The sequence below is a fragment of the Salvelinus alpinus genome, chromosome 17 (genome assembly GCF_045679555.1).
Source record: "Salvelinus alpinus chromosome 17, SLU_Salpinus.1, whole genome shotgun sequence".
NCBI classification, from domain to species: Eukaryota; Metazoa; Chordata; class Actinopteri; order Salmoniformes; family Salmonidae; genus Salvelinus; species Salvelinus alpinus.
Window position 1 is genome coordinate 31,571,329 of NC_092102.1, and position 72,089 is coordinate 31,643,417.

The 72,089-nt window shown below is 42.7% G+C and overlaps 2 protein-coding genes across 2 annotated transcripts in view; one reads left to right on the forward strand and one right to left on the reverse strand.

The window, feature by feature from the left end:
• Positions 1 to 24,017: 24,017 nt before the first annotated feature.
• LOC139542763 (rho-related GTP-binding protein Rho6-like) lies at positions 24,018 to 33,357 on the reverse strand. Its single transcript, XM_071348573.1, has 5 exons — positions 33,085 to 33,357; positions 32,414 to 32,501; positions 26,402 to 26,511; positions 26,113 to 26,247; positions 24,018 to 25,908 (listed from the first exon to the last, which is right to left on the reverse strand). The coding sequence occupies exons 1-5, from the start codon at positions 33,202 to 33,204 to the stop codon at positions 25,663 to 25,665; spliced, it is 699 nt and encodes a 232-aa protein (XP_071204674.1). The 5' UTR covers positions 33,205 to 33,357; the 3' UTR covers positions 24,018 to 25,662.
• Positions 33,358 to 61,613: 28,256 nt separating this feature from the next.
• prim1 (DNA primase subunit 1) overlaps positions 61,614 to 72,089 on the forward strand; it is an 18,349-nt gene continuing 7,873 nt past the window's right edge. The window contains exon 1 of the mRNA XM_071348590.1: positions 61,614 to 61,846. Coding sequence (XP_071204691.1) covers positions 61,738 to 61,846 — 109 coding nt within the window. The 5' untranslated portion in view covers positions 61,614 to 61,737. The remainder of the gene's footprint in view (positions 61,847 to 72,089) is intronic.

Here is a 72,089-nt window from a genome sequence, read left to right on the forward strand (position 1 = left end):
TATCCCTTCCATAGGAACATTTTAGAGTGTCTCTGTTTTGTAAATGAGTGCTTCCTCAAATTGTCCCACATACAGGTTCGCATAGTTGGGTGCAAATGGGGAGCCCATGGCTACTCCCAGATTTTGAAGGAAAAAGTCTGACTCAAAGATTAAGTAGTTATTGACAGAGGGAGGCCTACTGGATATTCTATTTAAAAATATTGACCCCTAGTGGTCTGAATATTGACTTTAATCTCAGGCCCTTCTTATGACCAATTATATTTTCTCTGAAGAGGTCTTGTAAATTAATGTATTCTTTCTACAGCTATCAGCATAAACACAATATGTTCCCCCTGTTCATGCTTATTATGCATTATGGTTGAACCAAAAGATGACATGTAAAAAAAGGTTTTTAATGAAATTGGAAATATTTAAATACATAGGTGAAATTAAATGAAACAATAATGTATGTTGATGCTAATGTTATCCTAATGCAAATGCTAACAATGGCATAATATATAAAATATGCTATGGGCTATTGTCTTTTAACTGTTTCTCTCAATTCGTTCTGATCAACCTGGCAATTATGACACACCCCTCACTATTGTCATTGGTTGCACTAATTGCACTGTTCAAATCAAATCAAGTTTATTTTATATAGCCCTTCGTACATCAGCTAATATCTCGAAGTGCTGTACAGAAACCCAGCCTAAAACCCCAAACAGCAAGCAATGCAGGTGTAGAAGCACGGTGGCTAGGAAAAACTCCCTAGAAAGGCCAAAACCTAGGAAGAAACCTAGAGAGGAACCAGGCTATGAGGGGTGGCCAGTCCTCTTCTGGCTGTGTGGAGATTATAACAGAACTATGCCAAGATGTTCAAAATGTTCATAAGTGACAAGCATGGTCAAATAATAATCATGAATAATTTTCAGTTGGCTTTCCATAGCCGATCATTAAGAGTTGAAAATAGCAGATCTGGGACAGGTGGCGGTTCCATAACCGCAGGCAGAACAGTTGAAACTGGAATAGCAGCAAGGCCAGGTGGACTGGGGACAGCAAGGAGTCATCATGCCCGGTAGTCCTGACGTATGGTCCTAGGGCTCAGGTCCTCCGAGAAAGAGAAAGAAAGAGAGAAGGAGAGAATTAGAGAGAGCATACTTAAATTCACACAGGACACTGGATAAGATAGGAGAAGTACTCCAGGTATAACCAACTGACCCTAGCCCCCCGACACATAAACTACTGCAGCATAAATACTGGAGGCTGAGACAGGAGGGGTCAGGAGACACTGCGGCCCCATCAGAAGAAACCCCCGGACAGGGCCAAACAGGAAGGATATAACCCCACCCACTTTGCCGAAGCACAGCCCCCACACCACTAGAGGGATATCTTCAACCACCAACTTACAATCCTGAGACAAGGCCGAGTATAGCCCACAAAGATCTCCACCACAGCACAAACCAAGGGGGGATCCAACCCAGACAGGAAGATCACGTCAGTAACTCAACCCACTCAAGTGACGCACCCCTCCCAGGGACGGCATGAAAGAGCACCAGTAAGCCAGTGACTCAGCCCCTGTAATAGGGTTAGAGGCAGAGAATCCCAGTGGAGAGAGGGGAACCGGCCAGGCAGAGACAGCAAGGGCGGTTCGTTGCTCCAGAGCCTTTCCGTTCACCTTCACACTCCTGGGCCAGACTACACTCAATCATATGACCTACTGAAGAGATAAGTCTTCAGTAAAGACTTAAAGGTTGAGACCGAGTCTGCGTCTCTCACATGGGTAGGCAGACCGTTCCATAAAAATGGAGATCTATAGGAGAAAGCCCTGCCTCCCGCTGTTTGCTTAGAAATTCTAGGGACAATTAGGAGGCCTGCGTCTTGTGACCGTGGCGTACGTATAGGTATGTACGGCAGGACCAACTCGGAAAGATAGGTAGGAGCAAGCCCATGTAACGCTTTATAGGTTAACAGTAAAACCTTGAAATCAGCCCTTGCCTTAACAGGAAGCCAGTGTAGGGAAGCTAGCACTGGAGTAATATGATCAAATTTCTTGGTTCTAGTCAGGATTCTAGCAGCCGTATTTAGCACTAACTGAAGTTTATTTAGTGCTTTATCCGGGTAGCCGGAAAGTAGAGCATTGCAGTAGTCTAACCTAGAAGTAACAAATGCATGGATTAATTTTTCTGCATCATTTTTGGACAGAAAATTTCTGATTTTTGCAATGTTACGTAGATGGAAAAAAGCTGTCCTTGAAACAGTCTTGATATGTTCGTCAAAAGAGAGATCAGGGTCAAGAGTAACGCCGAGGTCCTTCACAGTTTTATTTGAGACGACTTTACAACCATCAAGATTAATTGTCAGATTTAACAGAAGATCTCTTTGTTTCTTGGGACCTAGAACAAGCATCTCTGTTTTGTCCGAGTTTAAAAGTAGAAAGTTTGCAGCCATCCACTTCCTTATGTCTGAAACACAGGCTTCTAGCGAGGGCAATTTTGGGGCTTCACCATGTTTCATTGAAATGTACAGCTGTGTGTCATCCGCATAGCAGTGAAAGTTAACATTATGTTTTCGAATAACATCCCCAAGAGGTAAAATATATAGTGAAAACAATAGTGGTCCTAAAACGGAACCTTGTGGAACACCGAAATGTACAGTTGATTTGTCAGAGGACAAACCATTCACAGAGACAAACTGATATCTTTCCGACAGGTAAGATCTAAACCAGGCCAGAACTTGTCCGTGTAGACCAATTTGGGTTTCCAGTCTCTCCAAAAGAATGTGGTGATCGATGGTGTCAAAGGCAGCACTAAGGTCTAGTAGCACGAGGACAGATGCAGAGCCTCGGTCTGACGCCATTAAAAGGTCATTTACCACCTTCACAAGTGCAGTCTCAGTGCTATGATGGGGTCTAAAACCAGACTGAAGCATTTCGTATACATTGTTTGTCTTCAGGAAGGCAGTGAGTTGCTGCGCGACAGCTTTTTCTAAAATTCGATATAGGCCGATAGTTTTTTATATTTTCCAGGTCAAGGTTTGGCTTTTTCAAGAGAGGCTTTATTACTGCCACTTTTAGTGAGTTTGGTACACATCCGGTGGATAGAGAGGAAGGAAACTGCTCAGGGATTTCACCATGAGACCAATGGTGATTTTAAAACAGTTACAATTTAATGGTGGTGATATGAAAAAATGAGGAGGGATCAACATCATTGTAGTTACTCCACAATACTAACCTAAATGACATAGTGAAAATAAGGAAGTCTGTACAGAATACAAATATTCCAAAACATGCATCCTGTTTGCAACAAGGTAAGTACTATTGCAAAAAATGTGGCAAAGAAATAAATGTTTTGTTCTGAATGCAAAGTGTTATGTTTGGGGCAAATCCAACACAACACCATTTGTAAGCATGGTGGTAGCTACATCATGCTATGGGTATGCTTGAGTTTTTTTGGATAAAAATAAATGGAATACAGCTTAGCACAGGCAAAATCCTAGAGGAAAACCTGTTTCAGTATTCTTTCCAACAGACACTGGGAGACGAATTCACCTTTCAGCAGGACAATAGCCTAAAACTCAAGGCCAAATCTACACTGGAGTTGCTTACCAAATACAACATTGAATGTTCTTGAGTGGCCTAGTTACAGTTTTGACTTAAATATAATTGAAAATATATGACGAGATTTGAAAATAGCTTTCTAGCAATAATCAACAACCAACTTTACAGAGCTTGGAGAATTTTTAAAAGAATAATGGGCAAATATTTTACAATCCAGGCGTACAAAACTCTTAGAGACTTACCCAAAAAGACTCACAGCTGTAATCGCTGCCAAATATGTTTCTAACATGTATTGCCTCAGGGGAGTGAATTCTTATCTAATTAAGATATATTAGTGTTTTATTTTCATTTTTTTTTTTTATAAATGTTAGTATTTTTCTTCCACTTTGACATTACAGAGTATTTTGTGTAGATTGTTGACTAAAAATGACAGTTAAATCAATTTTAATCCCACTTTGTAACACAACAAATTGTGGAAAAAGTCAAGGGGTGTGAATACTTTCTGAAGGCACTGTATCATCCAGTAGGCTACTAGACACTTATTATTAGCCAGATAGTAATTACATATATCCAGCCAGAACAACACCATTCAATATAGTATGATTTGAGAAATGTAGCTATTTGAAGATTTGAGGATGCACTAGGTGTCACGCCCTGACCTTAGATATCTCTGTTTTTCTATATATTTTGGTTACTACTGGTTGCTAGTTTTGTATGTCTAGGATTTTTGAGACAGCTGTTTATCGTTGTCTCTGATTGGGGATCATATTTAGGTAGCCATTTTCCTCGTTTGTGTTGTGGGATCTTGTCTACATTGAGTTGCCTGAGTGCACACATGTAGCGTCACGTTTTGTTTGTTGTTTTGTTAGGTGAGTTTCAGTCTATTAAAATTATGTGGAACTCTACTCACGCTGCGCCTTGGTCTCCTCTTTACGACGATCGTGACACCAGGCTTGTTCTAGTCTCTATCTTTAGAAATGCATGAATTAACATGTACTGTACATGATAAAACATATTAATATATACTGAAGCCACTAATATATTAATTTAATGAAGCTATTCATTTCAAGAAAGCATAATAGTCTAGGTGAAACCTATCAATCTATAGCTCTGCACTGCAGCCATAACACTGGTGAATGTGCCTAAAGAGAAAGTGGTTACAATAGTTCACTCAGGCTGTTTATCTTTGAATTTTTTTTAAATTTCCTGTCTACTTCAGGGTGTGTGTCTCCCATAGACACCAATGCGATAGCAGCTGGGTCTGGTCTACTTAGTTCATTAACTTCCATTGAAACATAAAAAATGAAGGAGTGGGATGTCTCGCTTCCTCTTCCGTCACTGACGTGCCTGCTGCAGGGTGAAGAGACACCCATGTTTGTAATAATGCTGTCAAAGCCGGATATCTTGTACCATCGACTATCCCCTCTTCCCCTTCCACTCGCTTCTCTTCTTCTCCAGTGGTGAGAAAAGTAACCAATTTTCATACTTGAGTAAAAGTAAAGATACTCAGTAAAATACTACTTGAGTAAAAGTCTAAAAGTATTTTTTGGTTTTAAATAAACTTAAGTATCAAAAGTAAATGTCATTGCAAAAATATACTCAAGTATCAAAAGTAAAAGTAAAAGTATAAATAATTTAAAATGGATCATATTAAGCAAACCAGATGGCACAATTTTCATGGTTTTTTAAATGTATAGATAGCCAGGGGCACGCTCCTGTGGCAACAATTTTGGACCCCCGTGTGGCCCCCCTAAATGTGAGGTATGAAATAATTTTTGCTATCGTTCTTTTTTTACATCCGTTATTAGACCGTGGCAATGATGATTATGAACATGGTCTTTTACCTGCTAATGCCTGCAATGCAGTGAAGAAAACGATATGACAACAATAACGTCTAATGTAACTGGCCCCTCTAACAGTACAACTGGCCCCAGCTTGGCCCCCCCCAGTTGAAATGGTCTAGAACCGCCACTGTCCAACACTTAGACATACTTTACAAACGAAGCATGTGTGTTTAGTGAGTCCGCCAGATCAAAGGCAGGAGGGATGACCAGGGATGTTCTCTTGATAAATGTGGGAATTGGACAATTTTCCAGTCCTGCTAAGCACTCAAAATATAACTAGTACTTTTGGGTGTCCGGGAAAATGTATGGTGTAAAAAGTACATTATTTTCTTTAGGAATATAGTGAAGTAAAAGTAAAAGTTGTCAAAAATATAAATAGTAAAGTACAGATACCCCCAAAAAACTACTTAAGTAGTACATTCAAGTATTTTTACTTAAGTTCTTTACACCACTGTTCTTTTCTCACTTCTCTTTCATCCTTTACTTTACTACTCTCTTTCTCCTCCTCCTTCCCTTTGTTATTATTGTCCCTCTCTCTTGCTTCATAACTTTGTTCTCATCTTTTGTTGTACCCTTTATTTCCCCCTGTATTTTTATATGATTTCTGTCTGATTCCTGTCTCATCTCTCTTTGCCACAATCTCTTTCTTTCCTTTCTCATCCCTCTCTCCTATGCCAAAGCTGCCCAGGAAGTTGCCTAAGAGGAAAAGTCGGTTCAAACGTTCGGATGGCAGCACGTCCTCAGACACCACCTCCAGTTTCATCAAAAGACAGGTAACTTTATAGTTCTTCACTAGCTCCTGTTACCATGTGAATGGCATAACCAAGGATCTTGTATCAATTTAGTACTCTCATACCACAAAAGGTTTTTGGGATGCCTCTAGATTTAAAAGTGGCCGTTTCCTTTGTCTTCTTCCCAGTCTTATGGGAACCAATCTCTGTGATGTCTTTATTATGAGGCTTTTAATTTGGTTTCATTGGCTTTTACTAGTAAAAGTTTTTTTTCTCTCACTATTGTAATTCTCAACATGTCCAATAGAGTGCAGTATTGGTTTTGTGTGTTTGATGAAAATCCCAACCCAGTACTGCTTTTAAATTAATGTTTTCAGGTCAAGCAAGCATGAGTGGCAGGGGTGGAGATTTGCTGTTATTTAATAGCATCTCAAGAACTGGTGAGAAAAAGGAGAGAGAAATAAGGTTAAGATAACACTGCCACAGAATTTTAATTTGTCACCACGCCTAAACAGCACCCTTTTGGGTCTCTTTTACCTTAATCACTTCATGCAGTGAATTCAATATGGTGAGTGTGGGTGTTTTGTTTTTCATTCTGTATGTTTGATGTATGTTTGATTGCCTGCTTCTGCATGCTCTGTGTCTGGTGATGAATCTGTCTCGGTAAGTGTGTCAGTGCAGCAAACAGCCAGGTAGCTGCAGTGTAGTGCCTGGCCCAGTAGTGCCTGGGGCGGCAGGGTAACCTAGTGGTTAGAGCGTTGGACTAGTATCCGCAAGGTTGCAAGTTCAAATACCTGAGCTGACAAGGTACAAATCTGTTGTTCTACCCCTGAACAGGCAGTTAACCCACTGTTCCTAGGCTGTCATTGAAAATAAGAATTTGTTCTTAACTGACTTGCCAAGTTAAATAAAGGTAAAGATAGATTAAAAAAGAGAGGACCCCTCTGTAGAAGCTCTATATGGAGAAGAGTTAAGAGCTGTGATCAGGTTGCTGTGCTTGAGTCCAAAACTGACAACAACACTGTGGTTCAGAGGCCTCTTCTTCTCCATGATTATGGGAGCAGAGGGGGTGTGTGTATGCGTGCCAGAAACCAGTTAGCAGGGAAAAGCTAGTCTTTTATTATGCCTAAGTAGCTAGATGTTCCTACAGGTTTATAGGCCAAAGAATATGCAGATTAGGAGCAGCGTGTGTGTCCTGAACTCCTGAACTCAAAACTTGCAGCTGGCAGGCAAGTTTGCTGTCACTCAGTCAGAATGCTCATCAGCGTTTCTTCATCTTTCCATACGCTTGCTTCCTTTGTTAGCTATTATGCACGTTGATAGCTTGCTAGCAAACGTCTTCACCCATTGATTTATCATAATCAGTAATGATGAGCCTCCCAGGTGAACGTTGGGAGACGGCTCGCATATCAGAATAAAAATATATACAAATTAAGATATTAATAATCAAAAGATTTAAATGAATAGAGTTAGCTAATTCAAAGAACGAAAAAATAAATAAAATAATATAGGCCTAAATGCTCAAGCGCACACACATTCGTTCTGACTGTCTGCTCAGACTAACAGCCTCACCTGTTGTTCCTGACAATCAGACACGCATTGTCAACCAATGAACCAAAGATGCGTGAGGGAGGGCCGAGCCAACTCACTCACAGTCACACACTGAGCAGCCGAGAACAGAGAGGAAGGACAGCTGTGAAAACAACAGCTGGAAAATGAGTCAGAAGCACGGAGGCATTTGGATACATTTTAATAATGTAGACAATGTTAGAGCACAGTGTAGAATTTGCCAAAACAAAATCTCATATAAAGCCGGTTCTACGCACAACTTACACCGGCATATGTGAACTGTGCACCCAACTGTGAAGCTAGCTGTAGCGGAGCTTTGAGAAACTAGCGGGCCTGCTAGTGATAGTGGTGGAGCCAGCACCTCCACACGTGAAGATGTATCCACTCAGTCAAGTAGGCCTACTCCACGACCCACAGCAACGCAGTCTTCTATGGACCAGTTTATGCCAAAGTCTATGTCTGTAGCAAAACAAGGCCAAATTGATATTGCATTGGCTAAAATGATTACCACCGATTTCCAGCCATTTTCGATCGTGGAGGACAGAGGTTTTAGAAATTATAGCAATAGTCTAAATCCAATGTACACAATTACAAGCAGGAAAACCCCTTCAAAATCACTTATTCCACAACTGTACGAGAGCACACTGGCTTCATTGCGGGAAAGAGTCCAAAAAGCTACTGCAGTTTGCCTTACCACTGACTGCTGGACGTCAAGGGTAACCACTTCTTACATGTCGGTTACATGTCACAGATTTTTCGATGTCTAGCTGTCTTCTGGACTGCTTTGAGGTCAGCGACAGACACACCTCAGAGAACATGGCAGAGGAACTGTTGAGAGTGGCCAGAGAATGGCAAGTAGATGGAAAAGTGTTCTGTTGTGTTAGCAACAATGCAGCTAACGTAACCATTTTTAAATGGACCCATCATCCATGTCTTTCCCACACAATCAACCTGATTGTAAGAGATGCTCTGAAGGTGATGAAGCCCACTGTGGACAAAGTGAAAGCAACTGTGGAATACTTCCACAGGAGCACAGTAAGTGCTGGAAAACTAAAGTCTACATAACGCCAGATGGGAATGCCTGAGCTGAGGCCTAAACAAGACTGCACTACAAGGTGGAATTCAACATTGTATATGTTGAAGCGGTTTCTTGAGTCAAAGGATACCATAATCTCTACCCTGGCCATTGTCAATGCCCCTGTTGAAGCTCTGACCCAAGAGGAATGGGAGGTGGTGGAGGAGGTGTGCAGAGTCCTGGAACCCTTTGAGCAGGTCACTGTGGAGATTAGTGGAGAGCGGTACAGTAAGCAGTTATTACTAAATCATTATTTAATCCAGTATTATATGAGCAGTAGATGAGAATGTAATATCAGTAGACAAAACATGAACCTGAACTAATAAGTTACTGTTCTCTTTTTTCAGCTATGTGACAGCCTCAAAAATGATACTCCTGTGTAAGGGTCTGCAGCGAATCACAGCCAGACGCCAGAGAGAAGCAAATGTAACCACAGGACATGTGACAGAGTTGATGGACACCCTATGTTCATCAATGGACAGAAAGTTCCACAGACTGGAATATAATCACGTGTTATCAGAAACCGCTGCACTTTACCCCAAGTTTAAGAAGTTAGCCTTCAGTGATGCCAGAGCGATTGATGAGGCTCTTCAAAGATTAACCTCAGCAGCAGGGAGGGACAGCCCCAGCAGTCAGCTGGCTCAGGCACCAGGAAGAAGAGGGATCAGATAGAGCAGAAGCACCTGCAGTAGTCCCACAAACATCTGCTGATTGGATGCTGTTTGACGAGAGAGCAACTGGGGATGCAGCACGAAGGAATCCCTCAGCAGATGCCATAATGGAGGTCCGATCCTATTTGGAGGAGCTCCTCCTCCAAAGATCTGCAGATCCTCTGAGCTGGTGGAAGAACAAGGCCTCTGTCTACCCACAGCTTACTAAAGTTATGACAGGGAGACTCTGCATAGTGGCCACATCCGTTCCCTCTGAGAGGCTCTTCTCGAAAACGGGACAAATAATTACTGAGAGAAGAAACCGCATCAGCCCCTCGAAAGTGAGGCAGCTTGCATTTCTGAATGCAAATCTGAATGCAAAATATGGTCAGCATGGCTGTGTGCTACTGGTTATAACATGGCAATAAAGAAGAGAGAGAAAAGAGGGACCAGTTTAATGCTTTAAGTGGGATGCTGCAGTTTTGCACATTGTTACATTTATATGCACTTTGTTTATATACATTAAAAAAGGTATACTTTAAATGCACATGTGTAATAGCATCCTTCTTTTTTTACATTTATTTCAATTTGTGGGATGCTGCAGTTTTGCAAATTGTTATTTATTTTTCTTTGATATGGTCCAATATTTTATTATGCTGTTCAGATTGTATTTGTTTTGAATGGTTAGATTTATATGCACTTTAATATACATTAAAGTTATACTTTAAATGCAAATGTTTAATAGCATTCTTTTTCATAACAAACCAGTGCATTTTTAAATACATTGTGGTTAATGTAGAGTGTGATTTCATTTAATAATTTAATTAGAATTTTTTTAACACCAATCATAGTCAAACTATCGCAAACTGTTTGACTTGAAAAAATACAAAACAGCTTTTTTTAAAGAGCCGTTTGGGAGCCAAAAGAGTCGGCTCGTCTTGGTGAGCTGATCCAAACGAGCCAGCTCACTGAAAAGAGCCGGAATGCCCATCACAAAAACAGGAGGCAGCAGCAATCTAAATGATCAGACTGAAACATAAGATGAGAAGCGATAGGTGAAGTATGAAGCCAGTCAATGGAGGCAACTTTGCTCCATCCAATCATAGCAGCTGGATCAACACACATCCCGCCCTTTACTGACAGGCAAACTATCCAGTTAAGTTATTTAGAGCACGTGCACAATGCTGAGAAGGAAGACGATGTGCTTTTGCCTTGACTGCCTCCTTGTAGCTGCTATTTTGATGTTCACAATTCTTCATCGTCATTACACTATTGTTCTAGAATAGAAAACTATTGTTCTAGAATATAATAGGTAGAATAGGTAAAACCGAATAGGTAAAATAGAATAGGTATAATAGAATAGAATAGGTAAAACAGAATAGGTAAAATAGAATAGGTAGAATAGAATAGGTAAAACAGAATAGGTAGAATGGAATAGGTAAAACAGAATAGGTAGAATAGAATAGATAGAATAGGTAGAATAGAATAGAATAGGTAGAATAGAATAAAGTAGGTAGAATATAATAGGTAGAATATAATAGGTAGAATATAATAGGTAAAATAGGTAGAATAGAATAGGTAAAACAGAATAGGTCAAATAGAATAGGTAGAATAGAATAGATAGAATAGAATATGTGGAATAGAATTGGTAGAATAGAATTGATAGAATAGGTCAAATAGAATAGAATAGGTAGAATATAATAGAGTAGGTACAATAGAAAAGGTACAATAGAATAGAATAGAATATATATAATATGCAGAATAGAATAGGTAGAATGGAATAGGTAAAACATAATAGGTAAAATAGAATAGGTAGAATAGAATAGGTAGAATAGAATAAAGTAGGTAGAATATAATAGGTAGAATAGAATAGGTAAAACAGAATAGGTCAAATAGAATAGGTCAAATATAATAGGTAGAATAGAATAGGTAGAATAGAATTGGTAGAATAGAATAGGTAAAATAGAATAGATAGAATAGGTAGAATATAATAGAGTAGGTAGAATAGAATAGGTACAATAGAATATATAGAATTTAATATAATATGCAGAATTGAATAGGTAGAATGGAATAGAATAGGTACAATAGAATATAATTAATTTGCCTCATCCATCAGAACAAGAACAGAACAGCACAAACTGGCTCTAACCCAGAATAGAAAGAGGAGTGGAAGGCCCGGTGCACAACTGAGCAAGAGGACAAGTACATTAGTGTCTAGTTTGAGAAACAGATGCCTCACAAGTCCTCAACTGGCAGCTTCATTAAATAGTACCCACAAAATACCAGTCTCAAGTCTCAACGTCAACCTCAACGAGACAACTTCGGGATGCTGACCTTTGAGGCATCTGGACAGAGTTCCTCTGTCCAGTGTCTGTGTTCTTTTGCCCATCTTAATATTTTATTTTTATTGGCCAGTCTGAGATATGGCTTTTTCTTTGCAACTCTGCCTAGAAGGCCAGAGTCGCCTCTTCGCTGTTGACGTTGAGAATGATGTTTTGCAGGTACTATTTAATGAAGCTGCATGAAGTTGAGGAGGCATCTGTTTCTCAAACTAGATACTCTAATGTACTTGTCCTCTGGCTCAGTTGTGCACCGGAGCCTCCCACTCCTCTTTCTCTTCTGGTTAGAGCCAGTTTGCGCTGTTCTGTAAAGGGAGTAGTACACAGCGTTGTACGAGATCTTCAGTTTCTTGGCAATTTCTCGCGTGGAATAGCCTTCATTTCTCAGAACAAGAATAGACTGACGAGTTTCAGAAGAAAGTTATTTGTTTCTGGCCATTTTGAGCCTGTAATCGAACCCACGAATGCTGATGCTGCAGATACTCAACTAGTCTAAAGAAGGACAGTTTTATTGCTTCCTAAATCAGAACAACAGTTTTCAGCTGTGCTAACATAATTGCAAAAGGGTTTTCTAATGATCAATTAGCCTTTTAAAATGTTTAACTTGGATTAGCTAACACAACGGCCATTGGAACACAGGTGTGATTGTTACTGAAAATGGGGCTCTATACGTCTGTGTAGATATTCCATTAAAAATCAGCTGTTTCCAGCTACAATAGTAATTTACAACATTAACAATGTCCACACTGTATTTCTGATCAATTTTATGTTATTTTAATGGACAAAAATATAGTGCAAATATTTAAAGAAAAGGTCAATAAATATACAAGGTCAACTCTGTCCGTGTAGCTATTTTGTTAGATATTTTTCAGTCACTTGGGAATAAAAGCTGCTCAAAAGCCTGTTGGTGTCATACTTGATGCACTGGTACCTCTTGCCATGTGGCAACAGAGAAAATAGTCTTTGGCTTGGGTGGTTTAGGTCTTTGACGTTTTCCGGGTCTTTCTTCCACACCGCCTGAATATAGAGGTCCTGGATGGCAGGGAGCTCTGCCCCAGGTATGTATTGGGCTGTCTGCACAACCCTCTGTAGCGCCATGCGATCAAAGGTGGCGCTATTGCCATACCAAGCAGTGATGCAGTCAGTAAATATGCTCTCAATGGTACAGCTGTATAACCTTTTCATGATTTGAGGGCCCATGCCAAACTGTTTCAACCTCCTGAGAGGAAAGAGGTACTGTCGCGCCTTCTTCACGACTGCGTTGTGTGTTTGGACCATTTTAAGTCTTTAGTGATTTGTACACCAAGGAACTTGAAGCTGTCTACACCACCCCGTTTCCTGTAGTCCATGATCAGCTCCTTGGTCTTGCTAACGTTGAGGGAGAGGTTTTTCCTCCGGCACTACACTGCCAGGTCAGTGGTTTCAGCATTGTGTTAAAACCATTTTCATTACATCTCCCCAGAAACACTGGTACAAGATAAGTAAGAATTTCACTGTAAGGTCTACACCTGTTGTATTTGGCGCACGTGACAAATAAACTTGATTTGATTTGACCATGGGCTGCGTGGTAATTCATTGAGCTGTTATGCACTTTTGAAACACAAGGTGGCAAACTTGCTTAAATGTGTTTTCAACCAGATATCAGATAGCAGAAACTGCTCTAGTCTGTTGCTCTCTGATATATACAGTCAAGTAAATGATGTAGTGGCGCATGTAAACAACCTCATATAGCCTATGGATACAGTAGGCCAGAAATAAAGAGTTTTACACATGTATTAATTGAAGATCCCCAAGAGAATAATCCTTATATTATGAGATGCAGCCTGTTTGGCCCCTAGTTTGCTTTGTTAATCCCTGGTCCGCCATCTAAATGGAACAAGCAGTACATGGAGTCTGAGTCTTGAGCAATTTTCAGCAAATTGGTATGTAAACACAGCCCCTCACTCAGACAGCTAACTGGAAGATTGCATTCTTTTTAGGTAATGGATAGCCGGTAAACGACTACCGCCCCGTAGCACTCACTTCCGTCATCATGAAGTGCTTTGAGAGACTAGTCAAGGACCATATCACCTCCACCCTACCGGACACCCTAGACCCACTCCAATTTGCTTACCGACCCAATAGGTCCACAGACGACGCAATCGCAACCACACTGCACACTGCCCTAACCCATCTGGACAAGAGGAATACCCATGTGAGAATGCTGTTCATCGATTACAGCTCAGCATTTAACACCATAGTACCCTCCAAACTCGTCATCAAGCTCGAGACCCTGGGTCTCGACCCCGCCCTGTGCAACTGGGTCCTGGACTTCCTGACGGGCCGCCCCCAGGTGGTGAGGGTAGGTAACAACATCTCCACCCCGCTGATCCTCAACACTGGGGCCCCACAAGGGTGCGTTCTGAGCCCTCTCCTGTACTCCCTGTTCACCCACGACTGCGTGGCCATGCACGCCTCCAACTCAATCATCAAGTTTGCGGATGACACTACAGTGGTAGGCTTGATTACCAACAACGACGAGACGGCCTACAGGGAGGAGGTGAGGGCCCTCGGAGTGTGGTGTCAGGAAAATAACCTCACACTCAACGTCAACAAAACAAAGGAGATGATTGTGGACTTCAGGAAACAGCAGAGGGAGCACCCCCCTATCCACATCGACGGGTCAGTAGTGGAGAAGGTGGAAAGTTTTAAGTTCCTCGGTGTACACATCACGGACAAACTGAATTGGTCCACCCACACAGACAGCGTCGTGAAGAAGGCGCAGCAGCGCCTCTTCAACCTCAGGAGGCTGAAGAAATTCGGCTTGTCACCAAAAGCACTCACAAACTTCTACAGATGCACAATCGAGAGCATCCTGTCGGGCTGTATCACCGCCTGGTACGGCAACTGCTCCGCCCACAACCGTAAGGCTCTCCAGAGGGTAGTGAGGTCTGCAGAACGCATCACCGGGGGCAAACTACCTGCCCTCCAGGACACCTACACCACCCGATGTCACAGGAAGGCCATAAAGATCATCAAGGACAACAACCACCCAAGCCACTGCCTGTTCACCCCGCTATCATCCAGAAGGCGAGGTCAGTACAGGTGCATCAAAGCAGGGACCGAGAGACTGAAAAACAGCTTCTATCTCAAGGCCATCAGACTGTTAAACAGCCACCACTAACATTTAGCGGCCGCTGCCAACATACTGACTCAACTCCAGCCACTTTAAAAATGGGAATTGATGGAAATTATGTAAAAATGTACCACTAGCCACTTTAAACAATGCCACTTAATATAATGTTTACATACCCTACATTACCCATCTCATATGTATATACTGTACTCTATATCATCTACTGCATCTTGCCATCTTTATGTAATACATGTACCACTAGCCACTTTAAACTATGCCACTTTATGTTTACATACCCTACAGTACTCATCTCATATGTATATACCGTACTCTATACCATCTACTGCATCTTGCCTATGCCGTTCTGTACCACCACTCATTCATATATCTTTATGTACATATTCTTTATCCCTTTACACTTGTGTGTGTATAAGGTAGTAGTTGTGGAATTGTTAGGTTAGATTACTTGTTGGTTATTACTGCATTGTCGGAACTAGAAGCACAAGCATTTCGCTACACTCGCATTAACATCTGCTAACCATGTGTATGTGACTAATAAAATTTGATTTGATTTTGATATGTGTTCAATGGTTTGATAATCTGTGTTTCCCTTCCTTTGAGAGAGGAACACTCCCTTTGAGTAATCTTATTACAATGCTTCGGAGAACAGAACGGAAACATTCTGTCAATAGAATATCAATTAATTAGGTTTACGTTGGTTGGAATTAATTTGTGGCATTCCCCTTCTATATTTCTCTTTGCCTTTGGTAACAATGAAAGAAAAGGAAATCTCCACCTAACTGTGTATCGCCTAATATTGAAAGGGCTTCTAGCTCCCCATTCATGTGCAATATCAGGAAACAGGTAGGTGGTAGAGACAGATGGAGGGTGAGGGAAATAGAGACAGCCCAGCTCTATTTCGCCAAGTGAGATTTAATCAGCCCTCTGTTAGTGTAGAGCCTGTAGATCTGGTTCCAGTCAGTGAATGGCAGGGGTTTCTCTCAGAACCAATTCATGCTTGGCTGCCCCTCACCTCTCCCCCATTTGTCCTTAGAGTTATTGTTCGCCCCTTTACCCTCACTGTACAGTCCCTTGCAGCCGCCACTAGAATCATGGGCCTGCCTCTCCCTATCTCACTAAAAGCCACATGCCCCATTCCCCCCACCCTCTGCCTACCGTCTCTGCACTGTAGTCAGCAGATTTTAAAAAGAGAATGGCTCTCTCTGTGATTGAGTGTCATTTTATCTGGATGAATTGATTGAAGGATGATTTGTTGTATCTGCCATTTGGAGCCTCAATCCCACAGCCACTCCCACATAGGACACACACACAAGCAGACAGGAACAGCAAGGCATAGTACAGAATGCTAGTATAGGTGACAGGAAATTGATGGCTTTTGCAGGGTATGTCATTGTATCAATGTCACTGTACTGTAACACTCTTCATATCAGGCCTCTCAAAATGTACTATAGTCTGTGCAAGGGTAAACACAGAGTTTGGAGACAGCCTCGCCAGGTACTGAGATGAGAGAGGAGCTGATTCTTATTCTGGGCCTGTCTTTGGCTCCAGGGGAGGTTGAGAGAGAGGTGTGGAGCAGCTATGGTGGGGAAACTATATCAGCATGGAGGCAGATCAAAGTTGATGCTAACCAGGGGTGAAACTGACAAATACAAAGGGTGAATTATACAATGGTTGTTCACTAGGTTGCATAGTAACGGTGGATCCTGTTATGAATATGGGGTAAGGCGGTTAATGAGAATCTTTCTCTCTGAATTTTGTTTAGTCTTTTCTCATCTGTGGACAAAAGAGGAGAAGTAATAAAAGGTGAAAATGAGGCACAAGTGTAGATGGGGTTATTAATACTGTATCTCCATATTCATACACAGCTTCAGTGTCACTGTTGTAAAACAAAGCTATGTACATCTACCAAACGCTATGTATCGACATTTTAAGTGTAATGGAATATAGGCTCTGTAGGTAGTGACAAAAGGTGAAGGTGAAGGATTTCAATGTGAAGGATTTCCTCACAAAAGAATGTATGGACACATCAAGGTCAACGACATGATTGTGCATTTTTTGGTGTATGAAAAATCTCAGCAGACACACACACATTCCTACAATCCTACTGTTGCTATGACAACCTAGTTCTTGCCACAAAATACATTCTCTGACAAAGAGAGATTTGAGAGAAAATGTAATGTTCTTTGCTTGCTCCTGACTAAATCATAATAAGTACGGAGTGAAAATTAAATAAAGTCTCCCACAAGCTATATCATCAACCTGATACCGTGTGTTCTTACTGGATGGATGTTCCTTCCTGCTTCTCCTGTGTGAGGAAGGAATGCCTCATTCCCAGAGAAATGTCCAGAGTTCATACATCTTGGCAGAGGGCTCAGTCTTTTTCAAGGGCATATAATCATCAAACAGCAGAGTGGACAATTTGTTGTGCAGTGTACACTGTTGGCATCCTGCAGCTACAGGGTAGCTGCAGTTGTCTGTTCTACAGTATGTATTGTATGCTACAGTGAGAGTAGTGAGTAGCCAACACAAGAACTGGCATGAACTGGATAGCACACAGGTGACTCTCCATGAATATTCGAATGCGATTGGGAATTCTAACTGACCTAATTAGCTTCTGTTTATCCAGAAAGCTTAATTCACCTCTGTTATGGTACATGGTCTGCCTTGTGGAATCATTGGTCATTTTGCAGGATCGTTCGGTGCATTAGTTCGGTGCACGTCAATACTATAGGCTTTTGAACCAGAGGACATCAATGATTGGTTGTATAGGGCGATGTAGTGTTGCTTAGTGTTAAACCTCTTAAGAATCCGACACTTTTTTTCAATTTTCGCCTAAAATGACATACCCAAATCTAACTGCCTGTAGCTCAGGACCTGAAGCAAGGATATGCATATTCTTGATACCATTTGAAAGGAAACACTTTGAAGTTTGTGGAAATGTGAAATGAATGTAGGAAAATATAACACATCAGATCTGGTCAAAAATAATACACCTTTTAAATGCAAGACAAAGGCCATAATGTATTATTCCAGCCTAGGTGCAATTTAGATTTTGGCCACTAGATGGCATCAGTGTATGTGCAAAGTTTTTGACTGATCCAATGAACCATTGCATATCTGTTCAAAATGTTGTATCAAGACTGCCCAAATGAGCCTAATTGGTTTATTAATACATTTTCAAGTTCATAATTGTGCACTCTCCTTAAACAGTAGCATGGTATTATTTCACTGTAATAGCTACTGTAAATTGGACAGTGCAGTTAGATTAAAAGAATTTAAGCTTTCTGCCTATATCAGATATGTATATGTCCTGGGGAAATTCTTGGTTACTTACAACCTCATGCTAATCACATTAGCCTACGTTAGCTTAACCGTCCCGTGGGGGGGACACCGATTCCGTAGAGGTTAATTTTGGTTGCAAAATCATCCAATAGTTTAATATTTTTTTTGTACTTTGAAACGCACACAAATGGTGGATTACTGATCAATTCATTTGAACCTACCTTTGTCTTGAGTCAAGGGAATGCAGGAAAGATAAGCCATGCTATTGTTTAAGGGAAAATGAGGACTATGATGCAAACTAGACAAAACAAAACCTGCAATCAGAAGATGAGCCACAGTTACTTGACCTGACCTCCATATATCTATACACCTAAAACCTCCAACATCAACCTCCTGCCCTCATTCCCTTCCCACATACAAAACCCCCCACCCCCAACACGCCCAGTGCTCCAACCCCCACCCCTTATACCCCGATGCTAAGCTCGGTTGTCTAATTAAACGGCTAAATAAGTGCATTCACTGTGAACATGCCTGCGGGGCATGCCAAACTGGGGGAGGGGGAGGATGGCAAGGTGATGGGGGGGCAGGATGGGTAAACTTATGGGGTCTCTGTAGTAGGGCAGAGAGAGAGGATTTGCCTGGGGGTCACATAGGGGGACATCAATCCAGCAGGCGTGAACAGAGTGCAGGCATGTGTGAGCCAACAGGGCCACTGGTGCTCACCTCTGTCGGCTACACATGGGAATGGGAGATATGCGGAGTACACAACATAAACTGCTTAGTGGTATACACAGGACAGAGATGCACACACACATGCAAACAGATAAAAGGAACCCCGTAGGACTGAACGTACAAACACATGGGTACGAGACGATGATGCAGGGTTCAGGCCATAGCACACATTCTAATAACCACTATTGCTAACTCTCATCCCACTGCTCCAATTACTATCACCATAATATAGCTAACGATGAGCAATACAAGATAAACCAGACAGAGAAGAATGATTGAATAATAAGAGCATGGTAATAATAGAAGTGATGTACTGTCAGTGGATGACATTTTACCATAAATGCTGTTCAAAGTTGGTTTGATTGTGATAGTATGAAGTATGCTAATATCGTTGAATATAGTTCATATTTATATGGCTCTGTCCTGCGGGTGCGGGGCCTACAGAAAAGCCTTGGTGTATGCTATCTGGGGAAGTCTATGTGCTTCATTGGACAGCCCAGAGCACACAGCCATGCACAGACTGATGCTACAGGGCTGCCTGATCTCATTACATCAAAATAGCTCTGGATAGAGAAATCAAACCGATATCTATGGGATGTCATGACAGAGGTTCACTTAGATGAAGTCCTATGTGACCCTAGAAGGTGAGTGCGCCTCTTTATTTCTTGTGTGTCGCTCCATCTTACTAGCTGGGGATATTAAATTGGTGTAGACAAGCAGACCTGCACACACGCAAACATGTAGATACAAATCAACAGACATACAGATGTAGAAATAAACAAACAGACAAACACACACACACACACACACACACACACACACACACACACACACACACACACACACACACACACACACACACACACACACACACACACACACACACACACACACACACACACACACACACACACACACACACACACACACACACACACATCGATGAAGCAGGGAGAAATAGGCAAACACCCAATGACACATACACAAACATACTATGTGCATGCACGCAGGCACATACACATTCACACGCCTACACTAGGATGGAAACATGGTGAGACAGATGCTCAGAGGGTACAGACACAAACGTCAGTTCCCCCTCCTCGCTCTACTGAGCCTGTGTCATAGAGACCCATTTAGGAGACAGGAGTTATGGCATTGTCACAGCGGCCGCAGTAGCGCTCGCTCAGGGGGAGGCTTTGTGTGTGTGTGTGTGTGTGTGTGTGTGTGTGTGTGTGTGTGTGTGTGTGTGTGTGTGTGTGTGCGTGCGTGCGTGCGTGCGTGCGTGCGTGCGTGCGTGCGTGCGTGCGTGCGTGGGTGCGTGCGTGCGTGCGTGCGTGCGTGCGTGCGTGGGTGCGTGCGTGGGTGGGTGGGTGGGTGGGTGGGTGGGTGGGTTGGTGGCTGGGTGCGTGCGTGCGTGTGTGTGTGTGTGTCACTGGGTGCAGACAGCTCATCAGTCATCAGGCAGCATAGCTCTGACTCCCCTTCCTTGCCTCCTTTCTCACTCTCCTGCCGTCTCTGTGCCATGTCTGATAGAGGCGGTGTGTGTGTGTGTCCACTGCATTATCATTAACAGCAGACTAGTTCATTTCCTCAGTGAAAACAATGTACTGAGCAAATGTCAAATTGGCTTTTTACCAAATTACGACAAAAACATACAACATTATAAAGTCCATGTACACAAACACACACATTTCTTCCCACAGACAGGGCCATGGGGTGAGAAAGGGATGCAGTTTAAGCCCCCCCCCTCTTCAACATATATACCAACAAATTAGCGAGGGGACTAGAACAGTCTGCAGCACCCGGCCTCACCCTACTAGAATCTGAAGTCAAATGTCTACTATTTGCTGATGGTCTGGTGCTTCTGTCACCAACCAAGGAGGGCCTACAGCAGCACCTAGATCTTCTGCACAGATTCTGTCAGACTTGAGCCCTGACAGTACATTTCAGTAAAACAAAAATAATGGTGTTCCAAAAAAGGTCCAGTCACCAGGACCACAAATACAAAGTCCATCTAGACACCGTTGCCCTAGAGCACACAAAAAACTATACATACCTCGACCTAAACATCAGCGCCACAGGTAACTTCCACAAAGCTGTAAACGAGCTGAGAGACAAAGCAAGAAGAGCCTTCTATGCCATCAAAAGGAACATAAAATTTGACATACCAATTAGGATCTGGCTAAAAAATACTTGAATCAGTTATAGAGCCTGTTGCCCTTCATGGTTGTGAGGTCTGGGGTCCGCTCACCAACCAAGAATTCACAAAATGGGACAAATACCAAATTGAGACTCTGCATGCAGAATTCTGCAAAAATATCCTCCGTGTACAACGTAAAACACCAAATAATGCAAAATCCAGAAAAGAGACGTTAACTTCTACAACCACCTAAAAGGAAGTGATTCACAAACCTTCCATAACAAAGCCATCACCTACAGAGAGATGAACCTGGAGAAGATTCCCCGAAGCAAGCTGGTCCTGGGGCACTGTTCACAAGCACAAACAGACCCCACAGAGCCCCAGGACAGCAACACAATTAGACCCAACCAAATCATGAGAAAACAAAAGATAATTACTTGACACATTGGAAAGAATTAACAAAACATAACATACTACAATGCTATTTCGCCCTAAACAGAGAGTACACAGTGGCAGAATACCTGACCACTGTGACTGACGCAAACTTAAGGAAAGCTTTGACTATGTACAGACTCAGTAAACCTTAGCCTTGCTATTGAGAAAGGCCGCCGTAGGCAGACATTGCTCTCAAGAGAAGACAGGCTATGTGCACACTGGCCACAAAATCAGGTGGAAACTGAGCTGCGCTTCGTAACCTCCTGCCAAATGTATGATCATATTAAAGACACATATTTCCCTCAGAGTACACAGACCCACAAAGAATTCGAAAACAAACTCAACGTTGATAAACTCCCATATCTACTGGATGAAATACCACAGTGTGTCATCACAGCAGCAATATTTGTGACCTATTGCCACAAGAAAAGGCCAACCAGTGAAGAGCAAACACTATTGTAAATACAACCCATATTTATGTTTATTTATTTTCCCTTTTGTACTTTAACTCTTTGCACATTGTTACAACACTGTATATGGACATAATATGACATTTGAAATGTCTGTATTCTTTCGGAACGTCTGTGAGTGTCATGTTTACTGTTAATTTGTATTGTTTATTTCACTTTTGTTTATTATCTACTTCACTTGCTTAGGCAATCTCAACATATGTTTCCCATGCCAAAAAGCCCTTAAATTTAATTGAATTGAGTGAGAGAAAAAGAGAGCGAGAGAGAGAGTGAGAGAGAGCATGAGCGAGCGAGAGAGAGAGCTGATCAGGGCAGTTCAGAGATGCTTGGATGGTTTTTAGTGCTGGGTTTGCCCAATAGGTCACTTCTTCTGTGGGCATTACCACAGGGTGTCACACCCTGATCTGTTTCACCTGTCTTTGTGATTGTCACCACCCCCCTCCAGGTGTCGCCTATCTTCCCCATTATCCCCTGTGTTTGTCTTTTGCCAGTTCGGCTTGTTTGTCAAGTCAACCAGAGGTTTTTCTCAGCTCCTGCTTTTCCCAGTCAAGCTTTTTCTCGCCCTCCTGATTTTGACCCTTACCTGTCCTGACTCTGAGCCTACCTGCCTGACCCCCCTGCCTGCCCCTGAGCCTGCCTGCCGACTTGTACCATTGCCCGAACTCTGGATTATTGACCTCTGTCTAGCCTGAGCCTGCCTGCCGTCCGGTACCGTTGCCCCACCTCTGGTTTACTGACCCCTGCCTGCCTTGACCTGTCTATTGCCTGCCCCTGTTGGATTATTAAACCCTTGTTAATTCGATGTTGTCTGCATCTGGGTCTTACCTTCATACCTAATACAGGGTAATGGTACATGACTAAAATACCCAACCCCCTTCTCCAGAGGCATCACCCAGGTTGGTTGTGTGTGTATGTTTTGGGGGAGGGGTGTCCCCAAGGCTATATTCACGCTTCAGTTGCATGTGTCCAGTCTGTTTTTGACAGAAATATCAGCTATACACATTTTGTTTACATTTAGTTTCCACCATTTCAATTTTCAAATAATGTTCTGCTGTTGAATCATAGCAGTAGACTCAACAGCCAAACATACAGAAGCAGATTATTACGTTGTACCCTTGAACCAGGGATAAAATAACCATGTCAGGCTTCTTCGAAGACAAACCTCACAATGAGCTACAGTATTTCATCGATTCTACGTTCTTTCACTGTAAGAACATTGAAGCAAGCTTTGTTGATCCAACACCACTTTGATATAACTTAAAGACACACAATGATTAACTGCAATTTAGCCTACATCATAGCTCAAAGTAAAGTTGAAATACAACGCATCAATATACTTTTCTATTTACCAAACCTCATGTTACTAAGCTGCAATCATACTTAGGGCAGCTACAGTATGTGTCAGTCATCACAGTATAGCAGAGCATTTAGTGAAGAGATTTCACTGCAGGTGGATGTGCTGCAGTAATGTAATAACCCTCCCTGTCAACATTCTAATGGGCAAATTATGTCTTTCTGAGCTTATAATGATTAAAATTGGGCATTTAATGTAGACTAAATTACAACATCCCTCAGCAATTTGATCACTTATGCTCTGGTACCATTAGACTGATCTGTCTTGTCCTAGTACGTGTGTAAAACCCCATTATCAATATCTCAGTCTGTCCAAAGGTAAGAGGTAATCTATATCTGTGAATGGCTCTTAACGCTCAAGTTATTCTATATGGCTCACGTTTTACTGCAACATTTTCAATAACTTCAACCAACCAAGTATGTACAGTACTCATCATAATGCTTAGTTAAAGGAGGATATTTCACCCAACGACTCCTCTACAGAAGTTAGATAAGAGCTTGATGAGTTGGTAGTGCTGCTAGGGCCCTAGAGTGTCACTCATCACAGGGAGTGTGGTTGTGCTATTGAGGGTGAAGCCATCTGTTTAAGTTTCATACTGTATGTTGATAACACTTTAAGTCACCTTCATATGTTAATGCCTCATAAACATTCACAACTTATAGATGTTGCTTTTCCGCTTATGGCCCACCAAACCTGTACTCCACAAAAACTCAGACATCTGAGAATATGATGAACAAAGTCGAGCTTTATTCAGAACCAAAGAGAAAACGTATGGACAGAAAAAAAATTATGTGTCCATTCAAATTAAGAATCCTCCCCCAAAAAAGTACAGTCAAAAATAAAACGACAACATTGAGCAACACAGTATTTCATTAATGAATTAAGTTGAAGCCATTTTACTTAACACAAACACTGTGTTTTGTTCCAACAACATTCTTTTTGGAGCTTTACAAATGGCATATAAAGCAGGATATGTACAACCAGACATGGTCTGTTCTTAGCAAAGGAGTGGGAGCAGAAACATTATGACGGCTGTATATCCAGTCAAATTGACTTTTTTCTGAACAGTGTTTCAGTCACTCCAGGCAGATTTGGAGCTTATTCACTCACTGCTGGGAACTCAGGTTATAAAAGGTACTCAAATTGCTTTTTTTGTTCTGACACAAGCCACTGAGCTGCCACTGAGTTCGGAGGCTTCAAATGAGTTTTTCAGATATTTTTCAGATGTTTTTCAGCAGTGCACTACTAACTGAAATGTCCAGCCGTCACCTTAGCAGTGGTCTCATGCTACAAATGAAAGGTGAGACGCACAGTTGGAGAGCCCTCTTTCTTTTCTCCCAGAGCCAGAAACTGCACCCATCATCATAATTCTGCTGACTTTTCCCCCTGCTCACACAGTTGCTAAGCAACACCTTAAATTCCAGTGTTTTGTAAGTCCAAACAACTCAGAGCCCCTGTCTGTGCAAATCATGAAGTCCTCTATTAGCCGGGTCGTAGACAGCTCCTAATACAAGATGACTTCAATGAGTACAAGAACAATGACAAAAAAAGCAACTACAATTAAAAAGGACTGGGCAGAAAGCAGATTACAAATTTGAAGAAAACTGAAAAATATAAATCACCTTATACTTAAAAGATTTCAACGCAAAACAAATTGAAAAATAACTTACTTCGGACAGGACCAGCCTGTTAGTTGTTTCGGCTCAAATTCACCCATCCTACCCACACCCAACCCTCACTACCCTCCCAGACCCTTTACCACATCTGCATGTCTTACACTCTCCACTAAGTATGGATGAGAGACCCATCTTTGTAAAGGCCTTGATCCTGTACTCTCATCAATAATGGCCAGCCACACTACAAGAAGGACAACTCCAGAGAGTCATCTCAGGTGACCAATTGTGGAACATGAAGGAGACTTATTTTTCAGTCTCTGAATCAGAGAGGTGTGGGGGGCTGCCATAATCGACATCCACTTCTTCAGCGCCCGAGGAACAGGGGGTTAACTGCCTTGCAGATTTTTACCTTGTCAGCTCAGGGATTCGGCTACCTGCCGCCCCGAGTTGTGTATGGGTCTGTGTGCGTGTGTGTGTGTGTGTGTGTGTGTGTGTGTGTTTGTGGGGGGGTGATCATGAAGAGGACCAGTATATCCTATACAGAGTAAACCATGTTTTTTTTAAAGTGGGGCGTCAGTGGGGGTGGGGACTGGGGAGGACATTGGGGGAGGCCAGAGGGGTTCTAAAGAAACCCCTTCCCTCCCCCTTACTTCCGATTCCCTTGCCCCTCTACCACCTTGCACCCCCTTTTGCCCGCTGGACTGTTCAATGGAGTGCATCTCTGGCCACCCCAGTCTGGGTTCTTCCCCCTCCCTCACATGATGGAGCAGCCCTTGGCCTTGTCCTTGCCGAAGGTGGAGGAGAGGAGGTCAGACTTGCTGGGCAGGAAAAGGAGTCTCTTGGAGAGGCGTCGGGCAGGGCTGGTCTTGGTGGAGGGCTGTAGCTTGCTGATGCAGGCCAGGGCTGAAGTACGGAAAACACTGTGGATGCTCTTCTCTGAGGTGAAGGCCGAACACTCCAAGTAGGCCTCCGCACCTAGCTGCTTGGCCATGGAGGAACCCTGCAACAAGAAGGGGAAAGAACAGGAGTGAGACGGAGGAAGCGAGACACCAAAGAGAGAGAAAGAGAGAGATTGTGTATGTATATGAGAGCGAAAGAGAGAGAGAGAAAGAGAGACAGAGAGAGAGAGAGAGAGAGAGAGAGAGAGAGAGAGAGAGAGAGAGAGAGAGAGAAAGAGAGAGAGAGAGCAATATGTAAGACTCACCTGCTCATGTGAGATGGGTGTCTGCTTCTGATTGGACAGCTCCATGAGCGTACACACGTCTGTGCGCAGGTCTGTTTTACAGCCTATCAGGAGGATGCGTGTGCTGGGGCAGAAATCCAGGATCTCTGTCTTCCACTGCAACGAAATGGACATATGGCTGTCATGAGGTTGTTATAATTTATCATCACCACAGATGTAAAGTGCATGATGATTGTGATGATGGCAAAGATGAGGAGGAAGAAGAAATTGACAACAGCAATGATGATGATCACAATGACAATGGCCTTACCTTTTTCAGTGCACCATCAATTGAGTCTGGTCGGCTGATGTCGTAACAGAGGAGCACAGCGTCTGAGTCGCTGTAGCACAGGGGTCGGACGTTATCATAGTACGGAGAGCCTATAGGGTCAAACAGATCGGCTGGGGTCAGTCACAGGGCTTTTGTCACGTTCCTGACCTGTTTTCTCTTGTTTTGTATTTATTTAGTATGGTCAGGGCGTGAGTTGGGTGGGTTGTCTATGTGTTGTTTTCTATGTTGGGGTTTTGTGTGTTCGGCCTGGTATGATTCTCAATCAGAGGCAGCTGTCAATCGTTGTCCCTGATTGAGAATCATACTTAGGCAGCCGGGGTTCACGTGTGTGTTTGTGGGTGTTTGTCTTTCGTGTTAGTATGCGTGCCACACGGGACTGTTTTCGGTTGGATTCTATTTGTTAATTTGTTTCATTGTAGTGTTCAGTTTATTTTATAATAAATTATGGACACTTTCCACTCTGCGTCTTGGTCCGATCCCTACACCTCCTCTTCAGACGAAGAGGAGGAAATCTGACGTTACAGCTTTCAATAGGACAGTACATCAAATCACATTTTATTTGTCACATGCTTCGTAAATACACAGTGAAAAACAAATACATTTAACAAGTAAAAATAATGGCTATATACAAGGAGTACCAGTACCGATGTCGATGTGCAGGGGTACAAAATAATTGGGGTGGCTGTGTAGTGTACTTATAGATAGAGGTAAAGTGACTAGGCAAGAGGATTAGATAATAGACAGCAGCAGCAGCGTATGTGGTGAGAGTGAAAGTGTGTGTGTTGGGGTGTCAAGTATGTGTGAGTGTCTGGGTAGAGTCCAGTGTTTGTGCATATAGTCAGTGCAAAAAAGGGTCAATTAGTCCGGGTAGCCATTTGATTAGCTTTTTAGGAGTTTTGTTAAAAAGTCTTATGACTTGGGGATAGAAGCTGTTCAGGGTCCTGTTGATTCCAGACTTGATGCATTGGTACCGCTTGTCGTGTGGTAGCAGAGAGAGCAGTCTGTGGCTTGGATGGCTGGAGTCTTTGACAATTTTTTGGGCCTTCCTTTGACACCGCCTATTATACAAGTCCTTGATGGCAGGGAGCTCGGCCCCGTACGCACTACCCTCTGTAGCACCTTGCAGTCGGTTTTCCAAGCAGTTGCCATACCAAGCGATGATTCAGCTAGTCAAGATGCTCTCGATGGTGCAGCTGTATAACCTTTTGAGGATCTGTGGGCCCAAATCTTTTCAGCCTCCTGAAGAGGAAGAGGCAATGTTGTCCCTCTTCACAGCTGTGTTGGTGTGTTTGGACCATGATAGATCCTTAGTGTTGAGGGTCAGCGTGGCAGATGTGTTGTTGCCTACCCTCACCACCTGGGGTGGCCCGTCATGAAGTCCAGGATCCAGTTGCAGAGGGATGTGTTCAGTCCCAGGGACCTTAGCTTAGTGATGAGCTTGGAGGGCACTATGGTGTTGAACTCTGAGCTGTAGTCAATGAACAACATTCTCACATAGGTGTTCCTTTTGTCCAAGTGGGAAAGGCCAGTGTGGAGTGCAATAGAGATTGCATCATCTGTGGATTGGTTGGAGTGGTATGCGAATTGGAATGGGTCCAGGGTGTCTGGGATGATGGTGTTGATGTGAACCATGACCAGTCTTTCAAAGAATTTCATGGCTACAGATGTGAGTGCTATGGGGCGATAGTAATTTAGACAGGTTACCTTGGCATTCTTGGGCACAGAAAGTATGGTGGTCTGCTTGAAACATGTAGTTATTAAAGACTGGGTCAGAGAGAGGTTGAAAATGCCAGTGAAGAAACTTGCCAGCTGGTCAGCGCATGATCTGAGTTAGCGTCCTCGTAATTCGTCTAGCCCTGCGGCCTTATAAATGTTAACCTGCTTAAAGGTCTTACTAACATCGGCTACGGAGAGCGTAGTACCAAGTGAATAAGAAACTCCATTAGTTCCATTAAGGATGATTTGTTGCAGCACAGGACACCATTCACTCCCCCTGGTAACTACGGTAAAAGCCTTGGTCAACAATGCTTGAATCCAATACTCTATTATACCCCTCCCCCCACACACACACACTGTACACTGTACACTCAAATGTTCTTCCTCCCTCACACTCAGATCTACAGTACAGTTTCTCCAATAAAGCCCTGCGCCTTCCCACTTAGTAGAAGATTTCTCCAATAAATCCCATTAACACACAAACAGACAAACATACACAAACATACACAAACACAGACATACAGAAAGAGTAAGAGAGAGACACAGTACACAACTCTATCCCAGTCACACCCCTGTGTTTCGTAAACAGTTTATATTGAACTCTTGTTTGTGCAGAAATCCCACTTTAAATCAGAGCGATGTAACAAAGATCTCTGTATCAGGGGAGAATCATTGATTTATGTGTTTAGGGTGTGTTCTATGTGATGCATAACAATGACACCTAAACTAAAAAGTCAATGCTTCTCATGTTATAAATTGAAGACTATTGCTTAGAAAACCTTAATCTGGTTGTGTGTGCATGTGTGTGTGCATGTGTGTGTGCATGTGTGTGTGCATGTGTGTGTGTGCATCAGTGGCAGTCGCTGCCGTTTAAGATGAGGGAGGACGCAAAAACATTTATGAGCATGGCCTTATTTCTATTACAGCACATTGGATGACTGTCATTCATATTCCATTCACCCAGTTCAATGTAACTGTCACGTGTGCTCCCTCTCTGACCTCTAGGTCACCAGGCTGCTCATTAAGGCGCACACCTGTCACTATCGTTATGCGCACCTGCGTCATCAGACTCACCTGGACTCCATCACTTCCCTGATTACCTTTCCTATTTATGTCACTCCCTTTGGTTCCTTCCCCAGGCGTTATTGTTTCTGTTTCAGTGTCATGTCTGTGCGTTGTTCGTGTTTCTTGTTTTGTATTATGTTGCGTTTATTTATTAAAACAATCACTCCCTGAACTTGCTTCCCGACTCTCAGCGCACATCGTTACAGTAAGATCGATAGGTTTAGGCTACTACATGATACTCAAATTTCCCCTATACCCATCATGAGGTTGCTACCACCTAGCCTATGAATGAAAGTTTACAACGTAGGTGCACAGGTCAAGAGAAAAATGTTAGTAATCAAGGTGACAGACAGTGACACACCCAATAGTGCATTGCACACTCTTGCCTGCATCTAGCTGATCTGGGGTGTAATCATTAGTCCAACAGTTGCAAACGAGAGTTTCTATTCGACCATCTAAGGTATGTTTATCTCTGTTTCGTTCCGTTTGCTTCCGTTTAAGAAACATTTTTCAACAAAATCGGCGGAATGACCACACCCCTAATCCCCTGCAAACAAAGTTCACTTTCATAGCAGCCACATACAAACAGCATGCTCACTTTGTTAGTTGTATAATTAGTTCTCGCATATACGCTGTCCTCCTATCACCTTTTCCCTTCACTTGTGGAATTCATTGCACAATACAATAGCTGTCTGTGACCAGGCGAAAAAACCTTTCCAAGCCAAATATTCATACCATAACCGCTAACCGCTACACACAGCCTACATCATCGTCACCATATTAGCTAACGTCATAGTCAACATAGCTACTAGAAGTAACACGTTAGTAAACGCTCTACAATCGTGTAGTACAGTGTACAGCAAGCAGTTTAGCAGTTAGACCGGCGGGCCCCGGTGGCAATAAATTACCTTGAATTGGAAGAGTTCCAGTGTTGGATAGCCAAGGCCAGCTAGCTAATGTAGCATCGCTCTCTGTTTGAGCCGGGTGTTTGAGTAGGTTAAACTAGCTAGCTGCATTCGTTAGCAAAGTAAGTGAAAGGGAAAAAAATACAAAAAATATAGCTTGCTCTCTCTCACTTCTCCTTCATTTTTTAAAGAAAATGTATTTGTTCAAAACTGTTAAACCATTGTCTTTCTCTCTCTTTGAGTCAACTACTCACCACACTTTATGCACTGCAGTGCTAGCTAGCTGTAGCTTATGCTTTCTGTACTAGATTAATTATCTGATCCTTTGATTGGGTGGACAACATGTCAGTTCATGCTGCAAGAGCTCTGATAGGTTGGAGGATGTTCTCCGGAAGTTGTTTTAATTATTGTGAAAGTCTATGGAAGGGGGTGAGAACCATGAGCCTCCTAGTCAATGTACCCAGAAGAGGATGGAAACTAGTTGTCCTCTGGCTGCACCATGGTGCTACCCCAGTGAGTGCTGTTGAGGCAACTATAGACCTTCATTGCAAAACAATGTGTTTTAATTAATTATTTGGTGACATTAATATATTTTGTACAGTTTTATCTAAAAAGGCAAACTTTTTTTATGTTTCACTTTACATTTTTCTGAAATTCCCCTTCCTCTTCTGAGGAGCCTCCACTGGTGTGCGTATGTGTGTGCATGCATGCCTACACACCAAAGCATAACGTATGTTAATGTTTACATGAAATTAGTGCTTACTTAACATCACAGCGATATGTGTGGTCCCCTCTGTTGTACAGGAAGTTCTCTGTGGATGTCCGTCCTCTCACCACACCAACAACAGATTACATTTTTAACCACAGATAGAGATCTCAGTGTTTAGACTATAGAGGCACTTTTGATGGCATGAAACAGTGAAAAAAAGAAAGGTGGAAAGAGCTGGGGAGAGGTTAAAACGAGGTGTGAAAATGTAAATGTGGGGTAGAGTCCAGATTGGTGCATTTCTGTTGAAGGTAAACAGACAAAGCAACAAAAATAAATGTTGTGTTTTCTGTTACATAATGATTTTTGGCCTGAATACACTATGAGGCTGTGATGAGATGTCGGCAATATAGTTCACTCCTTTTTATATGTGCCTTCTGCTCTCTGAAACACACACACACACACAAACACACCCCCGCTCATGCGGAGGCAACCCCCTGGCCAATGAAACCACCCCTCTGGAGGTCAACTGGCACAACTGAACTCCTTCCAGCCCAATCAGAAAGCCCCAGGCTAGATGTTCTGTAATGATAGCACCACAACCACAATGAACTGGTTGTGTTGTATTGATCTATTGGTTCTGTTTACATAATTTCAAGATGTTGAAGGGTACCACCGTGTCAGTAGGTTGTGTGTGTGTGTGTGTGTGTGTGTGTGTGTGTGTGTGTGTGTGTGTGTGTGTGTGTGTGTGTGTGTGTGTGTGTGTGTGTGTGTGTGTGTGTGTGTGTGTGTGTGTGTGTGTGTGTGTGTGTGTGTGTGTGTGTGTGTTTTGTGTGTCAAATATGATGTAGAGCCGACAACTTATTACATTCCTCTAGTAAAGGGGTAGGTGGAGAGAGGGATATATCTACAGTATGTCTCCTGATTATTCGATGTAAACATAAATCAAAGGGAGAGGAGACAGAAACAGAGAACGTGCACACAAATGGTCATTTGCTTTCAAATGTTGTGTCAACGCTGTCTGGGAAAAAGCCCTTCCTCCACTCTAACTTCTCAAAGCTCAGTAGCCTACCACAGCACTACCTGTGATAAGTAGCAACACAATGGTGCTGTGTTAGAGGATCAACAGATCGCTGTCTTAAAGGGAAATAATTACAACAATACAGTATACACTATGATGCTTAATAAGACAGTGAGAAATTAGCCAATAAATCTACTGTTGTTCACAGATTGCATTGTTTTCAGAGCGGGTGTGCAAGGAAATGTAAGTCAGGTTTTGCAGTACAATTCCTCTGAGAACTTGAATGTAAAGACACATTAAAATGGAATGCTTTTGGACTCTCTCTTGTTCAAGAGAAAGGAATTTCAAGGTAGCGGCCTGAGAACAAGTTGGAGGAACATTTCACGCATGATAAACCCCCTCCACTATATCTGCAGGTAGAGCACCTTGTATAGAGAGACATGACACATTATATCCCTTTTTATAATACATTATAAAGGCTTATACATGCTTAAATACCTTAAGTAATGCTTTAAATAAAGTGCTACTGTAAGGGTATGTTGGATGTATGCAGGGAGAGTGCAGAGTGTAATGCTCACCTGACGTGTCCCAGAGACTGAGCTCTACGCGCTGGTCCTCCAGCTCCAGACATGCTGTGTAGTTCTCAAATACTGTTGGAACATATGTCTGTGGATGCAGAAAGGAATGGGTTCATTAGTACTACTAATGGGAATTACACTATGTAAATGTAGGATTTAGAAATTAGAATACAGTCAACCTGTGAAATGGTGACCCTTACAGTGTAAATTGTGTTAGTTTTACATATAATGATCATCCCAGTTTGTGGCTACTGTGCCACTGCCTACTGTCTGTCTGACCAAATAAGGCATCTGATCATTTCAAAACAAATGCCAACTCCATGTTAACAGAAAAATAATCCAAATAATTTTAAGAGGTATTTTAATATTTTAAGAAATAGGAAATAATTGTTTCCTATCAATTATACAGTTAGGAAGTTAATACTTATCTTGGGATAAAGTATCATATAAGAATTAAGCAATAAATAATCTATGTCTTAAAACTCTATCATAAATCTAACACAATCTAGCAATGCAGTTATTAGTGAAAATATAAACTTGACACATTCTCTTTGTTATTATCATATAATTATCACCTCTTTATAGCCTATGTATGTTGACTATTCCAGTAGGCCTATACCTTTAGTTTTTGACTGTAATCCAATCAAATGTGCCCGTTAGAAATCGCATACCTCAGGATAGGAATCCTTGGCCAGGACTTGCAACATTGCAGTTTTTCCGCATTGAACATCCCCAACCAACACCAGTTTACATCTCGCCACCATAGGCTGGGTAAGTCTCCTTTCCTTCATTGTGAAAAATATTTTCTTGATGAATACAATAAATGTATATGTGAAACAAAAACAACTCCTTTGTAAATCCTCTGTTAGTTATCAGTGCGTTGCGCCGTGATGCTCTCCTCCTGCACTGAAGCTTGCTGCTAGTGGTATTGATGAGATATGACACTGCGGAACTTTATATTGTCGCGACAGCCAATGAGCCTTCTGCTGATGGTTGCGCGGCACGCGCTTTGGACGAAATATACAAGGTTTACGTAGCCAACAGTTCTAAAGGGCGAAATGACCTACATAGTCTATCCATGTCTAGTGGATGATACGCTTTGTGTGATATTAGAGAGAGGAGGGAAAATGGCTACTGGTTATTTAATGTTATATTGTTAAATGTTTGTCATCATGGAGTAGGCCTAATGAATGATCACAACAGCAATTTTATAATTATTCATTAGAATTATATTTATGGCTACATTTAATGCATTAATCCTTCCAATATCAAAGTAATGTCAGTCAATGCCTACTAGGTCAATCAAATGTCTCTCTCTCTCTCTTCGCCTGTTGGACAGAGAAGCAGTGAGTGGGGAGGGTTGTGTGTTTTATTTATTGGGCACAGAGGAGGGTAGTGCGTTTTTTTCCTGGTTTATTTTCACTCTTCTGCTCTTAGTTTCCCTATAAACAATGGCTTGACTTACTTTTGATATTACCCTGATAAAGTTTAGAAATGAAAGTCATTTTCTTTTACTCAAGTATGGGAAATGCAGCTTTCCCCCTACATGAGAACCTCATGCACCCTTATGCAGGTATGTTGATAATAGAATGTTGGAATCAATTTCACTCTGTCTGTTTCTAATTTCCCCTGTTACTGCATACTGTACATGTGTGCACCTCTATACCAGAAGTGCCATTTTATCAAGGCTTTTGGAATATGGTTCCTGGAAAATTGTATGGTGTTTTTTTTGGTTACCAAATATATATGTGGCATATATTCTTGTTACCTCTTATTCACAGCTGTCCATGTCAATAAACCTGGGCTTACCTGGAACTACCACCACTCTCATTGTCAGAGAGTCAGAGAATGCATTCGGCATCATGGCTGCAAGGATGAGGATTCTTGGACGCACAGACTCTTGTTAATAAAATGAAACCTGATTCTGGGACGTCTCAGTGTGCAGTAATGTAGATTAGATTGATCTACAACACAAGGAGAAGAAAACCTGTAAGTATGTATCACACAGCTCTTCTGTACATTGTCAGCACTTAATTGTCATACAGAATGCATTGAAACACCTCAAATATATGCCAACAGAGCTTTTTCAGCACATTAATAAACCTTTATTCTTGATTCTGAAAGTAAACCGCAATACAAAAGCAATTGCCGAGAACAGACTTGTAAACAAGCGTCTATGGAATAAAATGTGTCAGTGTAGTTACAAATGCTTCTGAATATAAATATTTTGGAACAATAGTAAAACAGTGTCTGTTATGAACAGACATGTAGATAACAAAAGTGTCTATGGAATAAAATGAAAGTGTCTAGTGTCTGACTCCTGAGATGTCTGCACAATAACAGAACAAGTTGTTCATTTCACTGTGGTCCCAGTCATTTGGTCCATGTCCTCTTCTTGAAGTCATGCACAAACTCATTGAGTTGGTGATCAAATTCCTCCCGGAGTTTTGGCGAGAGTTCATCCTGAAATCAGCAATAGGTGCCAGGACCCTGTGGAGAGGATGAGAAGAGGTATGAAATTAGGAGTCTCTGGAGAGCAGTGTGTATGGTGAGGAGAGGAGGAAAAAGGACAACAGAAGAGAGGGAGGGGATCAGAGTATAAAGTCTGAAATAATTTTTATTTACCTCTGGGACAGGCTGGTGACTTGGTGCATGACGTTCTCCAGAGATATGTCTTCAATCATTTGCAATGCCTTTGCGAGTGATGTGTCAAGGAATGAGTCTGCAGCTCTTTAACCCCTTCTTCTCACACCCCTGCTACTGTAACAGTATAACTTTAAACCGTCCCCTCGCCCCGACACGGGCGCGAACCAGGGACCCTCTGCACACATCAACAACAGTCGCCCACGAAGCGTCGTTATCCATCGCTCCACAAAAGCCGCGGCCCTTGCAGAGCAAGGGGAAACCCTACTTAAGTCTCAGAGCAAGTGACGTAACTGATTGAAATGCTAGTAGCGCGTACCCGCTAACTAGCTAGCCATTTCACATCCGTTACACTCACCCCCCTTTCAACCTCCTCCTTTTCCGCAGCAACCAGTGATCCGGGTCAACAGCATCAATCTAACAGTATAACTTTAGTACGTCCCCTCGCCCCGACCTCGGGCGCGAACCAGGGACCCTCTGCACACATCAACAACGGTCGCCCACGAAGCATCGTTACCCATCGCTCCACAAAGGCCACGGCCCTTGCAGAGCAAGGGGAAACCCTACTTAAGTCTCAGAGCAAGTGACGTAACTGATTGAAATGCTAGTAGCGCGTACCCGCTAACTAGCTAGCCATTTCACATCCGTTACACTACTACTGCTGCTGCTCTGTGGCATTGAGCCCTAAACACATTGTAACCATCCATAGCAACCTCAGAATCAAGGGTTTTATCAGTTAACCAGGTTTCAGATACAATAAAAATATCAGGGTCTGCCTGAGAGACCCAGATCTTGACATGATCCATTTAAGGTAATAAACTATTGTCACGATCGTCATAAGGAGTGGACCAAAATGCAGCGTGGTATGTTTCCATCCTTTTTATTAGGAAGAGAAAACTCAAATAACAAAAACAATAAAGCGAACAAACGAAACTCCTTATGAAGCTCAGAGTAGTACTAACAGGCAACTATACCTAGACAAGATCCCACAAAGCACAAAGGGGAAATGGCTGCCTAAATATGATCCCCAATCAGAGACAACGATAAACAGCTGCCTCTGATTGGAAATCATACCAGGCCAACATAGATATATAATTACCTAGATGACCCACCCTAGTCACACACCGACCTAACCAACATAGAGAATAACAGGCTCTCTATGGTCAGGGCGTGACAGTACCCCCCCCCCCCCCCCCCCCCCCCCCAAAGGTGCGGGCTCCGACCGCAAAACCTGACTCAATAGGGGAGGGATTCCAAAAGCCGGGGGGTCATCTACCATCGGGGGCTCCGGACCGTGGATCGTCGCCGGAGGAACCGGACCGTGGGTCGTCGCTGGAGGCTCTGGACTGTAGATCGTCGCCGGGGACTCCGGACCGTGGATCGTCGCCGGAGGAACCCGAACATGGATCGTCGCCGGAGGCACCGGACCGTGGATCGTCGCCGGAGGAACCGGACCGTGGGTCGTCGCCGGGGACTCCGGACCGTGGTTCGTCACCGGGGACTCCGGACCGTAGATTGTCGCCGGAGGCTCCGGACTGGGTACCCTCGCAGGAGGCTCTGAACCGCAGACCGTCTCAGGAGGTTCCGGACAGCGGACCGTCTCAGGAGGTTCCGGACAGCGGACCGTCTCAGGAGGTTCCGGACTGTGGACCGTCTCAGGAGGTTCCGGACTGTGAAACGTTGCCGGAAGCTCTGGACTGGGAACTGTCGCCAGAAGCTCTGGACTGGGAACTGTCGCCGGAAGCTCTGGACTGGGAAATGTCGCCGGAAGCTCTGGACTGGGAACTGTCGCCGGAAGCTCTGGACTGGGAACTGTCGCCGGAAGCTCTGGACTGGGAACTGTCGCCGGAAGCTCTGGACTGGGAGCTGTCACCAGAAGCTCTGTGCGCGGGGCCGGCACTGGTGGTACCAGGCTGGTGACACGCACCTCAGGACGAGTGCGAGGAGCAGACACAGGACGTACTGGACTGTGGAGGCTCACTGGAGGCCTGATGCGTGGGACCGGTACAGGTGGCACCGGGCTGATGACACGCACCTCAGAGCGAGTGCGGGGAGGAGGCACAGGACGTACTGGACTGTGGAGGCGCACTGGAGGCCTGATGCGTGGGACCGGTACAGGTGGCACCGGGCTGTTGACACGCACCTCAGGGCGAGTGCGGGGAGCAGGCACAGGACGTACTGGACTGTGGAGGCGCACTGGGGGCCTGATGCGTGGGACCGGTACAGGTGGCACCGGGCTGATGACACGCACCTCAGGGCGAGTGTGGGGAGGAGGCACAGGATGTACTGGACTGTGGAGGCGCACTGGAGGCCTAATGTGTGGGACCGGTACAGGTGGTCCCGGGCTGATGACACGCACCTCAGGACGAGTGCGGGGAGGAGGCACAGGACATACTAGACTGTGGAGGCGCACTGGAGGTCTAGAGCGTAGAGCTGGCACAACCCGTTCTGGCTGGATGCTCACTTTAGCCCGGCAAGTGCGGGGCGCTGGCACAGGACGCACTGGGCTGTGAAGGCGCACTGGCGACACAGTGCGTAGAGCCGGCACAGGATATCGTGGACCGAGGAGGCGTACTGGAGACCAGGAGCGCTGAGCCGGCACGCACGGTAAGTGCGAGGAGCTGGCACAGAACGCACCGGGCTGTGGATGCGCACTGGAGACCATTGCGTATCGCCGCAAAACATGGTGCCTGACTGGTCCCACGCTCCTCACGGCGACTGTCTTGCTCCAGACACCAAACCATCCACTCTACCTCATCACTCCCCTCAACTATCTCACAATACTCCTCGCTCAGTCTATCCCAATATTCCTCTTCGCTCTCAGACTCGCCCCTCGGCTTCGCCGACCAACCCGTGTGCCTCCCCCCCAAAAAAGACAATAAAGCGAACAAACGAAACGTGAAGCTCAGAGTAGTGCTCACAGGCAACTATACCTAGACAAGATCCCACAAAGAACAAAGGGGAAATGGCTGCCTAAATATGATCCCCAATCAGAGACAACGATAAACAGCTGCCTCTGATTGGAAATCATATCAGGCCAACATAGATATATAATTACCTAGATGACCCACCCTAGTCACACACCGACCTAACCAACATAGAGAATAACAGGCTATCTATGGTCAGGGCGTGACAACTATGAATATTAAGATGTAAAAATGTCAAACCTTTTCTGCATTTAAAATCACACGGAGTTTCAATACAAGTCAGATTACTTTGAGATTTCAGAACAACAGGAGACTCATTGGATTATTGGATTATGAAATTAAACAGAGTAGGAATAGCAGTAACATTTCTCCGGTCAGCACCATTAGGCATGTCACCACTTTCAGACACAACATGTGGAACTCTCACAGTGACCAAAGAGGAGATGGTAAAACTGTCTTACATGTAATGCTAGTATTGTCCTTACATCAATTTAGTTGACCAATAACCTTTCCAGTGTTTGATGACAACAGGCGGGAGCCATTTTCACCCAGGTGAATTCCGTCTTCCACAAAGTAGCCAGGCCTATTCCAGAAGGAGTCAAAATTGTCGAGGAAGGACATGCCCAAGTCCTTGGTCAGACGCATTAAACACTGGTGAAGAGACCAAAGATGGGTAAAACACTCAGTTCCACAACGGCGAGACAATTATATGTCCTGCTAATTTCTGAGCATTCTCCAAGAGTTGTGAGAAATTGTCTCTTAGCTTTACAGATTTCACACACATAATATAATTAGATCCCATATGCACCACAACTGTTTTCAGAGCAGGATGGTGGGGAGGATTTCCAATAAATCCAATACCTTAGCTCCAGGAAAACAAAGTGTACGGGTATTTCTGACTTCCACTGAAATCCGTACACTTTGTTCATAGAGTTCAAGTAACAGACACATCTCAACAACTGTTCAGAAGAGACTGTGTGAATCAGGCCTTCATGGTCGAATTGCTGCAAAGAAACCACTACTAAAACGCAAACCATGATATTGAAGTAACCAAAGTCGGTATGCTTTGTTTATTGGTTGTGTGGTGTATTGGCACGGAAACCTTTTGGTGGAAAACTCGTTACATATATTTTATATAAGTATAAATATGGCATAAAAATGTTGAAAATCTTATTTCCCCTAGCTGATCATTGTCTGCAGCCAGCTGTGATCGTAGTGCAATGAAACAGGCAGGGAGAGTGAGCTCGTCTGTAGTGGTCATCGAACCGTCAATCTTCTGGCCCGTAGCCCTGCATGGCATCGACTGTGCCACAAAAGCACGCTGAAGTGGCAAAATACCCACGATACCCACGTTTATAAACACAGGGTCGCTACAGTTATTATTATTTTTGATCGTAAACATAATTCTATGAGTGGGGGGGGGTGTTCAATTTATTAAGTGAAAATATTTTTTCATGTTAGGGAGGAGGGTGCATTTTATGACACCCTTCCCCCAGTACATTTAGATTAATTTAAATGGTATTGTAAAATTGAAAACATTATACTTAGCCCTATAGGGCTTGTAGTCTAGAATAAGGTGTGCTTTTTCAAATATGCACAGTGGGTGTACGGGTAGGTAAAGATCAGACCCACTAAAAGAACAATGTTACTTGACCTGCTTCAGTTCTAGCTTTCATTGATACTCTCTCTCTCTCTTGGTCTCTCGCTTTCACTCAATCTTTCTTTCTCTTTCTTTAGATATTTCTTTTCAACTTTTGACACTGTTGCCTCCCTATACGGCTTCACAGGCATGAAAAAAATTACCTGATTAAATTGTCTCTTTGTATGAGTAAAAAGGACCTAACTCTACTTAAATATTTCACCAAATCTAGAACAGGATTGAAAAATTAAGAAGAATTACACTCAGGAGTTATCATTTATGTCCTCTCATCAAGTAACATATGCATTTGGAAGGAAACCTAGCACATGCACAGAGAAAAATGCAATGCATAATCAACCGCTGGAGCCAGAGTGTGCAATGCACAGGTGCAACCAGTGTGTTGATAAACATGTTTGTGTGTGTGTGTCTTTGTGGCAATACGCAGTAGTGTGCCCGTGAGCGAGCGTATGTTACGTAAGAGTTAGCGTGTGGTGACAGTGGCACAGACAAGCAGAGCACTGACTGCCAAGCCCAAATAGAAGACATATGGCTTCCTCACTCTGAAACACCAGAGAATCTTCTAGAATGTCTGCCATTTGGGGAGGATGTGGAGCGTGCTGAGTTTTACAGAACATGAATGGACATACAAACAACCACGTACTGTTACGACATTAAATGTCCTAGTGCATTCGAAAAGTGTTCTGACCCCTTGACTTTTTCCACATTTTGTTACGTTACAGCCTTCTTCTAAAATGGATGAAATAAAAACAAATCCTCATAAACCTACACACAATACCACATAATGACAAAGTGAAAACAGGTTTTTATAAATTATAGCAAATTTATAAAAAATTCAAAAACAGAAATAGCTTATTTATATAAGTATTCAGACCCTTTGCTATGAGACTCGAAATTGAGCTCAGGTGCAAACTAGTTTCCATAGATCATCCTTGATATTTCTACAACTTGATATGAGTCCACCTGTGGTAAATTAAATTGATTGGACATGATTTGGAAAGGCACACACCTGTCCATATAAGGAAGTGTCGGTTCTAGCTTGTATGGCTCCCTGGGCGAACCCCCCCCCCGTCAGCGCCCACCCCCCCTTCCCCACCCACCCCACAAAAAAAAGCACCATTCTGCACTAACTGTAATTTTTATTCAGACATTTGGAACAACACAAAAACAACACAACACCCCAACACCCCAAAAGATATCACAAAAGATACAAAATATCAGCATAATACAGACGTCTTTTAAGTTAGCCTACAGCATTGGAAATTCTTCTTACTGAGCTCAGGACCTAGATAATACAATCACACAAAACCTTTATGATGTCACCTCAATGAAAGTTAACTAAATCAATAATGTGCTAGTTAGGTTGTAATCGTTTTGCTGCAGGCTACACACATTATCAAGTAAGCTAGTTGGACAGAAAACAGAATATTGTCGCCCTATGTGTAATAGCATAGCAAGCAACATAGCAACATAGGCTAACAAACATAAGTGTTATAGTAGCCTATTTCATTACATGCATAATATTATACTCATAAAGAGATGACATAGCTGCATACCTTCATCTTTTGTACGTTTCTCCTCTTCGTCTTTCCTATTTTTCCTAAACTGGGCACCTGATGGCTTAGACCTTTTCTTATCCATTTGTGTTGATTTGGCACTCGAGCATCAATTCATTACCCATCCTCCAACACTTTCAACCAAGAGTCAAGACTAAACCAATTCACCTTGATGGTGTGCAGACTGGTTTTATATTATTCTTAACGATTTCGAACAAACCAGAAAAAAATGCAATATGTCTGTGAAACTATATATTCACAGTATTATGAATGAATTGTGGTTTATTTGGTAGCATTTCGTAGTGTGACTGATTTTACTAATTGCATTAGTACTGTACAAAGTTAGAGGTGCGCTATTTGATAAATTCCCCGACTCCCCCTACCTCGGGCCTCCAATGGGGACACCTGAGGTCAACCTACCCCCGACCCCCCTCCCCAACTTGTACTTCTGAGTGGGAGACCTTCCTAGCTCACAAACTAGAATCAGGGTGCCCACTCCGACAAGGTTAATTGACCCACAGTCCCACAAGGTGACATGATATTATTGACGTAACGTGCAAATGAGCGATAGAAAACCGATCACGCTAATGTCACCATTCCTAAATCTGCCACTGATATAAGGTCAGTAGCATTGAAGGTCCCCATGAACACAGTGGCATCCATCATTCTTAAATTAAAAAAGTTTGGAACAACCAAGACTCTTCCTAGAGCTGGTGGCTGGCCAAACTGAGCAATCTGGGGAGAAGGGCCTTGGTCAGGGAGGTGACCAAGAACCCGATGGTCACTCTGACAGAGCTCCAGAGTTTGTCTGTGGAGAAGGGAGAACCTTCCAGAAGGACAACCATATCTGCAGCGCTCCACCAATCAAGCATTTATGGTAGAGTGGCAAGACTGTAACGTCAGGAGAATGATGGGTATGGAGTCAGGCGCAGAGAGCAGAAGTTTCACGGGAAAAAAACGCTTTAATGTCCACAGAAAACAGGAACAGGTACAAAAATGGGTGAAGCCAAAACACAGGCGCAAACACAACCCAAAGACCACTGTTACATAAACCGGACAGCGAAAACCCAAAATCAACAATACACCTCCTACGTACAATAACAACAAGCCCGCACAAACACAAGGGGGCTAAACGAACTTAAATAGTACCCACCCCAAAAACCCAACAAGGAACAGGTGAAACCAATTAGACAAAAACAAACGAAAAGGAAAAAGGGATCGATGGCAGCTAGTAGACCGGCGACGACGACCGCCGAGCGCCACCCGAACAGGAAGGGGAGCCACCTTCGGTGATATTCGTGACAAAGACGGAAACCACTCCTCAGTAAAAGGCACATGACAGCCCACTTGGAGTTTGCAAAAAGGCACCTAAAGGAATCATCCTTGATGAAAACCTGCTCCAGGGAGCTCGGGGCCTCAGACTGGGGCGAAGGTTCACCTTCCAACAAGACAACAATCCTAAGCACACAGCCAACACAACGCGGGAGTGGCTTTGGGACAAGTCTCTGAATGTTCCTGAGTGGCCCAGCCAGAGCCCGGACTTGAACCCGATCCAACATCTCTGCAGAGACCTGAAAATAGCTGTGCAGTGACGCTCCCCATCCAACCTGATCTGCAGAGAAGAATGGAAGAAACTCCCCAAATACAGGTGTGCCAAGCTTGTCGCGTCATACCCAAGAAGACTTGAGGCTGTAATCGCTGCCAAAGGTGCTTCAACAAAGTACTGAGTAAAGGGTCTGAATACTTATGGAAATGTAATATTTCATTATTTGAATTTTATATACATTTGCTAAATTTTCTAAAAACCTGTTTTTGCTTTGTCATTATTGGGTATTGTGTGGAGATTGATGAGGTTAAAAAACGATGTAATCCATTTTAGAAAAAGTCTGTAATGTAACAAATAGTGAATAAAGTGAAGGGGTCTGAATACTTTCCGAATGCACTGTAAATCAGCACACTATAGCAACGAGGATGCTCTTGTGCTCATGACACTTTACAGCACAGCAAGAAGGGTCTTTAGAGCACCTTTAAAAAACACTTTTTTAAATTTAATATCAGGAAATTGTGGACTGTGTTAGAATAACACATCACAACAATTTTTCTGAAATTGTCTCTGTTTTGCTTTATACATTCTCATCATGTTGACTGTTTCCTTTAAACCTAGCTGTAATGTCATGTACAGTAACACTGTAATGTCAACCTTACCTCTTTCTTCCATCTCTTCACACCTCTCTCTGTGTCAGTGGGCTGTACAGGACGGTGTTGTCAAATTTGTACATTTAAATTTTTGTCACTTATTAGACGCTCTTATCCAGAGCGAGTTACAGTTAGTGCATTCATCTTTAGATCGCTAGGTGGGACAACCAGGCTGGTGTAGGCCGAGTGTCACCAGTGTCAGGCAGAATGTGTGACTCTCCGCTCTGGTAAGGCTCCAGGGCCCAGAGGTAATTATTGATCCCAGAAACCTCATTCCACTTGGGATACAAACCCACAGTGGGGCTCAGGCAGACTGCCACCATTTTAGGAGACAGAAATAAAGATTAAAGGGGGAGGGAAAGGGGAGAAGATGAAGAGAGAAGGGAGAAGGGAGGAAAGGAATACCCCCTTAGAATTTGAAATGTTACAAGTAACTAGGTAAAGTAAGGATACACACTGACACATTGACTAGTGACACTTTCTCTCTTCTCCCCAATTATTTCTGTCAGTGGATTTACATAACACAATATGTAAATGGTGATGCCAAGAAAATCTATTTAAATTGGCAATGCCTGGAACATGCCATTATTCTGCATGTCTATTCCTCCTCTTTCAAACTACCCTCTCACCAATGCTTTTCATTTTCTCCATCGCTCATTGTTCTTTGTCCTCCCTTCCTGACTCTATCTCACAAATGCTTACACGTGCTCACATGCACAGTCACGCATACACTCTTTCCCTCTCTCCTCATGGGCTTGGTCATTTCTGTGTGTTTGTTTCGTAATGATGTGTTGCATAACCTAGTCTGTTTCAGGCGTGATGTGGCGTAGATCTTCACTATCCCTCCTCCTGGGAGTGTTTTATTATTCATTGTCAGGGAAAATTTCTTCTTTCCTCTTTTCCCATTAAACAGATTAGATATAGCCTATTCATTTTTGCAGCCCGTAGTGCTATACTTCTAATAATGTAGTAATAGTGGGTTGCACCTCTACGGTAAGGCTTGCACAATGATGGTTTAATCAGTTTTGGTGGAGAGTGAAGGGTCTGTATACACAGCAGTGACATGATCACCCACTGGGATACCCTACTTATCAGGCCTCACTGTCGTGTGTGTGTGTGTGTGTGTGTGAGCCACACTTGTATACTCAAGGAGCGAACATGTATGGAATAAAGCAGGCAGTGCATTAAGAGAGATTTAATATACAAGTAACGTAGTATGCGTAATGCATCTTCCATGAAGGGTTGTATACTGTGAGCATCAAGATGCCAAAGTGGTAAACAAAGTTGTGGTTGTGTATCCACATGCTGCATCGCAAGAAAATGCTATTCCATCAGTCACTCAGTAGGCTGGGCATGACCAATAAGCAACAGAATAAATCACATCCAGCATGCCTTACAGCCACGGAATTTGCATAATTAAACCAAGACGTGGTTGAGAGGGTTGCATTATGCAAATTAGGTCAGGATTAAATGAGATTCCATACACAAATGTAATCATAAAGAGGAAATGTTTTGAAGATGCTACAGTTCATGGATAAAGCATTTAAAACATGTTGATATTAATAAAACAACAAGTTTATTAGCATGACATTAGCAAGTTTGTACGGGATCTCTCTCCATGCTCACTCCACGTGGACCCATGTAGCACTCTGAGAGAAAAGGCATGAAAGAAACGGCAGTTGATAGCTTCGACTGGATGTTGTGTACAAGTTGTTATAACTTGCTGATTCTTCATACAGATTTCTAATTATACTCCCCTATCATCTTAGTTTTCCTTCCTTTGTAGTTGTCTTACTTAAATAACAAATATCACCAGATTGGGTCTGCTGGATGGTTGGAATTTCTCCCTAAGGAGAGTGCCAAGTCTAGGACAAAAAGGCTTCTCAACAGTTTTTACTCCCAAGCCATAAGACTCTTGAACAGGTAATCAAATGTCTACCCAGACTATTTGCATTGTGTGCCCCCCCTCTAACCCCTATTTTTACGCTGCTGCTACTCTCTGTTTATCATATATGTATAGTCACTTTAACTATACATTCATGTACATACTACCTCAATTGGGCCGACCAACCAGTGCTCCCGCACATTGGCTAACCGGGCTATCTGCATTGTGTCCCACCCACCACCCGCCAACCCCTCTTTTACGCTACTGCTACTCTCTGTTCATCATATATGCATAGTCACTTTAACCATATCTACATGTACATACTACCTCAATCAGCCTGACTAACCGGTGTCTGTATGTAGCCTCGCTACTTTTATAGCCTCGCTACTGTATATAGCCTGTCTTTTTACTGTTGTTTTATTTCTTTACCTACCTATTGTTCACCTAATACCTTTTTTGCACTATTGGTAAGAGCCTGTAAGTAAGCATTTCACTGTAAGGTCTACTACACCTGTTGTATTCAGCGCACGTGACAAATAAACTTTGATTTGATTTGATTTGATCGCTCTAACTCTGCAGTGAGAGCAAATTGTTGTGGAAATTCTTACACAGGGACACTCAATGTCAATCTTAAATGAATCATTGTTTATTGTCAGCACGCTAGAGAGGTTCCAACAAATTTGATGCACCATAGTGAACGTCTGTCAGGAGCTCTAACGCAGCAGTCCCGTTAGTTCTCTTATGTACTGCACACAAGTCATATTTGCATGCTTTAGCTTATTCATAATTCATTCATCATTAACATTGGCTTCATTCATGTGACCGACCAATACTGGGTCACGCATGTGACAGAACAATACCTCACGAGGCTTCTTCTCTCTAAGCTGTTACCTTGAAACTGAGATATCGTTCTCAAAACAAGGGTCTGGGCGTACTGCCAAATTGCAGATACTGATAGTGAGGGTTCGTTCAATCAGTCACTTGCATAAACACAGAAAACGGTTATTAGAAAAGCACAAACATAGAACATAGAAATTGGTAAATAGAAAAGCACCAACATAACATTTCCATCATATTTCCCATCTAAAACAATTCGGAAGAGTTTATGCATGTATTATGATGACATTTTGTGACGTTTTTGTTTGAATTGGGCTTCGGTAAGGTTATTTTTGGCTGTTCGAGCCAAAGTTTGGGAGCCAAGTCTACACCCCTTCATCCATGATTGGTCAACTGTAGGGATTCTTCAATAAAGTCTTTGTTGTCATTCAACGAGAGATGACAAATTTTCATGCAAATAATTTCATTGAGAAATACTGTACCGAACATCTTAGTTAGATGTAAAATTGTGCAACTAAGATCTCCTTGACAAAAACGTTTCTTGGGTTATCTTAGATTAATTCTGACTATTTTTAGGAAGTGTATACTGGCTACGGCATCTCAAAATGGACAAACAGTACTATTGCCGCTTCTTTCTCATTTTTCAAGCGAAGGTCTTTTAAGGGAGTAAGCAAGCACACTCGTTCGGTTCGCCTAGCCAACTTCGTCTAGCCACCACCCGAGCTGAAGCATGCTGACATCTTTAGAAGGATGTGGACAAAGGAAAAGGCTATGTTACAGGATGCTGTATGAATGTATGGTCTAATAGAATAGAATTCAATACAACTTTATTGTCCATATGTTACAGGGAACAACCAAAATGTGTCTTCTGCTTCTGAGAGGGCAGAGAGAGAAAAGAGGGAAAGAGAGAGAGATGGGCGGATGAGTGGAAGAGAAGAGAGAGAGAAAGAGATTGATTGACAAGATGGGACAGTGTGGCCTTGAGGATGTAAAATATGTCTGGGGATCCTGTATCACTATGAACCTCTACTGGACCAATCAGACCCCCGTACTCTTCCCCATTGGCCCCGCTACTCCCCCAATACCAACCAATCATGGATCTCTCTAAATTGTGGTCTATATTGTATGTCCTGTGAACATGTTTGGCTAGGACAGCCTAGGAGGAAGCATGGGAGGATAGGAGGAGGGAGGCAGAGGCTCAAGAGATTAGCCGGTAAGCAGGCATGCCGGCCTTTACCCTCTATCATGCTGGCCAATGTCCAATCCCTGCGCAACAGACTACATGCAAACATACAATACCCACCCGGAGAAGCCCAAGATATACAATAAGTCAGGGTGGTGTTTGTGGATTTCTTTAGTGCGTTTAATACAGTCAAGTCTCACTTAATGGGTCAAAAGCTCCAGAACATGAAATTCAATCCACATCTGATTCTCTGGGTCCTCTCCTTTCTGACAAATAGAAAACAGTTAGTCAGATTCAATGGTCATTGCAGCTCGTCCAGAACCATCTCTCACCACAAGGCTCTTTCATCTCGCCTGTTTTATTCACCTTGTACACAGACGACTGTAGGAGCTCAGACCCAGAGATGATGTGCATTAAGTATTCGGATGACACAGTAAATATGGACACAGCAGGCAACTCAGGCTGAAATTAACCGGTTTTCACTGTAGCGTAGGCAGAACTACCTGGACCTCAATGCAACCAAAATCAAAGACCTGGTCATTGACTTCAGAAGAGACCAATCTACCATCCCAGCCTGGAGATTAACGGACAGATCATTGAGTGAGTGGAGGACTACAAATACCTAGGAACCATAATTTACAACAAGCTGTGTCAACAAAAATGTCATCAACGCCTGTTCTTTCTAAAGAAAATGAGGAAGTTTGATGTACACCAATCAATCCTCCAAGCATTTTATATATGCTTTATAGAATCCATCTGTCTTTAATATTGTGGGGTGATTTGGTGCTCTAGGGAACACTAGTCAGAACCCATTAAACAGGATAATAATAATTGGTGGGAAGGTCATCGGAGCAAGCCAGGAACCCCTCATTGACATTTGTAAAAATCGAGTGAGGAAGAAGGAGGAACAAATAGCATTTGTCAAAACACACACACTAAATGACCAGTATAACCCCAACCCTCCGGGCACAGGTATAGAGCTCTCCCATTCAAATCTAAGAGAGCAGCTTCTAGTTTTGTGCCAACATCCATCAAACTCATTAATTCTTGAAATGTTTATTTGTACAGTGGGGCAAAAAAGTATTTAGTCAGCCACCAATTGTGCAAGTTCTCCCACTTAAAAAGATGAGAGAGGTCTGTAATTTTCATCATAGGTACACTTCAACTATGACAGACAAAATGAGGGAAAAAAATCCAGAAAAAAAAACAAACTCGTGGCTGGGTCTTTCAGCATGACAACGATCCCAAACACACTGCCCGGGCAACGAAGGAGTGGCTTCGTAAGAAGCATTTCAAGGTCCTGGAGTGGCCTAGCCAGTCTCCAGATCTCAACCCCATAGAAAATCTTTGGAGGGAGTTGAAAGTCCGTGTTGCCCAGCAACAGCCCCAAAACATCACTGCTCTAGAGGAGATCTGCATGGAGGAATGGGCCAAAATACCAGCAACAGTGTGTGAAAACCTTGTGAAGACTTACAGAAAACGTTTGACCTCTGTCATTGCCAACAAAGGGTATATAACAAAGTATTGAGATACTTACACCAAATACTTATTTTCCACCATAATTTGCAAATAAATTCATAAAAAATCCTACAATGTGATTTTCTGGATTTTTTTCTTCTCATTTTGTCTGTCATAGTTGAAGTGTACCTATGATGAAAATTACAGGCCTCTCTCATCTTTTTAAGTGGGAGAACTTGCACAATTGGTGGCTGACTAAATACTTTTTTGCCCCACTGTATATGTGTATATACCATGGGATTGCATAGAATGCTTATATTCCTTTATACTGTAGCATACATGTTTTGTGTTCTATGTTGTTGTCACGGCTGTCTTCGTCCTCCTCATCTGACGAGGAGAAGCGAGAAGGATCGGAGGACCAATACGCAGCGTGGTAAGTGTTCGTCATTTTAATGGAAAAACTGAACACTACAAAACAACAAAGTGACAACCGTGAAGCTAATGAACAATCGTGCTGACACAAACACTACACATAGACAATCACCCACAACCCACAATGACAAAACAGGCTACCTAAATATGGTTCCCAATCAGAGACAACGACTAACACCTGCCTCTGATTGAGAACCATATCAGGCCAAATACAGAAACAGACAAACTAGACATACAACATAGAATGCCCACTCAGATCACATCCTGACCAAACAAAACATATAAACATACAAAGCAAACTATGGTCAGGGCGTGACAGTTGTTATGTGTCTTGTACAGTATGTACCATTCATCACCACACATGAAGTTCCCTTCCAGGAAATTAAAGTTATTTGAATTTGAATTGAATGTAACTATAATTAGAATGTACATAGAGACTTAAGACTGTTTCAACTTTCATCCTTGTTGCGTAGCCATAGTCACTGTTATTCTGTTCTGTATCCTGGCTGAGAGCAGCTCTCTGAATGACTGGAGCAATGGAAAGGGTGCTATGGAACTGTATATCATGTGCAACATTGTATGGTAACATTGTGTACTGGAAGACATGGAGACCCGCACACTGTTGAAAAAAATCTAAAAAATCTAAAACTAAGGCTTGTTTATTTAAACATCATGGTGCCCAAAAATCAATAAAGTTCATAAATTAAAGGTGAAAACCAAACACCAATATTTCGGCCTCAGGTCATCATCAGTGTAAACCATCAGCACACACACCTGCCTTCTATTTCAAGGATAATCGCATATGTCATATGATCAAGCAAGAAAACACACCAGAAAATCTATGAATCTGGACCTAGTAGCCTCCAGAGCGCCGCAGCGGTGTAAGGCACTGCAAATCACATGCGACGAATCCAACCATGTAGATCTAACCGTGAAATGCTTACTTACAAGCCCTTCACCAACATTGCAGTTCAAGAAATAGAGTTAATAAAATATTTACTAAATAAACTATAGTAAAAAAAAAATCAAATCAAATCAGAATGTAACACAAGAAATGTACATAACAATAACGAGTCTATATACAGGGGGTACCAGTACCGAGTCAATGTGCAGGGGTACAGGTTAGTCAAGGTCATTTGTAAAGTGACTGTACATAAATAATAGACAGTGAGTAGCAGCAGTGTAAAAACAAAGGGGGAGTACTAACTTCAATAGTCCAGATGGCCATTTGATTAGTTGTTCAGCAGTTTTATGGCTTCGGGGTAGAAGCTGTTAAGGAGCCTTTTGGTCCTAGACCTGGCGCTCCGGTACCGCTTTCTGTGCAGTAGCAGAGAGAACAGTCTATGACTTGGGTGACTGTAGTCTTTGAAAAAATGTTGGGCCTTCCTCTGACACCGCCTAGTATATAGATCCTGGATGTCAGGAAGCTTGGCCGCAGTGATGTACAGGACAGTACACACTACCCTCTGTAGCGCCTTACGATCAGATGCCTAGCAGTTGCCTTACCAGGCGGTGATGCAACCGGTCAGGATGCTCTCGATGGTGCAGCTGTAGAACTTTTTGAGGATCTGGGGACCCATGCCAAATATTTTCATTCTCCTGAGGGGAAAAGGTGTTGTCGTGCCCTCTTCACAACTGTCTTGGTGTGTTTGGACCATGATAGTTTGTTGGTGATGTGGACACCAAGGAACTTGAAACTCTCGACCCACTCCATTTCAGTCCCATTGATGTTAATAGGGGCCTGATCGGCCCTCCTTTTCCTATAGTCTATGATCAGCTCCTTTGTCTTGCTCACATTGAGAGAGAGGTTGTTGTCCTTGCACCATACTGCCAGGTCTCTGACCTCCTCCCTATAGGCTGTCTCATCGTTGTTGGTGATCAGGCCTATCACTGTTGTGTTGTCAGCAAACCTAATGATGGTGTTGGAGTCATGCTTGGCCACACAGTCGTGGGTGAACAGGGAGTACAGGAGGGAACTAAGCACACACCCCTGAGGGGCCCCAGTGTTGAGGATCAGCGTGGCAGATGTGATGTTGCCTACCCTCACCACCTGGGGGCGGCCCGTCAGGAAGTCCAGGATCCAATTGCAGAGGGAGGTGTTTAGTTCCAGGGTCTTTAGCATAGTGATGAGCTTTGTGGGCACTATGGTGTTGAATGCTGAGCTGTAGTCAATGAACAGAATTCTCACATTGGTGTTCCTTTTGTCCATGTGGGAAAGGGCAGTGTGGAGTGCTACTGAGATTTCGTCATCTGTGGATCTGTTGGGGCGGTATGCGAATTGGAGTGGGTCTAGGGTATCTTGCATGATGGTGTTGATGTGAGCCATGACCAGCCTTTCAAAGCACTTCATGGCTACCGACGTGAGTGCTATGGGGCGGTAATCATTTAGGCAGGTTAACTTCACTTTCTTGGGCACAGGGACATATGGTGGTCTGTAGGTATTACAGACTCGGTCAGGGAGAGGTTGAAAATGTCAGTGAAGACAATTGCCAGGGTGTCCACGCATGCTTTGAGTACACGTCCTGGTAATCCGTCTGGCCCTGCGGCTTTGTGAATGTTGACCTGTTTAAAGGTCTTGCTCACATCGGCTACAGAGAGTATGATCCCACTGTCTTCCGGAACAGCTGGTGCTCTCATGCATGTTTCAGTGTTGCTTGCCTCCAAGCAAGCATAAAAGGCATTTAGCTCGTCTGGTAGGCTCGTGTCACTGGGCAGCTCGTGGCTGGGTTTCCCTTTGTAGTCCGTAATAGTTTTCAAGCCCTGCCACATCCGACGAGCATCAGAGCCGGTGTAGTAGGATTCGATCTTAGTCCTGTATTGATGCTTTGCTTGTTTGATGCTTCGTCTGAGGGCATAGCGGGATTTCTTATAAGCATCCGGATTAGTGTCCCGCTCCTTGAAAGCGGCAGCTCTAGCCATTAGCTCGGTGCAAATGTTGCCTGTAATCCATGGCTTCTGGTTGGGAAATGTATGTACGGTCACTGTGGGGACGACGTCGTCAATGCACTTCTTGATGAAGCTGGTGACTGAGGTGGTATACTCCTCAATAACATTGGATAAATCCCGGAACATATTCCAGTCTGTGCTAGTAAAACAGTCTGTAGCGTAGCATCTGCGTCATCTGACCACTTCCATATTGAGCGAGTCACTGGTACTTCCTGATTTAGTTTTTGCTTGTAAGCAGGAATCAGGAGGATAGAATTATGGTCAGATTTGCCAAATGGAGGGCGAGGGAGAGCTTTGTATGCTTCTCTGTGTGTGGAGTAAAAGTGGTCTAGAGTTTATTTTCCTCTGGTTGCACATGTGACATGCTGATATAAATTGGGTAAAAGGGGTTTAAGTTCGACTGCATTAAAGTCCCCGGCCACTAGGAGCGCCGCTTCTGGATTAGCATTTTCTTGTTTTCTTACGGCCTTATACAGCTCGTTGAGTACGGTCTTAGTGCCAGCATCGGTTTGTGGTGGTAAATAGACAGCTACGAATAATATAGTTGAGAACTCTCTTGGTAGATGTGGTCTACAGTGTGGTGTGGTCTACAGCTTATCATGAGTTATTCTACCTCAGGTGAGCAATACCTCGAGACTTCTTTAATAATATAGACATCGCACACCAGCAGTTATTGAAAAATAGACACACACACCTGGCCCTCATCTTACCAGAAGTAGCTGCTCTGTCCTGCCTAAACACAGAGAAGCCAGCCAGCCCTATATTTTCCTTGTCGTCGTTCAGCCAAGTCTCAAGGAAACATAAGATATTACAGTTTTTAATGTCCCGTTGGTAGGATAGTCTTAATCGTAGATCGTCCAGTTTGTTTTCCAATGATTGCATGTTGGCCAATAATACCGTGGGTAGTGGTGCTTTACCTACTTGGCCGCAAATTTTTACAAGGCACCCCCGCCCTCCTCCCCCTTTTTCTCTGTCTTTTCTTCACGCTGATGACGAGGATTTGGGCCTTGTCTTGACAAAGCAGTATATCCTTCGTGTCGGACTCATTAAAGAAAAAATCTTTGTCCAGTTCGAGGTGAGTAACTGCTGTTCTGATGTCTAGAAGCTCTTTTTGGTCATAAGAGACGGTAGCAGCACCATTATGTAAAAAATGAGTTACAAACAATGCGAAAAAACAAACAAAATAGCACAGTCCCCTCCAAAGCCTTGCAGTGCTATATGCATCACTACAGACCCGGGTTCGATTTCGGGCTGTGTCGCAGCTGACCACGACCGGGAGACCCATGAGGAGGAGCACAATTGGCCCAACGTCGTCCGGGTTAGGGGAGGGTTTGGCCGGCCGGGATGTCTTTGTCCATTCGTGCTCTAGCGACTACAGTGGCGGGCCCGGGCGCATGCATACTGACACGGTCGCCAGTTGTACGGTGTTTCCTCCAACACATTGGTGTGGCTGGCTTCCGGGTTAAGCGAGCAGTGTGTCAAGAAGCAGTGCAGCTTGGCAGGGTCGTGTTTCAGAGGACGCATGGGTCTCGACCTTCGCCTCTCCCGAGTCCGTACGGGAGTTGAAGTGATGGGACAAGACTGTACAGGAGTTAGGGCCTCCCGGGTGGCGCAGTGGTCTAGGGCACTGCATCGCAGCGCTAGCTGTGCCACCAGAGACTCTGGGTTCGCGCCCAGGCTCTGTCGCAGCCGGCCGCGACCGGGAGGTCCGTGGGGCGACGCACAATTGGCCTAGCGTCGTCCGGGTTAGGGAGAGTTTGGCCAGTAGGGATATCCTGGTCTCAACGCGCACCAGCAACTCCTGTGGCGGGCCGGGCGCAGTGCGCGCTAACCAAGGTCGCCAGGTGCACGGTGTTTCCTCCGACACATTGGTGCGGCTGGCTTCCGGGTTGGATGCGTGCTGTGTTAAGAAGCATTGCGGCTTGGTTGGGTTGTGTTTCGGAGGACGCATGGCTTTCGACCTTCGTCTCTCCCGAGCCCGTACGGGAGTTGTAGCGATGAGACAAGATAGCAACTACTAACAATTGGATACCACGAAATTGGGGAGAAAAAGGGGGTAAAAAAATAAAAAATAAAATAATAAATACAACTTTAAAAAAAAAAGACTGTACAGGAGTTGAAGCGATGGGACAAGACAACTACCAATTGGATATCACGAAATTGAGGAGAAAAAGGGGTAAAAAAATATATATAAAAAAACCATTATAAATAATAATAATCTGTACCTAGTAGAATAGAATGCATGATCTAGATTATATACAAAAGCGGACAGAGAAATATCATCAACTATTGCTTTTACATATACCAATGTGTACTGTACACTGTGTGACATGTGCTCTCTATCTCCCACACTCTTTCTCTCTCTCTTTCTATGTCCCTTTCTCTCTTTTATCCACACTCTCTGTCTGATTCTACCTGGTTGTAAAGATGCTCCTATATGAACGTTCTGAAGATAACCTTCAACACAATTTCACTTTCTCACTTCTCTCATTAATTATATAGACCTGCTCAGCTTTGATGCATCAAAGGTGGGAAAGGTACAGTAATGGGAAATCAACCAAGGTCCTCTCCTTAGAGACTCTAAGTAGGTGACTGTCCCAGAGTAGCGGTGCTTTAACAAAAGCACCCCCACAGTAGAGGAGAGAGCTCTCAATGCTGCAGAGCAGAGAGGGATGGAGAGTGGAACAGCTCTGTGTTGTGATGTGAGCATCCACTCAACTCTCACACAGCTGCTCTGAACCTTCAGTACAGCAGCACCACTTCAGTCAGGTGCAGTCTTAGTATTTATTAGGATCCCCATTCGCTTTTGCCATAGACAGACCTCTCCCCATCATAGCTTCTGTTGCGTCATGACATGTTTTGACCATGTCAGTCCAAACTCGGTCCTGCGGCCTCCCACGTTTTGTATTGATGATGAGTTGATTATTTGAATCAGCTATGTAAGAGCTAGGGCAAAAACCAAAGCATGTACCCCTGGGAGGCCCCAGGACCATGTTTGGGAAACCCTGATCTTGGGTTACACCAAGCAGTTTAGTCTTTTCAACTTGTTCAATTGCCACATTAGTTAGGCGAATGATTTATTGCAAATACAATGATTTTCGTTTTTGATATATTTAGGACTAGCTTCTTACTTGCCAACCATTCTAAAACTGAGTGCAGCTCTTTGTTAAGTGTAGCAGTGATTTCACTTGCTGTGGTAGATGACGTGTATAGTGTTGAGTCATCAGCATACATAGACACACAGTCTTTACTCAATGCTAGTGGCAGATCATTAGTAAAAATGTAAAAAAGTAAGGGGCCAAGACAGTTATAAATAACTCATGATCTCTGATATGGCAGAGGATGTAAAGCCATAATACGTGTTTTTTTTAGCAGCAGACTATGATCGGTAATGTCAAAAGCTGCACTGAAGTCTAATAAAACAGCGCCCACTATCTTCTTATCAATTTCTTTCAGTCAATCATCAGTCATTTGTTTTAGTGCCTTACATGTTGAGTACCCTTCCCTATAAGTGTGCTGAAAGTCAGTTGTTAATTTCTTTGAAATAGCATTGTATCTGGTCAAACACCATTTGGCTGTTTGTTCGCCTGTTTGAACCAGGCCTGAGGACACACACTTTCCTGTAGGCTTAGATTGAAGAGAAGGCAAATAGGAGTCACAATGGGAGTCGCTACCATCCACAGTAATTTTCCATCCAAGTTGTCAGTACCAGGTGGTTTGTCATTATTGATAGACAACAATACTTTTTTCACCTCTTCCACATTCACTTTACGGAATTCAAATGACAACGCTTGTCTTTCATAATTTGGTCAGTTATGCATGGGTTCGAAGGTTCAGAGTTTGTTGTTTGCATGTCATTCCTAAGTTTGCTACTCTAAGTCATGAAATGAGTTGGCAAAATCATTAGGGTTTTGTGATGATTCAATGAAGGATGGAGCTGAGTTCATCTTTTTGCCCAAAATGTCATTTAAGGTACTTTAAAACTATGTTACTATCATCCTTTATATCATTTTTCTTTTTCGTACTACAGTTTCACCTTCTTTTTGTTTAGTTTAGGCAACATAATTTCTCCTACCTCATTACCTCATTCTCCTACCTCGTACCTCATTTGCACACACTGTATATAGACTTTTTTATATTGTATTATTGACTGTATGTTTGTTTATTCCATGTGTAACTCTGTGTTGTTGTTTGTGTCGCACTGCTTTGCTTTATCTTGGCCAGGTCGCAGTTGTAAATGAGAACTTGTTCTTAACTAGCCTACCTGGTTAAATAAAGGTGAAATATATAGATATATTTTTATTCTCAATTTACATTATGTTCGCCAACAACCTGTGCAGCCAAACTTACTTGCCATTTTGCCTCGTCCGTCTGTAACATACAATTTATTTTATTCCTCATCAATCCATTGGAAGAAACTATTTCATAAATACGTCAAGTGCGGAATCTGGTTGCTCCTCATTACAAACAACAGACCAGCAAATATTATTTACATCTTCAACATAGGAATCACTACCCAACCCCTTGTGTGATCTCATATACACAATTTTAGGCCCAACTTTGTTTTTTCTAGATTATGCTTACTATATTATGATCACTACACCCGATGGGTGTGGATACAGCTTTAGAGCAGATTTCTACAGCGTTAGTAAAGATGTGATCAATACAGGTGGATGATTTCTTTCCTGTGCTGTTTGTATATACCCTGGTAGGTTGACTGATTACCTGAACCAGACTGTAGGCAGTGGTTACAGTTTGAATATTTTTCTTGAGTTGACAGCTTGATGAAAACCAGTCAATATTTAGGTCACCCAGAAAATAGACCTCTGTCTTAATATCACATTTCAAGCATTTCACACATATTATCAAAATCCTGAATTTTTGCACTCGGTGGTCTACAGCAAGTTCCCACAAGAATAGGCTTTAGGTGAGGCAGGTGAACCTATGGCCATATTATTTTACAGGTATATGACTCTGAATATATACAGCAACACCTCCCCCATTGTCGTTCCTGACTTCTCAAATTTGACATGATTGGTTGACGGTAGGTGAGGTCGGAAGGTCCTGTGTAAACACAAACTCACTTCCTTGACAATTTCCTTCACAAAAGCTCTGCACTGCTCGGTGAAGCGCAATAAGTATGAATGCACTGACTTATGCAGAGGCCATATCACCGTAAATTCTGCATTTACAGGCAATGCAGACTTCGGATTGACCATGCAGCTTCTTTTATGGTCATGTTGCAGCTGTGTGAAGGAGGGAGATTACAAGATGTGGGAAGTGTGTAGGAGGGCATGGGACAAAGGATTGTGTATTTCGGTGGATAAAGTAGTGTGTGTAAACTGTAGGGGTGCGAGGGAGGCAGGTTGAAGTTGCCAGAGTCAGAATAGTGCAGAGGGTGTCATATGCTGAGGCAGTGAAGAAAGTGGAGGAGGATGGGTCAAAGGTGAGGGATCCTGAGAGGATCCCAGTGAAAAGTAGATTTGTGCCAGCACAGAGGGATAGGCCAACGAGTGATATATGTTTCATTAAGGTTGGTTTCTTACCATTCATAGCATTGGTTATCAACTGTACCACAGAAATGGAACGTCAATTATAGAGAATAGATGTTGTGGTGGCAGCTGCAGAGAAGTATTTGGGTACACAAGATTTGACCAGAAGAGTTACAGGGTGTGTTGAGGGGTGATGTCCGTCCTCCCATGCCGTTGGCATGATGCAGGAGCAAATAGAGTCAAAGTATTGGAATGAGGTAGTGGGTTTTTAATGAGTGTAGGTGGCAGCTGCAGAGAAGTACATGGGTGTATGAGATTTTACTGCAAAGAGTTAATGGGGTGGTGATTTTTATTTGATTAAATAGTGATATATACAGTACCAGTCAAAAGTGTGGACACACCTACTCAAGGGTTTTTCTTTATTCTATTATTGTAGAATAATAGTGAAGACATCAAAACTATTAAATAACACATACGGAATCATGTAGTAAACAAAAAAGTGTTAAAACAAATCAAAATATATTTTTGATTCTTCAAAAAGCAACTCTTTGCCCTGATGACAGCTTTACACACACTTGGCATTCTCTCAACCAGCTTCACCTGGAATGCTTTTCCAACAGTCTTGAAGGAGTTCCCACCAATGCTGAGCACTTGTTGGCTGATTTTCCTTCACTCTACAGTCCCACTCTTCCCAACTCACACTTCCTGGAGGTGTGTTGGGTCATTGTCCTGTTGAAAAACAAATGATAGTCCCACTAAGCGCAAACCAGATGGGATGGCGTATCGCTGCAGAATGCTGTGGTACCCATGCTAGTTAAGTGTGCCTTGAATTCTAAATAAATCACAGACAGTGTCACCAGCAAAGCATCCCCACACCATCACACCTCCTCCTCCAATCTTCACGGTGGGAACCACACATGCAGAGATCATCCGTTCACCTACTCTGCATCTCACAAAGACACGGTGGTTGGAACCAAAAACCTCAAATTTGGACTCATCAGACCAAAGGACAGAGTTCCACCGGTCTAATATCCATTGCTCGTGTTTCTTGGCCGCAAGTCTGTTCTTCTTATTGGTGTCCTTTAGTAGTGGTTTCTTTGCAGCAATTCGACCATGAAGGCCTGATCACACAGTCTCCTCTGAACAGTTGATGTTGAGATGTGTCTGTTACTTGAACTGTGTGAAGCATTTATGTGGGCTGCAATTGGAGGTGCAGTTAACTCTAATGAACTTATCCTCTGCTACAGAGGTAAATCTCGGTCTTCCTTTCCTGTGACGGTTCTCATGAGAGCCAGTTTCATCATAGCGCTTGATGTTTTTTGCAACTGCACTTGAATAAACGTTCAAAATTTTCCAGATTGACTGACCTTCATGTCTTAAGGTAATGATGGACTGTCGTTTCTCTTTGCTTATTTGAGCTGTTCTTGACATAATATGGACTTGGTCTTATACCAAATATCAAATCAAATCGTATTAGTCACATGCGCCAAATACAACAGGTTTTGGGGTATGTATCTTATAGTGAAATGCTTACATATGAGCCCCTAACAAACAGTGCAGTAAAAAAAAGAAAAAAAAGAATAAGAAATAAAAGTAACAAGTATTTAAAGAGCAGCAGTAAAATAACAATAGCAAGACTATATACAAGGGGGTTCCGGTACAGAGTCAATGTGCGGGGCCAACGGTTAGTCGAGGTAATTGAGGTAATATGTACATGTAGGTAGAGTTATTAAAGTGACTATGCATAGATGATAACAACAGAGAGTAGCAGCGGTGTAAAAGAGGGGGGGCAATGCAAATAGTCTGGGTAGCCATTTGATTAGATGTTCAGGAGTCTTACGGCTTGGGGGTAGAAGCTGTTTAGAAGCCTCTTGGACCTAGACTTGGGGCTCCGGTACCGCTTGTCATGCGGTGGCAGAGAGAACAGTCTATGACTAGGGTGACTGGAGTCTTTGACAGTTTTCAGAGCCGGTGTAGTACGACACAATCTTAGTCCTGTATTGACGCTTTGCCTGTTTGATGGTTCGTCTGAGGGCATAGCGGGATTTCTTATAAGCATCCGGGTTAGAGTCCCGCTCCTTGAAAGCGGCAGCTCTACCGTTTAGCTCAGTGCGGATGTTTTCTGTAATCCATGGCTTCTGGTTGGGGTATGTGTGTACGGTCACTATGGGGATGAAGTCATCGATGCACTTATTAATAAAGCCAATGACTGATGTGGTGTATTCCTCAATGTCATCGGAAGAATCACGGAACATGTTCCAGTCTGTGCTAGCAAAACAGTCCTGTAGCTTAGCATCTGCGTCATCTGACCACTTCTTTTATTGACCGAGTCACTGATGCTTCCTGCTTTAGTTTTTGCTTGTAAGCAGGAATCAGGAGGATATAATTATGGTCAGATTTGCCACATGGAGGGTGAGGGAGAGCGTTGTATATGTCTCTGTGTGTGGAGGAAAGGTGGTCTAGAGGTTTTTTTCATCTGGTTGCACATTTAACATGCTGGTAGAAATGAGGTAAAACAGATTTAAGTTTCCCTGCATTAAAGTCCACGGCCACAAGGACTTATACATCTCATTGAGTGCAGACTTAGTGCCAGCATAGGTTTGCGGTGGTAAATAAACAGCTATAAAAAAATATAGATGAAAACTCTCTTGGTAAATAGTGTGGTCTGCAGGTTATCATGAGGTACTCTTCCTCAGGCGAGAGAAACCTTGAGACTTCCTTAATATTAGATTTCGTGCACCAGCTGTTGTTTACAAATATACACCCCTTGTCTTACCGGAGGTAGCTATTCTATCTTGCCGATACAGCGTAAATCCCGACCAGCTGTATTTTATCCATGTCGTCATTCAGCCACGACTCTGTGAAACATAAGATATTATAGTTTTTCATTTCCCATTGGTAGGTTATTTGTGATCGTAGCTTGTCTATTTTGTTATCCAATGATTGTACGTTGGCTAACAGGACTGATGGTAGAGGCAGTAAACCCACCATGGCTACTCCTGCCTCCAGTAGTTGATCTAGAAGTGTTGGAGAGACTACGGAAAGATAGGGAGGGTGTTGATCCATCTGATTTTTTTAATAGACGTTTGGATACTGTGTATCAGGATTTTGTGGCCATTTACACAGATAATTAAGAAGATTCAAGGACATGACGTACTGGGTAAGCATTTGTAGTGCAGGAATGTGGGGTGGCAGTCAGGAAACATATTACAAATCATCTGGCTGTATATACAGCGGAGCTGATGGCCACACTGTTGGCCTTGCAGTGGGCGGAGAAAGTCAAGCCAAACAGAGTAGTTATTTGCTCTGATTGATGTGCAGTGTTGATGAGTCTGCAGTCCTTTAGCTCATGTAGCAGACAAAACCTGCTTTATTATGTACTACAAACCCATGGCAGGATAAGACAGATGGGTATACAGATAAGAGTTACTTGGGACCCAGCCCATGTGGGAGTGGAGGGGAACGAGGCAGTTGAAGTACTGGCTAAACAAGCACTTAGTCATGTGGATGTTGATGTTGTAGTTTCAATGAGCAAGGCAGAGGCAATAATCCTAATATGAACAGTGAGTGTGCAGAGATGGCAAGAGCTGTGGAATAGCGATACCAATGTCAGGCATTTATTTCAAGTACAGAAGAAAGTCGGGGAGGACAGTAGGAAGGGACAGAAGAAAGGAGACTATTTTTTACAAGAATTAAGGGTGAGACACAGCCGGTTGAATAAGACTTTAAATGTGATAGGAAAGCATCCAACAGGAAAGTGTGATTATTGCCAGAAAACAGAGATAGTGGAGCATGTATTGATACAGTACGGGCAGCATGAGAGGGAAAGAGAGAGGTTGAGAACAAAATATTTGAGTCTGTATTTAGATATATATTTTAAAGAAATGGGGCTGGCAGGTAGGATTTAGTTTCTCCCTCCAGTGCAGTAGGTGACGGCAATGAACCATAATGTTGGATGCCAACCGCTGATAAATCCCACCGAAGAAGAAGAAGAAGGAAATTCCGGTCAACTTTCAGAGTTTCGCGCGCGCTCGAATGTCAGACAAAGAACTGCGGGTACATTCAGCTATCAACATTTTCGATTAAATCAATACATTTGCATAACTTCAGAAATGACAACTGCTGATTACGACCAGGCCTCTCTACCGGACTTATTGCCTCTGTACTACCGCCGACTTTTCCCTTTCTCTCAATACCACCGGTGGCTGAACTATGGAGGAGGTGAGTACAGCAAGTTAGCTACTGTTAGCCTCTACGCTTCCGAGGGGAAGTTCTCTCTCCCCACTCAAACAGTTATTTTATTCAGAATGTTCAATAAACTCTACCGGTTGGTTGTCAGCTAACGTTATGTTGTTAGAAATTTGAGATCAACATCAACAGCAAAGTTTTATTTATTTTTATTTTTAACGGCAGTACCAGCAAAGACAGTATAGTATGAAGATAGGCTAACACTCTAGTGTAGGTAGCAGAATCCCTGGAATAACTATTTTAATGGACGTCGAGAGAAGTGGGAGGATCAGGCGTAACATGGTTTCTCCACAGGTAGAATACGCGGTCCAAACACTTAAAAGACACACCCTATCCCCTCAGCCCCAAATGAAATGGGCACTTCTGATGACGTTTCATGACGTCTGAAGAATATACACTTGCAGGGCAAGGGAGGAAGGAATCATTTTTAAATGGACCCTTGGCCTAAAATTCATAATTTGTTCATCCCGCGATGATTGTGTTTTCAGCCACCGTAAACTTGTGGGTGCTTTATATGCGCTGCAGTCAATTATGTGTGCATGTCTACGTATATTAAATATTATTATTATTATAATTATAAATATAATTATTAATATATGCCTACAGTATGATAGCTAGCAAATTAATTAGCTAACTAACGTTAGCCTGCCAAGCTGGAACTTCTGAAGGAAAATGTTTTATTTCTACAATGTCCAAAAGATACCCAAACAAAAATATTTACTTTGTACTTCGCGAATTGAATTATGGGGAGTTTCAGAGCCTGAGTGAACATAATTGTTCACTCGCAAAGCCGACTAAAAAAGAGGGCTGAGGTGCTTACGTTGCAAACTTCCCTTGCTTGGACCACCCTCCAAGATGGTGACGGGGATTCCGCCAAGGGCATAAGGCGAGGGTAAGTGGACGAGGGTGTGTCTCTTAAGTGTTTGGACTGCAGCCAGCAGTGGGAGTAGATGGATTTTGTTCCCAAAACTATAATCTGTTATGAAAGGGAAAGGGGGATACCTAGTCAGTTGTACAACTGAATGCATTCAACTGAAATGTGTCTACCGCATTTAACCCAACCCCTCAATCAGAGAGGTGTGGGGGGGCTGCCATAATCCATATAAATTTAGGAAATGTATAAAAAAATACTAAATTGATATCACATATACATAAGTATTCAGACCCTTTACTCAGTACTTTGTTTAAGAACCTTTGGCATCTATTACAGCCTCGAGTATAATTGTGTATGACGCTACAAGCTTGGCACACCTGTATTTGGGGAGTCTCTCCCATTCTTCTCTGCAGACCCTCTCAAGCTCTGTTAGGTTGGATGGGGAGCGTTGCTGCACAGCTATTTTCAGGTCTCTCCAGAGATGTTGGATCGGGTTCAAGTCTGGGCTCTGGCTGGGCCACTCAAGGACACTCAGAGACTTGTCCCGAAGCCACTCCTAAGTTGTCCTGGCTGTGTGCTTAGGGTCATTGTCCTGTTGGAAGGTGAACCTTCGCCCCCAGTCTGGGGTCCTGAGCGCTCTGGAGGAGGTTTTCATCCAGGATCTCTCTGTACTTTGCTCTGTTCATCTTTCCCTCGATCCTGATTAGTCACCCAGTCTCTGCCACTGGAAACATCCCCACAGCATGCTGCCACCACCATGCTTCACCATAGGGATGGTGCCAGGTTTCCTCCAGATGTGACGTTTGGCATTCGGGTTTCATCAGACCAGAGAATCTTGTTTCTCATGGTGCATTTTGGCAAACTCCAAGCGGGCTGCCGTGCCTGTTACTGAGGAGTTGCTTCTGTCTGGCCACTCTACCATAAATGCCTGATTTGGTGGAGTGCAACAGAGATGGTTGTCCTTCTGGAAGATTCTCGCATCTCCACAGAGGAACTCTGGAGCTCTGTCAGAGTGACCATCGGGTTCTTGGTCACCTCCCTGACCAAGGCCCGTCTCCTCTGATTTCTCTGTTTGGCCAGGCGGCCAGCTCAAGGAAGAGTCTTGTGGTTCCAAACTTCTTCCATTTAAGAATGATGCAGGCTACGGTGTTCTTGGGGATCGTCAATGCTGCAGACATTTTTTAGTACTCTCCCCAGATCTGTACCTCGACACAGTCCTGTTTCGGGGCTCTACTGACAATTCCTTCGACGTCATGGCTTGTTTTTTTGCTCTGACATGCCGCATAACTGTGGGACCTGAAATTGACCGCTCTGTGCCTTTCCAAATCATGTCTATTCAATTTAATAAAAATAAATGTCCTCTTACTGTCAACTGCGTTTATTTTCGGCAAACTTAATATGTGTAAATATTTGTATGAACATAACAAAATTCAACAACTCTTACGTAAACTGAAGAAGTTCCACAGACATGTAACTAATAGAAATGGAATAACGTGTCCCTGAATAAAGGGGGGATCAAAATCAAAAGTAACAGTCAGTATCTGGTGTGGCCACCAGCTGCATTAAGTTCTGCAGTCCATCTCCTCCTCATGGACTGCACCAGATTTGCCAGTTCTTGCTTTGAGATGTTACCCCACTTTTCCACCAAGGCACCTGCAAGTTCCCTGACATTTCTGGGGGGAACGGCCCTAGCCCTCACCCTCCGATCCAACAGGTCAAAGACGTGCTCAATGGGATTGATATCCGGGCTCTTTGCTGGCCATGGCAGAACACTGACATTCCTGTCTTGCAGGAAATCACACACATAACGACCAGTATGGCTGGTGGCATTGTCATGCAGGAGGGTCATGTCAGGATGAGCCTGCAGGAAGGGTACCACATGAGGGAGGAGGATGTCTTGCCTGTAACGCACAGCGTTGAGATTGCCTGCAATCAGTCCGGTGTGTCACAGTCTGGGGCGGTGACACACCGCCCCAGACCATGACGGACCCTCCACCTCCAAATCGATCCCCCTCCAGAGTACAGGCCTCGGTGTAATGCTCATTCCTTTGACGATAACCACGAATCCGACCATCACCCCTGGTGAGACAAAACCTCGACTCGTCAGTTTAGAGCACTTTTTGACAGTCCTGTCCAGCGACGGTGGGTTTGTGCCCATAGGCGACGTTGTTGCTGGTGAGGACCTGCCTTACAACAAGCCTATAAGCCCTCAGTCCAGCGTCTCTCAGCCTATTGCGGACAGTCTTGAGCACTGATGGAGGGATTGTGCGTTCCTGGTGTAACTCGGGAAGTTGTTGTTGCCATCCTTTACCTGTCCCGCAGATGTGATGTTTGGATGTACCGATCCTGTGCAGGTGTTGTGACACGTGGTCTGCCACTACAAGGACGATCATCTGTCCGTCCTGTCTCCCTGTAGTGCTGTCTTAGGCGTCTCTGCAGCATGCCTAAGGCATGTTCACGCAGATGAGCAGGGACCCAGGGCATCTTTCTTTTGGTGTTCAGAGTCAGTAGAAAGGCCTCTTTAGTGTCCTAAGTTTTCATAACTGTGACCTTAATTGCCTTCCGTCTGTAAGCTGTTTGTGTCTTAACGACCGTTTCACAGGTGCGTGTTCATTAATTGTTTATGGTTCATTGAACAAGCATGGGAAACAGTGTTTGAACCCTTTACAATGAAGAATCTGTGAAGTTATTTGGATTTTTACAAATTATCTTTGAAAAACAGGGTCCTGAAAAGGGGGCGTTTCTTTTTTTGCTGAGTTTATATGTGTGTGTACACATTTGCAAAAATGTTTTTGCTCTGTCATTATGTGGTATCGTGTGTAGATTGATGAGAAAATCATTTTATCAATTTTAGAATAATGCTGTAATGTAACAATGTTGAAAAATTCCAGGGGTCTGAATACTTTCCGAATGCACTGTATACCGGCAGGTAGCTTAGTGGTTAGAGCGTTGGACTTGTAACCGAAAGGTTGCAAGGTCGGATCCCTGAGCTGACAAGGTAAAAATCTGTCGTTCTGTCCCTGAACAAGGCAGTTAACCCACTGTTCCTAGGCCATCATTGAAAATTAGAATTAGTTCTTAACTGACTTGCTAAAGGTAAAAAATAAGTTATATAAATCATGATTTGCTGTGCTATATATGTTAAGGACATATCTGGTGCAAAGCGTCACTTCTCAATTTTTTGATTGTCCCTGCCAAGTAAACGTAATATCTCCTATTCAGTTAAGCTAACCAATCTTGAACCACAGATTTTACATGGAGTACAACTAATGATGGATGGAGTCAAAATCACACATCAATATTTAGTCTGATCTGATGGTGTGGTAATGTGGTGTATAACCAGTAGTCCGAAAGCTTTCTTACAGTTGAAAATAATCATGTTTTATTCCCTATTCTTCAAAATTCGAAACTTTTTGGTGAAAGGTGAAGTGGTACAATAATCCAAATCAAAACACTATTTGTAATTAGGTCTTGAATATCACATATATGTGACATCTTCCTCTCGCTGGGGAAGCTGAAAGCCACCTCTACCAAATCCTACTTCTGACACTTGAATAAATGTTTACACAGACTGGGGGGGAAAAAATATTTTTTTTTGGAAGGATTTAATCATTTGCATTTATGTCTACTTAAGGTAAAATGTTTGTTTCTGTCTCCATATGATATTGTAAATATATCCCAATGCAAAAAATATCTACATTTTAAATGGTATTAATATTAATTTGCATATTTCTGTTAATTGCCATGTATTCCTGTTAATTCCCACAAAGTTTCCACCTCTGAATATTCCCCAAAATGTGCAACCATAGTGCCCACACACCCGCGTAGTCTCTTGGTTTGTATCTAGAGGGCTGGTAGAAGGAGCAGTGATGGAACTTGCACTTCGTGCACCGGGGTAAATCTGTAAGGCCATCAGCGTCTTTTCTCACAGTGGTATGCTGTCAAACACAAACATTAGTGATGAATACATGAGTAAATTAGCTAGCTAGATGAGTTGATAACCAGGGGTGAACATAGAACAAGGACCAACAAGGTTAACCCTAACGACGTCGTTGTTAATGATGAAAAATTAATTAATACGTTAGCTAAGACTTAGCTGCTAACGTTAGCTAGCTAGCTTTAATCAAATCAAATCAAATCATCAAATTAACAGGCTAACGTTAGGTTAGCTGTCTTGATATATAGTTAAAACTTCTTATGGCTGCATCCCGCTACCGGGATCGATATGACAGCAGCCAGTGAACGTGCAGGGCTCCATTTTCAAAACATCAAAAATCTCATAATTAAAATTCCTCAAACATACATGTATCTCATACCATTTTAAAGCTATTCTTGTTGTTAATCCCACCACAGTGTCCGATTTCAAATATGCTTTACAGCAAAAGCACCACAAATGATTATGTTAGGTCACCACATATAGCCACAGAAAAACACAGCCATTTTTTTTTTCGGTGAAAGGGAGGAGTTTCAAAAAGCACAAATATAAATAAAATGAATCACTAACCTTTGATGATCTTCATCAGATGACACAAATAGGACTTCATGTTACACAATACATGTATGTTTTGTTTGATAAAGTTCATATTTATCAAAATATGAGTGTACATTGGCGCGTTACATTCACTAGTTCCAAAAACATCCAGTGATTTTGCATAGCCACATCATTCAACAGAAATACTCATCATAAATGTAGATGATAATACAAGTTATACACATGGAATTATAGATATACCTCTCCTTAATGCAACCGCTGTGTCTGATTTCAAAAAACTTTACGGAATAAGCCAGCCATGCAATAATCTGAGACGGCGCTCAGAAAAATTAGTCACAATTAGCCGCCATGTGGGACGTCAACTAAAACAGGGAATTACATGATAAATATTCCCTTACCTTTTGATAATCTACATCAGAAAGCACTCCAGGAATCCCAGGTCCACAATAAATGTTTGTTTTGTTCGTTAATGTCCGTTATTTATGTTCAAATACCTTCTTTTGTTAGCGCGTTTGGTGTACATATCCAAACGCTCATTCTGGTCAGCGTTACATCGGACAAAAACTTCAAAGTTATATTACAGGTCGAAGAAACATTTCAAACTAAGTACAGAATCAATCATTAGGATGTTTTTAACATATAGCTTCAATAAGTACCACGCAAGTGGGTACCATGAGGAATAAGCGTGATCAGAAAATGGCTGACTGCCAGACACCTGAAAGATTCTGCTATCATTCACTCCCACAACACCATAGAAGTCTCATTATAATTTCTATTGATGGTTGACATCTAGTGGAACCCCTAGGCAGTGCAACATCATTAATATCTCAAGGGGATTTCATTGGGGACTCTGGTGAATACATACAAAGCTCAGATTTCTCACTTCCTGTTTTGATTTCTCCTCAGGATTTTGCTTGCCATATGAGTTTTGTTATACTCACAGACATCATTCAAACAGTTTTAGAAACTTTAGAGTGTTTTCTATCCAATACTAATAATAATATGCATATATTAGCAACTGAGACTGAGGAGCAGGCCGTTTACTTTGGGCAACTTATTCATCCAAGCTACTCAATACTGCCCCCCAGCCATAAGACGTTAAGGTCACTTAAACACGTTTGTTACACATCATTAAAAACGTAGTAGTGAGCAACATCTATGAAGAACGTAGATACTGGTAGCTAACTAACGTTATACCAAATACAGAGCTCTAAGTGAATAGCAAAATGTTACGTTAGCTGAAATACCTGCCGCCATCTCTGCTGAAAAACACGCACTGAAAGTTTGAAACACAATGGTCAAGCAGCCCCCAAAACGATCTTGAGTGGCAACAAGTCAGCCCAATTGGCACAGCTCTTGATCCTCCCATTTTTTAAAAACCCATTGCTTCCCGTCCTCTTTACTTCTCTCAACACGCCCATTTATAAGAGTCACTCCAGCAATGCAGCTACCTATGACTCCTAAAATTCCTTCTCCAATAGAAATTCACGATGTCATGGCGACTTTGACTAGATAAGCTCATGCGTAGAAACAAGTAATCGTGTCTAAACTGAACTGCGCATGTGCAGGCCGTCAAATCAAAGGCACTCCTTCGATATAAAGACAAGTTGTTTTTGACCAAAATAAAAACGTGTCACTTTCACGAGGTTGGAGTAATAAAATGTTCAACTACTTAAAACATTGTCTCGAATCTAGTTTGTGCCTTTAGAGTTCTAGAAAATTAACAACTAAGGAATAATTTCACTTCTCTCATTGACTTCTCAAACTGGTCTGTTTAGCAAGTGTTCCCAGAAGTCTTGCGATGATGCACCTCTGTGTTTAGAAACTCTGTGGTACCAGTTTTTTAAAAGTTGGTCAAACAATGGGCGGATTCAATTATCCTGAGCCGTGGGGCACCGGGCTACGGCCCGTGATGTGAACGGACAAAAGCAGTGAGGGAAGACGGCCCTTCTCAAGTTTAACAGTAATCTGTGCCGCTCGGTCATGCTGTCAACAAGGCAGCATTGTGCATCGTCCAGAAACACCTCTTTTTCATAAAATGCATGTTTGAATTAGAGGTCGACCGATTATGATTTTTCAATGCTGATACCGATTATTGGAGGACCAAAAAATATCGGCCGATTTTATTTTTATTTAAAAATATATATAAATAGTAATAATAACTTAAAAAATAATTATAATTGTTTAAAAATGTATTTGTAATAATGACAATTACAACAATACTGAATGAACTTATTTTAACTTAATACATCAATAAAATCAATTTAGCATCAAATAAATAATGAAACTTGGTTCAATTTGGTTTAAATAATGCAAAAACAAAGTGTTGGAGAAGAAAGTAAAAGTGCAATATGTGCCATGTAAGAAAGCTAACGTTTAAGTTCCTTGCTCAGAACATGAGAACATATGAAAGCTGGTGGTTCCTTTTAACGTGAGTCTTCAATATTCCCAGGTAAGAAGTTTTAGGTTGTAGTAGGAATTATAGGATTAATAGGACCTATAGCAATTATAGGACTATTTCTCTCTATACCATTTGTATTTCATATAACTTTGATTATTGGATGTTCTTATAGGCACTATAGTATTGACAGTGTAACAGTATAGCTTCCGTACCTCTCCTCGCCCCTACCTGGGCTCGAACCAGGGACACATCGACAACAGCCACACTCGAAGCATCGTTACCCATCGCTCCACAAATGCTGCGGCCCTTGCGGAGCAAGAGGAACAACTACTTCAAGGTCTCAGAGCGAGTGATGTCACCGATTGAAACGCTATTAGCGCGCACCCCGCTAACTAGCTAGCCATTTCACATCGGTTACACCAGCCTAATCTCGGGAGTTGATAGGCTTGAAGTCATAAACAGCTCAATGCTTAAAGCATTGTGAAGAGCTGCTGGCAAATGCACGAAAGTGCTGTTTGAATGAATGCTTACGAGCCTGCTGCTGCCTACCACTGCTCAGTCAGACTGCTCTATCAAATCATAAGACTTAACCTCTCTTGGGTACGTGAGACGTTAGCGTCCCACCTCTTCAACAGCCAGTGAAACTGCTGGGCGCCAAATTCAAATACAGAAATAGTCATTATAATTCAGAAAACAAAACATATTTTAGATAGGTTTAAGATTAACTTCTTGTGAATCCAACCACGGTGTCAGATTTTAAAAATGCTTTACTGCGAAAGCATACCTTACGATTATTTGAGAACATAGCCCAGCAGACAAATCATTACAAACAGTAACCAGCCAAGTAGAAGAGTTACACAAGTCAGAAATAGAGATAAAATTAATCCCTTATCTTTGATGATCTTCATATGGTTGCACTCAGCAGACATTAATTTACTCAATAAATGTTCCTTTTGTTCGATAAAGTCTCTTTATATCTAAAAACCTCTGTTTTGTTCGCGTGTTTTCTTCAGTAATCCACAGGCTCAAACGCAGTCAAAACAGGCAGACAAAAAATCCAAATTGTATCTGTAAAGTTTATAGAAACATGTCAAACAATGTTTATATTCAATCCTCAGGTTGTTTTTAGCCTAAATAATCGATAATATTTCAACCGGACAATAACAATATATTGAGGTAAACAATATATTGAGGTAAACATCAATATAAAAGGTAAACAAGAAAGGCACTCTCTCGGTCGCGCGCATGAAAAAGCTCTGTGACACTTTAGGGTCCACTCATTCAGACTGCTCTTACTTCCTCATTTTTCAGAATACAAGCCTGAAACAATTTCTAAAGACTGTTGACATCTAGTGGAAGGCATAGGAACTGCAATTTGAGTCCTAAGTCAATGGATACTGTAATGACATTGATTTTTCTCAGGTTTTCGCCTGCCAAATCAGTTCTGTTTTACTCTCAGACACTATTTCAACAGTTTTGGATACTTTAGAGTGTGTTCTATCCAAATCTACCATATCATATGCATATCATATCTTCTGGGCCCGAGAAGCAGGCAGTTTAATTTGGGCATGCTTTTCATCCAAAATTCTGAATGCTGCCCCATACCCTAGAGAAGTTAATTATAACATAATAACACACAAATACGAGCCTTAGGTCATTAATATGTTAAAATCTGGAAACTATCATTTCGAAAACAAAACGTTTATTCTTTCAGTGAAATATGGAAACGTTCTGTATTTTATCTAACGGGTGGCATCCCTAAGTCTAAATATTGCTGTTACATTGCACAACCTTCAATTTTATGTCATAATTATGTACAATTCTGGCAAATTTAATTACAGTCTTTGTTAGGAAGAAATAATCTTCACAGTTCGCAACGAGCCAGGCGGCCCAAACTGCTGCATATACCCTGACTCTGCGTGCACGGAACGCAAGAGAAGTGACACAATTTCCCTAATTATAAGAAATTCATGTTAGCAGGCAATATTAACTAAATATGCAGGTTTAAAAAATATATACTTGTGTATTGATTTTAAAGAAAGGCATTGATGTTTATGGTTAGGTACACATTGGTGCAACGACAGTGCTTTTTTCGCGAATGCGCTTGTTAAATCATCACCCGTTTGGCGAAGTAGGCTTTGTTTCGATGAGAAATTAACAGGCACCGCATCGATTATATGCAACGCAGGACAAGCTAGATAAACTAGTAATATCATCAACCATGTGTAGTTAACAAGTGATTATGTTAAGATAGATTTTTTTTAAATTTTTATAAGTTTAATGCTAGGTAAAAACTTACCTTGGCTTCTTAACAGGTAGTCAGGCTGCCACGCAGTCTCCTCGTGGAGTGCAATGTAATCAGCCACAATCGGTGTCCAAAAATGCAGATTACCGATTGTTATGAAAACTTGAAATCAGCCATAATTAATCGGCCATTCCGATTATTCGG

Bases quoted from the DNA above. Each gene is read 5' to 3' on its own strand.
- LOC139542763 (XM_071348573.1), bottom strand. From the start codon at position 33,204: ATGAAGGAAAGGAGACTTACCCAGCCTATGGTGGCGAGATGTAAACTG. The intron at 32,502-33,084 runs GTATGCGATTTC...CTGCATCCACAG, and splicing joins CCAAGGATTCCTATCCTGAG to ACATATGTTCCAACAGTATT. The intron at 26,512-32,413 runs GTGAGCATTACA...TTGACCCTATAG, and splicing joins CAGTCTCTGGGACACGTCAG to GCTCTCCGTACTATGATAAC.